The 72,089-nt window shown below is 37.0% G+C and overlaps 2 protein-coding genes across 2 annotated transcripts; both read left to right on the top strand.

Moving 5' to 3' along the window:
• The first annotated feature begins 21,987 nt into the window (after positions 1–21,987).
• On the top strand, positions 21,988–28,179 carry LOC107826902 (chromo domain protein LHP1-like). Its single transcript, XM_016653948.2, has 6 exons — positions 21,988–22,328; positions 22,445–22,470; positions 22,588–22,674; positions 22,805–23,539; positions 27,262–27,322; positions 27,719–28,179. The coding sequence occupies exons 1-6, from the start codon at positions 22,080–22,082 to the stop codon at positions 27,764–27,766; spliced, it is 1,206 nt and encodes a 401-aa protein (XP_016509434.1). The 5' UTR covers positions 21,988–22,079; the 3' UTR covers positions 27,767–28,179.
• Positions 28,180–32,132: 3,953 nt separating this feature from the next.
• LOC107826901 (hypothetical protein At1g04090-like) lies at positions 32,133–38,385 on the top strand. The gene is made up of 3 exons (XM_016653947.2): positions 32,133–32,453; positions 36,102–36,306; positions 36,600–38,385. Exons 1-3 carry the CDS (start codon positions 32,397–32,399, stop codon positions 38,126–38,128), a joined length of 1,791 nt encoding a protein of 596 aa, XP_016509433.1. The 5' UTR covers positions 32,133–32,396; the 3' UTR covers positions 38,129–38,385.
• Positions 38,386–72,089: the final 33,704 nt, after the last annotated feature.

Raw genomic sequence — 72,089 nt, 5'->3', positions numbered from 1 at the left:
GACCACCGACACACCCCCCGGGAATCCAAAAGGGGTGTAACATGCTGAGCCGAGGGAGGAGGGTGAGCAACGATGTATAATCCGAGCCCCCTCTTGTGCAGCAGTGCATAATCCAAAGTATCCCCGGGGTTGGAGGAAATCGGTCCTCTACCACATCACCCGGGCCAACAATAACAACAGCATCACAGTGGCATAACTTTGCCCAATCAAAAGAGGATCGAGGGTTGGGCCATGATGCACATGGCGTAATACCTTGAGGATACAAGCTTCAAACATAACGAGATGGAAGAAATTCGAGATAGCAGGAAAGGAAGAAAATATGGGTGTCACAGGAAATTTGGATAAAAATCCAACCACAAAAACTCCCATTTATAGGGAGGGCAAAGTAACCGACGATGCCATTACCGCCCTCGAAGAGCGTAATAGCAGGCGCGCTCAATGTGTTCATAGAATCTGAATCGATAGCAACGAAGATCAAAGAATCGTGACATTTTGGGTAATCCTTGAGAAGCGGAAAGGCGAGGTGCCTCGACACCTGTAAAAAAGAGGTTGTGCCGTCAACGCGATGTCGTTATGGGAGATCGAGAAGAGGGGTGTCAAAATCTCTTATCACTTCCCTCTAAGAAATGTGGAGACTATCTGTGCACGGTGAAATGGGGGATGCTGATTTCTCCTCAACTGAAACCTCGAAGGGTGATCCTAGAAGCCCGGGATCTCTAGCCAGTCACTTCCCTCAAGATCAGCCGATACCTTGCCAAGGATGGTGTCGACTAAAACCTCGACGAATGCAGGAATCTCCCGAGAAATGCACCCGGGGTCGATCAGGTCTATTCAAGCGGCTCGACATCAGCCCATGCGTACATCACAAAGCTAGCCGTTTGTCCCATCCTATTTCTTTTATCACGCAATGTATCTTGTACGAAGTTGGGTCTTCCCCCTCTATATAAAAAGGGAGTCGCTAACACCCTGTAAAGACAGAGCTCTATTTTCTCCACAAATGCAATAATATCTCTCTCGCTCTTCTTTCTAAACTCGCTCTCTATCTCACTGGCTCGAGGCCACTTTAATATTTATCGCTTTCTCATTTGTTCTTCATTTTACCACCTGGTATTGGGTATAAAGAGCCTTATTTAATTGTATCTTAACTGTTATCCCATTCCCGACTATCCCCGATAGCCCGAGCTTGACCCCGACGTCGACCCCGAGGCCCCCTTCGACCAGGCCTATACTAGGGCAGCAGGCCCTCCGGTTCGATTACTATCTCGTTTTAACTTGCATTTCATCATTAAACTTCATATTATTAGCATCAACTGCTCTAACAACTAGCTCAGGAATAGATCACGTATTTTTAGAATCCCATTTACAAATTTAATTGTTGTTACCATTTTCACGGTAAACAAGTCCCTTATTAGCAAGCAGTACCTAAGATGCTGTTTTTTTCAAAAATAAGGTGATAGAAACCAGGTTCTCTATCAATTCTCACAGTAAGCAACAGATTGTAAAACTAAACAGTTTAGAGAACCAGGTTCTTTAAATTGGCAGTAATTAAAGAACACGCGATATTTATGTAGAAAATTCCTTGCTCAAGAGATTAAAAACTACGACCTACCCTAGTAGGATTTCAACTCCACTAAATCAAGCAAACTTCATATTACAACCTATTGCAATCTAGGAATTAAATTCTTAATCCATCATCCCTTGTAAATATTGTAAGCCATTTGCAATAACTCTATTACAAAGCAACAAATCTTGACTAACTCTAGTCAAGAAAATAAACCAAACAGTGGTTTAAATATCTCCTACAGAGATACTTCTTGAAAGTAGTGTAGGATTACAAATAAAGAACCAAATAACAAAGACTAAACAAACCTAAGGACTTAAGATATCTTCAATCTTTGGATCTGGTCCTTGAGATTGAAATAACTTTATTCTTGAGAGAGGTGGTGGCTAGCACTTGAGAGAATATGAATTTTGGATTTGCAAGTGTTGGGAAAATGAAATCTCTTGCCTCGTGTTGATAATATGTGTGGATGAGGTCATCAAAGATGATGCAATAAAGTGTCTTTTAGTTTGGCCTTAGCAAGCTACAATTGTGTTGTTGTACTGGTGCTAGACGGTACAGTGCAACAACTTTTACAACTGTAGATTTGACTGCACGACAACCATAGAAACTGATCCTTATATGTTCCTTCTATTATTACTTTATTTGATTTCATTGAGAATTGAACCGGACATGTGACTAGTCACTCTGAACGCAAGGGAACTAATTGTATTAGGTTCCTTATCTAGTTGACTTGTATTGTGACCGGAGGAAATGATCCCTATATGTTCCCTCTATTGTTCCCTTATTTGATTTTATTGAGAATAGAACCACACATCTGACTAGTTACTCTAAACGCAAGGAAACTAATTGTATCAGGTTCCTTATCTGGTTCTCTCATAAAGTTTGTCAAATCATCAAAACAAAAGACGCATAACTTATTAATTTTCCCATTTTTTATGATGACAAGCTTAGAATTGATATTCCCCCTGAGAACCAGATCTCCACATTGTTCCCCTTATGAATCAACCATATTCCTCTAGAGAAACTATCGCAAAGGAACTGATCATAACTGGATCCTCGAGACTGTTTGACAAATCATCAAAACACAAAATAACATAACTTATCATAAGGTGAAGGAAAAATTTAGCAATTTTTATTTGGGAAAAGGTACAAATTTGCCTTTGTACAGAGGTGAAATGTCTAACTTTACCTTCCGTTAATGGTTGGGGTCACATATACCATTGTTGTTACAATAGTGGTACATATATGTCCTTATTCATGGACAAAAAATAATTAGTTACTAATTAATCTCTAATCACAATATCTAGCATCAAGTTAAGCCACGTGACTAAAGAATAAACTAGCCCCTTTACCACCTCCATCCCCCAGTGATACCATTAGAATGCACATACCAAATCATCCTCTAATTTCATTCTACATCTTGCCACCATTCCAAGTCCAATCAAAGTCATATCATTAGAATCATGAAAATGAATATAGTTAAGATTAGATAGGTACTTTGGTGACCGCCTTTCAAAACTCTCAAAAGAAATCTATATATTATCAAGGAGGGACAAGAAGAAGTGATGTGACATCTTTCATTAATCAAGATTGCTATTTATCTTTTTACCTTTTTTTTTGCCTTTTTCCACTATTTCACATTTATCTCTTTATTATATATATTTGTTTAACCAAAAAATATTTTTTGTAGTCAAAGTCAATATTAAAGAAAATTGTGTTTCTGAAACTAAGTTTACTTCACTTTTTCAAAAATAAGAGAGTAAAAAAACAATTGAAATTTAATATTCAGTAAATAAAGGAAAGAAATCCTATTGAAGAACATTGTTTTCTCCCAAGAATTGTGGACAAGAATCTTCAATCAAATAGGGATAAAGTAAATGACTGATTCCATATATTTAAGAGTCTTCTAATGATGGTACAAAATAAGGTCTTCTGATGATGGTACAAAATAAGGTAAGGAATCTTATATAATGATATAAAAGATGTAACGATTCCATCTTACTTAATTCCTACCCATAACTTACATTATCTGCATTAATTGTCCGTTATTGAAATTACTTGCGACGGTTATGGTAATAATAGATGATCGCGTATAATCAAGGATAATGCCGATTCTCTTTTCATATTCGTAATTGTTCGTGAATCTTCCTCATTTATGGCCTTCATGCATCTCGTGCCTATTTCTTCTTTTCTAGTTATCAGGTACGGTACCTTCTTCAGTAAATCCCATGGGTATTTTAACCGTGATTCATCATTTTTCTTTGTTAGCTTGCTACAAATGCCACTTGTCATCTTATCGTTAGTCCATGTGTCCGCTTATTTTTCCACCAATACAGATAGTCCCCCATTTTCTGAATATTCTCGACTGAATATTCGGGAAGTGATAAGTTTAATTATGGTTGGAACGTCTTGCCGCCTCTTCCCAACATCATTAAGCTTTCTTCATAAGCGAAGAGACGTACTTCCTTTCCATTTACTGCTTGGGACATGTATCCTATTATGATTAGCTCTACAGTTTATAGTATCTATTTAGCATTTTCTACGACTATGTCAGTTTAAAGTGACGGTTCCACGATGACGGTCCTTCCTTATAAATACTGCATTACATACCACCCAAAAATTTCTTCTTTTTTGCATTCATACTCTAACTTCTTCTACAACTTTTCCCCTTTCTTCATGCTTTCACCATTAAAAATGACTTCTCATTGTTCGTACCCTTCTTCATCATATGACCCTCGTAATCATTGTTGATGAGTTTCCCCTTCTTAATCCCCAGTTAGGAGTAGGATAGGTGGTAGGCTCCATAGCCTAGATTCTTTATCCAGCCGTAGCTCTACTCCTTCCTAGAAGAATATTTCAAAGCCCTCTTCTTCCAAAGCTAGAAGTCGATCAGCCCCTAGATCTTCCTCTAGGAGTAAGGACCATAATGAATTGATACATGAGCCTATTTTTTCTGAAATTGTTCCTCAATATTTATTTTTAAAATCAGACTATGAAGCAATGAGAAAACAAGTTCTTCTATTGCAACACTTAATCCCGCCGATCGTTACCCTACTTTAGTCACCGCTGGCCTTCTTTCTCTAGTTCGCTGTGAATGCCACTAGAAGTCTAATTTTCCTGTTGTAGTTCCTAGTGCTAATATGAATAACATCTTATTGTGAAGGTTATTTGTTTGCTTACATTTATTCTTTCACCTTAGGATTCAAGCCACTTATTGACAAAGTAATCATTGAGTTTTGTCGTTACTTCAATGTGTGTCATGGTTAAATAGGCCTGATAACGTGGAGGGCAGAGGACAATAGCTTGCATTCGTTATGTATCAAACTTGATTTCAACCCTTTTACTTTACAACACTTACTTCATATGTATTCCTCGAAGCTCGCGAAGGTGTATTTTCTCTTGTGGAGAGAAGCAAGAGAGTTTTAGTCAATCATAAAATTGATCGTGATTGTGGCCGGTATGCCCAGTTCGTAGCTGTTCCCACTCGTGATTTGGTGAGTGATGAAAATATGCTTTTTCTGAGAAGTGGAGCTTTGTACGTGAGTATTTCTTTCTATCACTTCCTTTTCTTTTCTCTTATAATTCCGATTTCCTCAATCATTTCTTCCATTACTTTCAGCAATCATGAAAGTTTTTGGTGAACTTCCCAACTTTTGTGGTTGTGTCAAAAAGATGTTGACTGATTCCCCTATAGAACAAAGAACGTGGAAATTTCTTTCTCAGAAGTTCGGATGGAAAGTGAAAACCCATGGTATTTTACCTTTCCGTACCTTTCTCTTCTTTTTTTTACTATAACTTTTCTTACTCTGACCCTTTTTCGTTATTTGTCCCGTCTCTATTCCCGCTGCTAGACTTTCTGTTAGAATAACCTAAGAGTAGATTTTGAGCATGTCTTCTTCTAAGAGGAAGAATAGTGAAACTCATGACTCCGATGAAGAAGAAGAAGAAGAAGATGATGATGATGATGATGATGATGATGATGATGATGATGCTGATGATATATCTCTGGTGAGGAAGTCACAGGTTAGGAGGCGTATGGTTTTACATGATGAAGCCACTGTTCCCCAAGACCTACCTTTATGCCTCGTGCCTTTAAAACTATTTGACGAACCTGAGAATGTCCCTTTGGACATCTCAGAATATGAAGATGATGTTTTTTCTGGTAATCCCCCCTCAAGTCCTATTGACATACTCTTCGCTCAAGGATTTGAAGGTGAAGAAGATCTTGGCCCTATTTCTAAAGAGCCACCCCTTGCTGCTCTTCTAATGAACCCGACGACTCTTGCTGTTAATCCTTCTATCTCTTCTGCTACCTCACCCACTGTTGCTTCTGTTACTGCACCTACGTACTATAACTCCTCATGAAGAGGTTGGCCTTTCTAGTGGGAGAAGATGCATGAAGCATATTTTGATTGAAGTCCACGATAATAGGAACTTGTTAAAGAAGTGTGTCCAAGATGCGGTGTGGTTGAAACCGTTTCGGCCTTATCGAGAGGGTAAAGCTTGAGTCTCACAACTCTATAACCTTAATGAATGATGTTATACATTCTACCCTTAAGGTATACTTCTCTTCTTTTATGTTTCCTCTTTCTCTTATAAGTTTATAACCTTTCTATATTGCCTTTATGCAGATCAATTAAATAAGTACAGAGTTGATGAGAAGAATATCTTTGACTGGGCAGCAAGTGGAAGAGCTGCATATAGAGGCTGACAATTGGAATGAGCAATTTGAAACTCTTTAACTTGAAAAAGAGACTCTTGTGAAGAAAAAGGGTCTTTGGAGCAGCAACTCAAGATTACAACTGCCAAGTTGGTAATTTCAAAGGCTTCTTCCAATCAAGTTGAAATAGACAAGGATAGACTGAAATCCTCCTTTGCTGAGCAACACTTTAAGTCTACTGAGGAGATTAGAAGCTTAAAGGAACTTCTAAATCAGAAGGAGTTGTACGCTGGTGAACTAGTTCAAATGATCACTCAAGCTCAAGAGGATCTCCGTGCCTCTTCTGATAAAGTCAACTTTCTTGAGGAAACTTTGAAGGCATCCTATGAAGCCTCAGAAGCTGGAAAAGAAGATCTGAGGGCAGAGATAGAGCAATTGGAGAAAGATTATAAAACCCTTGAAGATAAACTAACACTTGATGTTAGTTGGGCTTTTTTAAATACCCGTCTAGAAACTTTGACCGAGGCTAACCCGGAGGGTTTTGATCTCGAGGCTGAGATTTCCAAAGCTAAAGAGGCAACTGAAGATACTCAGCAATGTCAAAGCTTTTCAACATTCGAGGCTGAAAGTTCCAAAAGTGATAAAGATGGTTTCGTAACTGACCAAGTTGATGCACGACCTTCGTTTTCTCAGGTTGATCCTTCCACCCCTGTGATGCTCCTTAGTTTTTCACCCTTCACCTCAGAATTTTTCTTTTAGTTGGTGTTTACGAAATAATTTTTTTTGTTTGAAGTTGATTTTGGGAAACTTTTCCTTCCCTAATAGGATACCGATGACTCCTTCCCCTGTTGACTTTGTTTGGATCGGGAGAAGGCGCTGGTTCCTGTAATTGCTATGTTGCATTATCCTTCCCTTTTCTATTGGAAACTAAAATACCGTTCATTTCTCTTGTTGCCGGTTGATCTCCTCTTATCTGTTTAATTCCCTTCGGCATTGGGAATTTCAGAAGTTACTGGTATGTTGACGGCACAACCTTCATCTTGTGCAGCCATGGTCTTCCAAGAATGATATTGTAACCCATATCGCCATCTACTACTTCTAAAAGGGGCGTCTTCATTACCTCTTCGACATTTGTGGGCAACAGAATTTCCCCTCGGGTTGTTACACTTGCTGAATTACACCCGGCAAGGAGCTTCGTGGCTGGAATTATGCTTCCGTTAGTTTGGCTTGTTCTAACACTCTCCATTAGATAATATTTGCTGAACTCCCTGGGTCCACCAAAACACGTCTAATTTTAAAACCCAAAACATTAAGGGAAATTACCAAGGCATCGCTGTGTGGTAGTAGGAGTCCATCTATGTCTTCCTCTGTGAAGGTAATGTCATCCTCAGTGACTTCCCCGAGTCACTTGTTATGGGTCACCGATACCTTCGTCTTTTTTGCTGCCGAGAAAGTTACACCATTAATCTTGTCCCCCCTCCCCTCCTTCCTAAGATCATGTTGATTGTTTGACGCTGGGGATCTTCTCCTGCTTTCGAGGGTTCCACGTTATCTCAATTGTGACCATAGTTATTTTTAGTTCGGTTACTTAAGAATTCTCTGAGATGTCCGTTTTTAGCAATGTTACCACTTCCTCGCACAAATGTCGATAGTCCCCAATCTGATGGTTGTTGGTCCTATGGTACTGCACCATAACTTAGGATCTCTCTGGCTGAGATCGGATCTTATTGGTCTCGGGAACCGTACTTCCTTAATGTTCCTCACAGCCGACACTAGTTCCACTACGCTGACTTTGAAGTTGTATTCGGATAGCCTAGGGTAGGAGAAGTCCCGGGAGCCCGATACCTCTTTGTCATGCAATGATTTGTTATTCCAGCCGTGATCAATTCTCCTATCGGTAGCAAATCTATCTACTGACCAAAAATCTTTGTCGCGTCCTTCGGCCTTTTTATAGGGCAAAAATTGACCTTTAGAAGACCGTCAATCTGTATCGAAATCATCCTTCGATTTCTCTTTATTCTTCTCCCAGTCCTGACCCTTGGTTGATGTCGGGAAACGAGCTGGTCATTCTCAATTCTTATTTTCGAATCGTTCCAATTGTGAAGATCTACCCATGTTGTTTCCTTGAACTCGAGTAGACTTCCTTTTAATTTTCGGGAAGCGTCAAAACTTTTCGGATTTAGCCCTTTAGTAAATGCTTCAGTTGCCCATTCGTCTGGCACGTCCGATAGCAGCGTCCTTTCTTTATGAAATCTGGTCACGAACTCCCGCAGCAATTCGGACTCTCCTTGCGCAATCCTGAATATGTTGGCCTTTCGGGCCTGTACCTTCCTGGCCCCGGCATGTCCTTGATAAAAAAGTCTACGAGTATCTCGAAGGAATCTATTGAGTGCTTGGGTAAAAGAGAATACTATAACAAGGCCCTTTCGTGAGGGTCTCCCCGAATTTCTTCAATAAAACTGACTTAATCTCTTGCGGAGCTAAGTCGTTCCCTTTTACCGCCGTTGTGCAGGTGGTGATGTTCTCCTGAGGATCCAAAGTCCTATCATATTTCGGCACGTCTAGCATCTTGAATCGCTTCGAGATCAACTCCGGTGTCGCGCTTGATTTGAACGACAACTTGGTGTATTTCTTCGAATCCGATCCTTTCAATATCGGCGGTGCGCCTAGGATCTGATCTATTAGGGCATTTATTTCCCTTATAAATCACATGAGTTCGGTTCTAAGCCTCTCGGGGTGTTGTTATCAACCCTTTGTATTGTTTGGTTTACAGGAGCAACGGGAGGAACTAGACCTCGTCCATTCGTATTGTTGGAAACACCCGACAATGACTGCCTCAACTCCGTCATGACCTAATCTTGTCGTGAGAGGTGGCCTATGATAGCCTTTTTTCGCTCCCTTAGGATTCTTATTGTATCCGATACGTGCGCGTCTTCAGCGTCATCAGGAGTTGCCTCTCGAACATATCGTGGTCATGGACCAACGTGGACTCATCCCCTTCGTTGGGGGTATCACTGATCGACTCTTCGTGTTGAGGCTGATTTCCTTGGGCCTCAACATTGTGTGCGACGTTGACATCATTATCTATCATTTTTTATGATTTTTTGCTAAGAAACACAGAACCAAAACATGTTAGTAATAGATGCAAGGACCAACTCAATTACGCAACTGTCTAAGCCCCACGGTGAGTGTCAAACTGTTTACCCATAAAACGGTACAGTTGAATTTATACGTGGTTTATAGACAAGCGGGTTAATTTGATCCTAAAATGATAAATTAATTAAATAAAAATGCAAGACTTAGCATTGAAATCAAGATAAGATAGCAGAGAGCTTGGTTCCGGGAGCAGAGCTTCCGAAGCCAGTAATAACGATATTAATAAGCAAGAAAATAAAATGTTGTTGAGCTTTGAACAGTATATAACATAAATTTGTCAGAAAATTCGTCCCTCACAATGGCTGTTGAGCTCACTATTTATAGTTGCACCTAGGGAACAAGGTCCTAGGATCACGCCCCTCTTAAATCACAATTATGTGGGCCATTGAAGAATGTGTAACAGCAGGCTATGAATGCAATGTTCTCTATAATGGATTACACATTTAATACTGCAGAATATTCTCCATTGAATGCTACCGGGTGGTAGGCATTTATTTGTCTTTATGAGCAACATTCTCTTCGGGGATAACCGAGATTGCTGTCCCCAGACTAGGTTTACACTTGCCTCGCTCTTCATCTGCCTCCGGCTCAACGTGTTGTTCTATTATGTGAGCATTTAATATGAACATATTTTACCCTATGCAGGTATATTTATCACGGCTAAAACTCGAACTATGAACTAGCCTTTGCGTTTATTGTAAAATATTTGTTGTGTAACTCATTTTACTCATAGAACTGCAGGTAACGTAATTGCAAGTACTATAGTTTTGAAGAAGCATTAGTTTAAGTGCAAGAATTGTCTCTGTGGATGTGAATTTGGCTGAAGGTTCGAAGTTCAAACCTTTGTATCAAACATCAAGCAAGATACTGGGACTAGGAATTCCAGTTTAAGTGCAAGGTTTGAGATTGTCTCTGTATATGTGAATTTGGCTGAAGGCTCAAAATTCCCAACATTAAGTGCAGAAAGGTTGAGTTTTGAAATGTAACATGGTGTACCTATGGAGGATTATTTTTCATGGTGCCGCATATGGGTAGCTAGCCTGGTCATATTGTATTTTTCTTTAATTTTTTCTCCAAAGCAAGTATTGCATTTTTCATTGTACATAGACATTTATTTCATCAAGAACAACTTTATATACATTTTGCAAAGTATATAACTGAACGTCACAGGATTGCTCTTCTATTAATTGAATTATATAGTTTTAATTATTCATCTAAAAGATTAATAAGTAATATTTTCATGAAAAGTTAGTAGAAAGGTGGCAAATGGAATTTGAAAGAAACAAATGTACTTGAGAAGGATGCATTACCACTCCTCACACCTTTATATACGAGATTAAAACTTCTCTGAAGAAATTGAGGCTAAGTTTCATACTGCCGATCTTGGTCAACATGCGTTAATCATTTTCTCATAAGTCGTGGATTAAATGATGACCATATTTTTATTTTAGGGATTTAAATGAAATTAATTCAGATTAGTTTTTTTTTTCTATAACTCTAAAGAAAGTGATTTTTTATCGTGGGAAGGGTGTTGGATTAGCAAAGTAATTGATGGTGGAAAAAATTTCATTATCAGCTGTTAGAGAATAATCATTTTTTCTATTAAAAGAAGTTGATTATACTGTTAGAGAATATTTGCTTTCTTTCGGATTTAAAAAATTCAGTCTTAGAAGTTGGTAGTTTTGGAGTTAAATGGAGTCTCATCTATGGAATGCACTACATCAATTCTACTATTATCTGAATTTTATATACATAAATTTATCGATTTATAATAAGATCACATCAAAAATTCACTTTTTCGTTTATAATCGCAGATAAATTGACTATTGGGTATATGATTGGAATTTGGAGATGAATTGTGAGACAAATTGTTCCTAAGAGGTCCAGTTGCTGCGCCAAATTCTCGCTTCCACTCAGCACTGACCTGACCTCTGGAACTCTGGAAGCAGAGTAAGACAAAATAGAGGATTTGATTTGGGTATCTCGGGGCAGTTTGGACACTGATTTGTAGATTTGATTCTTTTCTGACCACTTTCTTTCCCTATTCATCACCACCTATTGCCTATTGGATGTGTTTAGGAGACTACTTTTAAAACTTGTGGCCATAAATTTGTCACGTAGCTATAAAATTTCTTACTCCCTCCGTTTTAATTTGCGCAAATCCATTTGATTGGGCACGGAGTTTAAGAAAAGAGAGAAGACTTTTGAACTTGTGGTGTAAAATGAGACACATATATTTTGTGTGGCTATAAATCGTTACATAAAGATAAATTGTTTCCAAATAAGGAAAGGAATCATTCTTTTTGACACGTACCAAAAAGTAAATAGGTTCACATAAATTGAAACGGAGGAAGTATTAAACACAAAAATAGTGTTACATAAAATGAAACAGATACAACACTTTTATTTTGTCCATTGTGAGTTGATAACGAGGGAGACTTTCTTTGCCAAGTGAAGTCTTTGTAACGATGAAGAGATCAGTAGCCGAATATGTTTCTTTTCTTCTTTCTTCTTCTCTTTTTCTTTTTTTTTTTTACAATTTTACAAATGCAATTTATTACAACATTTTAACTTTTTAAATAGATTAGTCTTAGAGTATGCGCTTTGCGCGTGTACCTTATCTCAATAAGTATTAATTTTTTTAAAAAGTCATATAAATATTAATTTAAGAATTATGTTTGAGTTATATAATAAAGTTAAAAGAAGAAAGTGTAAAATCATAAAAATGATGATTAATGTCGATCCTATTTAATTAACTCAATAAAGAAAGAACCTCTATCTCATGGAAGTCCTTAAAATCTTAAATGTTAGTTCTACTAAAAATATATTATTAATTATAATTACGATTTTTGCTCAACTTGAACGGCACTTATGAAGGATAAAAGTTCATCAACATTTCATGTTAATATTTCATATTTTTATGATATATTGTGTCAATATAGATTGATAGATTAGACTCGTCTATCGAAAAAAATTTGTGCGAACATTGATTCTTAAATTATAGTCCATCAAAATTATGGTGAAATTTAATTAGTTGGATTCAAAATTTTAAATGTTAATATAAATTATTAACATAGAATTATTTGTTGAAAAGGAATAGTTTAGTTTTTTAAAGGTACAAACGTGGAGATATCGACCAACTTTAACTTTGTGACAACTAACTTCATATAAATTACTCTCCAAATTTTTAGATTGTTAGGTACCTTAAATATTTTATTTTTAAATTAACATATACAAAATAGCTACGTATGTAATTTTCAAAATTAATTCTTTGAAGCTATAATAATTAACACTTCCAAATCTAAAATTCTCGTTGTTTCCAATCAATAATATTTTTTTGACTTTGTTTGTACTTTTAAGCTTAATAAATGTTTAGGTAAACAAACTCATAATTATAATAAAATAAATTATATGTCTACCTGACGTGAGAGGGTTCATATTTTTGGAGTTAAAGATTAATTATTTTATTCAGTTCAAATAAGAAATGTATTTATATATATCTTAAAGCTTATTTGACTTTAAATTCTTAAATATTAGGAATTTATACGTAGTTCAAATAAGGAAAGACTTAATAGTTAAAAAAAATTATCTTAAAATCCTAAGTATTAGGTAAATAGTGAAATGGCGATATTGTCTAGTGTAAAAATTATTTTTAAAAGGATAAAAAAGGTGAACGATATTTCTCTAAGCAATTTCGTGCTTTTAATATATTATTATAGATTACTAAGTTCATAAACTCCTATAATTACTCCCCTTAACATGGGATAATGGTACAAACAAATTGTTAATAATCAGTTACACATAACCTAATTTTTTAGACTCCTATAGGCTATAATATCTCAATAATCACTCTATTAGTCGTTAATACAATCAAAGTATATTCACTTTCAAAAGAAACATGCTTTCTCAGTTTTAAATTTTACAAGATTTTCGTTTTCTCTCTCTCATTTTTTTTATAATTAAGACGTTTGAATCTGATATCAAGATGTGTATTAAGATTAAGATATATAAATCTGAATACACATATGAATATCGAGATGTGTATTAAGATCTGAATACTAAATCACTAAGACTGCTTGTCTTTTTAACATCTGAATATATATAATTTATCTTTATTTAAAAATTAATAAACATAAGATTCAAATAAAATATGTGGTAATTGATGGTGGTGATGGCTAACGGAGGTGCCTGTGAATGCCGATTAGAGGCGGTGGTTGGTGATGGTTCCGGGTGGTAGCTAGTGGTGATTGGTAACGATAGCAATTATGGTTGAGGATGGTGGTGGGTGGTGATAGTTAATAAATGGTGGATGGTTGTGGTTGTGATTGAGGAAGATGATGATGGGTGGTGGCAGTTTATAATAGTGGCCAATGTCGGTTATAGTTATTGATGGTGATATGATGGTTGATTATGGTAGTTGAGGTGGGTGAGTGTGTGTTTATGATTGATGATGATGGTAGTGGGTGGTGGTAGTGGTGACGGCTATGGTTGATGTTGGTGGTGGTGGTAGTTGATAATTGTAGGCGATGGCGGCAGTTAGTAATGATTGTGGATAATAGCATATTAATAAAATTAAGTCTTGGTTATAGATCTTCATCATACAGACCTATTCAAACATATTAAGTGGTTGTGAAGTAAAACAAATAAATCACTTAATAATTAACATCTGAATGATTAAGATTCATACTTTAAAATCAAACACAATTAATATTTGAGATTTGATGAATAAGATTCGGACCTCCATTAAGTCCAAACAAATGAGGTAAAACCTCTACGGTCTACACCATCCAAAAGTCGTCAAAGGCTTGGGATGCTTCCCCAGGTTTGTTTGATAATGTATTTATTATTTTCTATTATATATACTATATATTATGTGTATATTTTCATAATATATACATTTTACTACATACATTTAATAATATATACATTATATTTGTTTTCCACAAATTTGCTTCTTCTTTATCTCTCTATCAGCAAAAATGTGTTTCCTTCCCCCGAGTTTTCTTATAATGTATTATTGTATATTATATAATGTGTTATTTTAAAATTTATTTTCTTTTCGGTTTAATGTCTGTAAACTATATATAACTATATATATATATTTATATATATGCTTTTGCCATATGCTGCATTATTTCTCAAGGAAGTTACTCTCAGGGTAAAATTGAATATGATTTTATCACTAACAAAATAGAGCATACAGATTCATATGATAATCCAACTCGTGCCACTGCATTTAAGAAGTAATTTAGAAAGTTTTCATCACTTATAAATGTTAATCTTCAATAAGAGATTAATAACTGATGTATTATAGTAGTTAGTTTTTAAAGACGTCCACACATAAATAAAAAAAAGCATTCATTAAAGCTAGAGCTCACACCATTGTTTACAACTTATTATGAAATTCAATTACAACATTAGATGTACATTCTTTTTATTTTTGTCTCAAATCTAGTACTATGTGGAGTATCACTTTTCCGGATTCATGAATAAACAATACTACAAAGAACGTGACAAAAACAAATACAACGTTCATTCTGCATTAATGGATATTAAAGAAATACCTAAATAATTTTAAGAAAAAGTAGACTTAATTATATTAATTATGGTTGGTATAGTAGATTCACCCTTTTTTCCCTCCTCATTTGAAAAAAATTCCTTTAACAAATACTAACTTTAGAGCATGTTTGGAAAGCCATTTAGTAGTAAGATTTGGGTGCAATTGATGTAATTACACGGTTTTGAACTGTTTGTCAAGCCAAGTAATTATTTGGACGCATGTAATTAGGTATAATTAAGAGAAATAATTATACTGTTGAAATGTCAAATATTTCAGCTTCTCACATCGGTGGGTTAGCAATAGTTGGGGGGATTTTTCCCCTATAAAAGAAGGCTTAATGTTTAGGATTTAAACACACCTCTCATTTGCCTTCTCATCTGTTTAAGGCATTTGTATCTTCTCTCTTTAGTATTATTTCACTTGTATTTTTGGAGTGAAATAAAATATTGGTTGTGTCCGAGGAGTAAGCAAAATTAGCCGAACCTCGTAAATTCTGGTGTTCCCTTTATTGTTGCTTTATTGTCTTATTTATTATTTGGTGGCTGTCATAATTTTTGGTATAGTAGTTGTGACTTATTCACACTATATACATTTGGCTTCCGCAACAATTGGTATCAGAGCCAAGGTACTGTCTAAGTATGCTCTGTGGTTGCAGCATAGTCTGATCTTCCACATCAGAAAAGATTTATCTTGGTAACTGAGTCAAGGTTCTGTCTGAGTATGCTCTGTGGTTGCAGCTTAGTCTGATCTTCCACACTAGAAAGGAAATAATCTTGATTTGTGTCGTCGGCTATTAAATAATATTTGTGTCAAAGATGGGAGACAATAAACAAGAAGAATCTACATCAAGTGCCAACAATACATCATCATTGGCATCTTCGCTTATGACAAGAATTGTGTCAAATGCGAAATTTGCGGTAGAAATATTTGACGGGTCCGGACATTTTGGGATGTGGCAAGGCGAGGTTCTAGATGTCCTTTTTCAACAAGGGCTAGATCTGGCCATTGAAGAAAAGAAACCAGATGTTATTGGAGAAGAAGATTAGAGAATTATCAACCGTGTTGCTTGCGGTACCATTCGATCCTACCTTGCTAGAGAGCAGAAATATCCATACACAAAGGAAACTTCTGCAAGTAAATTATGGAAAGCACTGGAGGATAAATTTTTGAAGAAAAACAGTCAAAATAAATTGTACATGAAGAAGAGACTGTTTCACTTCACCTATGTTCCTGGTACCACGATGAATGAATATATCACCAGTTTCAATAAGTTGGTCACAGATTTGCAAAATATGGATACAACTTATGATGATGGTGACTTGGCCTTAATGTTGTTGGCGTCCCTTCCTGATGAGTACGAGCACCTTGAAACTACTCTACTCCATGGAAATGACGAAATTTCTCTCAGAGAAGTTTGTTCGGCTTTGTACAGCTATGAACAAAGAAAGCGAGAAAAACAGAAGGGCGGAGAAGGAGAAGCACTGTTTGTGAGGGGTCGTCCTCAAAATCAAACGAGGACAAAGAAGGGAAGATCCAAGTCAAGATCCAGACCCAGCAAAGATGAATGTGCCTTTTGTCGAGAAAAAGGGCACTGGAAGAAAGACTGTCCGAAGTTGAAGAATAAGACCAAACATAACAATGGAAAGGCCATTATGGATTCAAATGTAGCTGATTGTGATGATTCAGACTTCTCATTAGTTACAACAGAGTCATCAACATCATCAGACATATGGTTGATGGACTCGGCTTGTAGCTATCATATGTGTCCCAACAAGGACTGGTTCGTGGAATTTCAAGAAGGAGAATATGGAGTCGTCCACACAGCGGATAACAGCCCTCTTACCTCATATGACATTGGTTCAATACGATTAAGGAACCATGATGGAATGATCAAAACATTAACAGATATTCGATATGTACCGGATTTGAAGAAGAATCTCATCTTTGTGGGAGCCCTAGAATCAAAAGGGTTCAAAATCATTGCAGAAAATGGAGTGATGAGAGTATGCTCCGGTGCACTAGTGGTAATGAAGGCTAATCGGAAGAAGAATAATATGTACCGCTATCGTGGCAATACAGTTATTGGGACAGCGACAATGACATCCAGTGACGACAAAGAGGCAGAAGCAACCAAGCTATGGCACATGCGCTTGGGACATGCTGGAGGAAAATCCTTGAAAACTCTATCAGATCAAGGATTGATAAAAGGAGTAAAGGCTTGCAACTTGGAGTTTTGTGAGCATTGTGTTAAAGGGAAACAGACAAGGGTTAAATTTGGTACAGCGATCCATAATACTAAAGGCATTTTGGATTATGTACACTCTGGATGTTTGGGGTCCTTCCAAAATACCTTCATTGGGTGGGAAACACTATTTTGTAACCTTTGTTGATGATTTTTCTCGAAGAGTGTGGGTGTATACAATAAAAAACAAAGATGAAGTGCTGGGAATTTTTCTCAAATGGAAGACGATGGTGGAGAATCAAACAGGCAAGAGGATCAAGTGTATTCGCACAGACAATGGAGGTGAATACAAAAATGATCATTTCAATAAGGTCTGTCAAAATGATGGCATCGTCCGACACTTCACTGTCAGACATACACCACAACAGAATGGAGTGGCTGAACGTATGAACCGGACCTTGCTAGAGAAGGTACGGTGTATGTTGTCTAATGCTGGCTTGGACAAAGAATTTTGGGCTGAGGCAGTTACATATGCATGCCACCTCATTAATCGCTTACCATCTGCTGCTATTGATGGCAAGACACCATTTGAAAAATGGTATGGAAAGCCTGCTTTAGATTATGACTCTTTGCACGTGTTTGGCTCAACTGCATATTATCATGTGACGGAGTCAAAATTGGATCCAAGGGCAAAGAAGGCTATTTTTATGGGAATTACTTCTGGAGTCAAAGGATATCGCTTATGGTGTCCTATGACAAAGAAAGTAATATTCAGCAGGGATGTTACCTTTGATGAATCTGCTATGGTAAATAAGGTAACAGAAGACACCAAACAAAATAAAGGTGCTTCTAAGCAGGTGGAGTTTGAGGGAAAATTTATTTTTCCTACACAAGAAGCAGAGGAGGAAACAAATGAAGATTACCATCTGGAAGAAGAGCCAGTAGAGGAGATTCCAACTCAGGAATCTCAACAACAACTTGAATCAATAGCAACCAGCAGGCCAAAAAGAACAATAACGAAACTTGTTCGTCTCATAGAGACGGTTGCTTGTGCAACCTCAATTGTAGCTGATGATGTTCCTACCACTTATAAAGATGTTGTCCAAAGTTCAGAAGAAGATAAGTGGAGGATTGCCATGAATGATGAAATACAGTCCCTTCATCAGAATCATACATGGAGATTGGCCAATCTCCCGAAGAGAAAGAAAGCAATTGGGTGCAAATGGGTATTTGCAAAGAAGGAAGGATTTCCTAACCAAGTAGATGTTCGCTACAAAGCAAGATTGGTGACCAAAGGATATGCTCAAAAGGAGGGAATTGATTACAATGAAGTATTTTCTCCAGTTGTAAAACATTCCTCCATTAGAATTATGTTGGCTTTGGTAGCACAATTGGATTTGGAACTAGTTCAGATGGATGTAAAAACTGCATTTTTACATGGAAACTTGGAGGAGGAAATCTACATGACTCAGCCAGAAGGATTCAAAGTTGCTGGAAAAGAAAATATGGTGTGCAAACTTGAAAAATCGTTGTACGGATTGAAACAATCTTCTAGACAATGGTACAAGTGATTTGACGAGTTTATGTTGCGGCAAGGGTACAAGAGAAGCAAATACGATCATTGTGTGTATTTGCACAAGCTTAAAGATGGTTCCTTTGTATATCTTCTCCTATATGTTGATGATATGTTGATAGCTTCCAAGAATTCGGAAGAAATTGATAAGTTGAAGATTCAACTGAAGAAGGAGTTCGAGATGAAGGATCTGGGTGAGGCAAAGAAAATTCTTGGCATGGAGATAATTAGAGATAGACGTTCAAAGAAACTCTTTTTATCTCAGAAAGAATATTTGAAGAGAGTACTACAACGTTTTGGCATAGATGACAAGACTAAGCCAGTTAGTACTCCACTTGCTCCCCATTTTAAGCTAAGTACTACTATGTCGCCAATGGATGAAGCTGAACGAGAGTATATGTCAAAGGTACCATACGCAAATGCTGTTGGTAGCTTGATGTATGCAATGGTTTGCACAAGGCCTGACATTTCACAAGCTGTTGGAGTTATTAGCAGATATATGCACAATCCAGGGAAGGAGCATTGGCAAGCTATGAAGTGGATTCTACGGTATATTCATAATACTGTAGATGTCGGGTTAGTTTTTGAGCAGGAAGACAATCAGTTTGTAGTTGGATATTGTGACTCAGATTTTGCGGGTGATATGGACAAACGAAGATTAACTACTGGTTATGTGTTTACTTTTGCAAAGGCACCAGTTAGTTGGAAGTCTACTTTGCAGTCAACAGTTGCTTTGTCTACAACAGAGGCAGAGTACATGGCTATTACAGAGGCTGTGAAAGAGGCAATTTGGCTTCAAGGATTGCTAAAGGAGCTTGGTGTTGAACAAAAAGGTATCACAATTTTTTGTGATAGTCAAAGTGCTATTCAATTAGCGAAGAACCAAGTTTATCATGCAAGGACGAAGCACATTGATGTTCGGTATCATTTCGTACGAGAAATCATAGAAGAAGGTGGAGTCACGGTGAAGAAAATTCATACTACGGAGAATCCTGCTGATATGCTGACAAAGGTGGTGACTGCGGTCAAGTTTCAACATTGTTTGGATTTGATCAACATTGTTGAACACTGAAGATTGAAGATGAAGACACAACCAAATTTTGTTATAGAGAGAAAATTGAAGACGTGGAATTTTTGCCAAGGTGGAGATTTGTTGAAATGTCAAATATTTCAGCTTCCCACATCGATGGGTTAGCAATAGTTGGGGGGATTTTCCCCCTATAAAAGAAGGCTTAATGTTTAGGATTTAAACACACCTCTCATTTGCCTTCTCATCTGTTTAAGACATTTGTATCTTCTCTCTTTAGTATTATTTCACTTGTATTTTTGGAGTGAAATAAAATATTGGTTGTGTCCGAGGAGTAAGCAAAATTAGCCGAACCTCGTAAATTCTGGTGTTCCCTTTATTGTTGCTTTATTGTCTTATTTATTATTTGGTGGCTGTCATAATTTTTGGTATAATAATTGTGACTTATTCACACTATATACATTTGGCTTCCGCAACATATACTCTTCAATTCTCAAAGGGATGCGAGAATTAATGGTAATTATCTGGTGTAATTACATGGTGAATTTTCAAACTTAATTTTTTCTTTATTGAATATGTTAAAAAATAACACTCTTTCTCTTTCATACTCATTCCGACGCGAATAAACGTCGGTCACGCTCCTTCTTCCATCTTTATTTCTTTAATTTTTTTCTTTTTATTAAACACTTTTTTCTCAATTTGAGCTTCCTTCCTAAAAACATTTACGTACTTTGCTATTTTTGCTTTCCATTAATTTGAGTTAATATTATCATTTAAAAATAATATTTAAATATTTGTCATACATTAGAGTTTGCTTACTTTGTATTTTACTAAATTTTGTTTCGATTATTAGTATAAATATTTGTTATAAAAAGTATTTCTTAAGCTCATAACTAGCTTTCTTATATCTACATGAGTTGGTAAAAGATTAGATTGGTTATTAAATTTTTTATAATTAATTTAGTAACAAGATTTCTTATTTGGAAGATATCAATTATTTTTATAATATTATTTAACAATTTAAAATTACTTTAATTAATTCTGAGGTAAATCGCTCATTCCTTTGTATTGACTTGAAATGTAATCTAATCATGTTTTTGCATTACAAACTAAAAACAAGTTTGTAAAGCGTAAAGATTTTGAGGTAGTTCGCTCATTCCTTTGTATTGACTTGAAATGAAATCTAATCATGGTTTTGCATTATCATTATGGGAAAAGGAGCTACATAGCCAACCACTACTAATTACTTCACAATTTTCCCCATTAATTAACTTTTAACATTTTCCCCTTCAAATTACTACACACTAAGTTCTTACGGAGTATTTAGAGTTAGGGGTGTCAATAAATATTTAAAAATCGACTAAATCGACCAAACTGTACCGCACCGAATCGATTTTTAGGTTTCTTTTAATAAAAATTTATAATTGTACCGATAATTAGGGTAGGTTTTTTATTTTATAAAAATAAACCGAAAAAATACTGAACCGTACCAAATAAATTTTACATATGAAAAATATATTTATATAGTAAGCTTAAAACTAATAAAGCATTAAATTTTTCATTGGGCCTTGGAATTATAAAACCTGTTACAAGCCAACAAGTAATTAAACTCAAAATACTAGTTCCTAAAACCTATTATCCTACTTATACTTAAACTAATTTATTTAAAGTATCTTTATTAGCAAGATACAAAGTATTCTAGCGATTATGAGTAGCAAACTATAATGTATTGAATATGTTTTCCTTCATATAATTTAGATTGATCTTTTCTAATATTTAATATAGACTTTATTCTTGAGTCATGTCTTGGATAATATCTTTTCACTCGTGTAATTTATATCTTTTCATGTTTTTTAATTCATCAACTTTTAAACCATCAAAATGCCTAGAGAGTTTTGCTAAGTCGTATAACAGAAAGCATGTTATTGCATTCTACTTTTACTAGTGAATTTTACATGACATTTAAAAAAATACCAAAAATTAATCGAACCGTACCAATACCGAAGTGAAACCGATATGATTGAGACGGTTTCGAAAATTCTAATTTTGGTTATGCATAATAGAATAACCAAAAAATTAGTATGGTACAAATTTTATAAAATAACCGACCGAACCGAACCATTGACACCCCTACATATAATTATACATAAGTTTTCAATTTTTATTTATTTTTTTATTTTGTTTTTGGAAACATACCCTTAAAATTAGGACGGAGGGAGTAACAAATAAATACAAAAGCTAGAAATTATCTGTCAAAAGAAAAGGACTTCATACCTTTTTTTTGTTTCTTACAACAGTCCTTTCACACAGAAGACTGCAAGCTGAAAACAAACTTAGAGAGAGAGAGAGAGAGAGAGATGAAAGGAGGGAAACAGAACTCCGACGCCGTCGCCGGCGACAATGGTGTCAGTTCTGAGCAGCCATCCACCGGTGCCTCACAAGCTGAGCAGCAAGAAAGAGATGGGGATGCTGGCGAAGAGGATGAAGATGTGGGAAAGGAGTATGAAGAGAAACTCGAAGAAGAGGAATTAGCTGATGTGGAAAAACCAAAGCTTGCTGAAGGCTTTTATGAGATTGAGGATGTGTGGAGAAAGAGGGTTCGAAAGGTTAGTTTCATTCTGGAGTCAAACGAGTTTTCTCTTTTTTCGTTACCTTTTTTATCCTTATTTAATTTTGTGGTTGTATGAATTTGGGAATCTTGAAAATGCTGTGGAAAACAAAGGGCAAAGTTCAGTATCTAATCAAATGGTAAGTTTACTATGGAATAGATATATAAAGTTGTTTGCTTTCCTTCCCATTTTCCATTTTTGAATTGTTGTACCATGAATTTTGTTAGATTGAAGGATAAGCTTCTGTTGTATACAGGCGAGGCTGGCCGGAGAGTGCAAACACATGGGAACCTGTGGAGAATCTAATGACATGCTATGATGTTATTGACGCATTTGAAGAGAGGTGTGCATTTTTTGTCCATTGCACTTACCTGAGTATAGTAGTTAGCTGAGTTGGTTTAATAGAATAATGGGAATATTGATTTTTCGGCTCTTTTTCATTCTTTTGTTGTGCTTTGTTTTTCTTTTTGAAGCTTGCGGTCAGGGAAACAACGATTGGCACGTAAGCGTAAGCGGCAGCATGGGGTTACTCACACTCAAATAAAAAAGCAGCAGCAGCAGCAGCAGTGTTCCCCTGCAGCTGCTACAAATGATGTGCCTGCAGTGAAGGTTAGCATAATGGAGGAACCTATGCCCTCATCTCCTCTGGCTAGCTTGGATGCTATTAATCATGTGGATAGTAGTGGTAGTGGTTTGAATGATATCCAAGTGGACGGAGTGGCGAACGACAATGATTTGAATTTTGATTCCTCTATAAAAGAAATTAATGAGAAAAATGAATTGGATTTAAAGCTTAGTGAATTAAAGGGAGGGATAGCAACAAAAGAGACATCTGTGGATAGATCTGGTGATGGCCTTACAAGTGGATTTTCAGCAGCCAATGGAACAGAATCACTTCAATCTGGTCGTTGTACCGGAGCTAAAAGGAGGAAGCCTGCTTCTGTTCGGAGGTTTAAACCGGAAACTGCCTCAGGTGTAATGAATGATTCCCAAGATGCTTTACCAAATGCTACTAGTGGCCCTTTTGTTGCATTCACGAAGGAAGGAATTCACAATCATGGATTTGTGGGCAATGCTTTGGGTTGCAAAAATAAGTGGGATGATTCCAAAGATGCCTGTGCCATAACAGAAATTATAAAGCCTATGAGCTATTCGGCATCTGTATCGAGTGATTTTCAGGATGTGTCCGTGACCTTTTTAGCTAAGAGGTCTGAGACTACACTTGTTTTTACTCAGTTGCAAAGAATATGAGCTTTCCTTAAATATAGTGAAATTAATGTCTTCAGAAAGGAAAAAAGGTACAGTAAAAATAATGAACTTCTTTCAAATGAACAAAAGATGCTTGCTGTGCACTAAATTTGTTCCTTACTCACTTATCCAAACTACCTCAGTTATTCTTGGATGTAACATATTTTTTGGATGCCATGTATTGGAATTAACTGGCTTTTTTTCTGTTTTATCACATGCATTGTCTTGTTTGGTGTCCATTGTTTCTTCCATCAATGGTAGTGCAAAGTTCTGTCTTTTCTTCTTTGGAACAGAATATGTCGGTTGGACTCCAGTGGGTGAACCTCTTTAACAGAACTGCTTTTCGTATACACTTTGAAGGATGTGCTGAAACCTTTAATCTAAGGAAAAGGAACAGTCTCTGTAGAGAGATTATTTAATCAGGATCTGAGATAGGTCTTTGAGAAAGGGAGCCTTGGCGTAACTGATAAAGTTGCTGCCATGTGACTAGGAGGTCAAGGGTTCAACCCGTGGAAACAGCCTCTTACAAAAATGCAGGGTAAGACTGCGTACAATAGACCCTGTGATCCGGCCCTTCCCCGGACCCGCGCATAGCAGGAGCTTAGTGCACCGGGCTACCCTAAGATAGGTCTTTGACTTGGAAAGGGAGAGAAAATGATGGACTATCATTTACCCATTTGATTTCTCTAGGTGACCTTTCTTTTTGGTTTTAGCTTGTTGAGTTTTGGAACATTCATCAGTTACTGAGTTACTCCCTTTATCCTGGTAAAATTTGAGCTTGTTTGGTGTTGCTTAGAGATTAAGAAGTGAAAGTTTGAATAAATTAATATATTTGTACTCGATTTTAGTATGTTTACTACTTTAGTAATGTGAAAATAAGTATAATTGTTGAAAGGACTTTCCTTCAATTATACCAATAAATGAATATCTTTAAAATTCACTCACTTGCTTAATGCCTTGCACTCTCATCAATGCTACTACAACTTATAACCAAGTTTCAAGATATAAGGGAATGCTGTCCATCTGGTTCCTTTGCTATTTCCTTCTAACATTGCCTTAATGTCTGTGACATTGCCTTAACCGTCTCTAGCCATCTTTTTTAAGTGTCCCACATTAGTTGAGGGAATAGGATTTTGTCTCCTGATATGGTCTTGGTCAATGCTCACCTCATGAGATAGCTTTTTGGGTTGAGTTAGACTCATTGTTATTTTTTAACATGGTATTAGAGCTAGTCCTATGCCTATCTTGGTTTATCAAATGTTTGGGCCCTTAAGTTATCCAGATGTTCAGTTTTGGGCGGTGCAACGGTGTTTTGGTTGAGGTAATGAGCTTCTGCCCTCCTCATATGCTCTTTGGGTAATCCTCGTCCCATGAGCTAACTCTTGGGATTGTATCAGGCGAAAGTCACCAATTTATTCAGTCCAAATTGTCGCTAAATAGAACTTGCCCTGCGTATCTCTATCTTTATTATTTCTAGCAATATCCACCACTGGACTTTGCTCTTCACCTCATCTAACAACGCACCTCTAGTCAACTTTTGCAGTCTGTTTAACTATCCAAATTGAAGACCAATCCTCTGTGGAAACTACTCTATCCTCCTGGTGTAAACTTTATCCATGAAGAGCATAGCATCTCCCTAATCTAGCTTGTTATTAACAAATTAACAAAACTTGCGTAGAAGCAACTAATATTGTTCTTGGGCTTGCTCCTTGACCTGGTAATGATAAACTGTAATTTCTAGTGAAGTTGGTTATCGTGGTAAAGTTGAAACTGTCTATGCTGCTTTGGTTGTTAGTGTTTGGACCAGAGTTACTTTAACATGACCCCTAGGGAGTAGTAAATTGAATTTGGCCATTCTAAACACAATACACTAGCAATTCATTTATATCCCTTTGGTTTACAATTTAGCTAGACTAATTTTTTTCTAACTAGACTCAACTTATTAAACCGTGGTTCATAATTTTTTGCTAGTGCTTCTTTGTGGAAGAACCTTTATTTTGGATAAAAAGAAAATTCGTAAATCATATCTTCATCTATATTTTAAAGAGAATTTATACTATTTTAACCAAGGTTAACACACACGACACCCATTTTCTTTTACAATTTTGTGACAATTAGTTTATCTAAATCTGACTCTCCTTAATGGAATTGTAACTCCAAAAATCTTTTGTTAGTGCTTTATTCTGTAAAAACCTTTGAAGTTATTTACTTGATGATAATAAGAAGTGATTTGATACTATTTTGTTGAAGGTTTTGAACTACATTACCATAAAAAAAAGGTTTTTACCTAGGTTAACTATATAACCTAGTGAATCCTACTCTTTGCAAACTAAAATTTATGCTGGGTAGTGTATCACATTTTTTTTCCCATTCCACAAACTGGAATAATTTTCATGTTAAGCAACTTTTGTGTGGAGGATGTAGGGTTTAAGTAGAAATGCTGGTAGACTAAACTTTAGGTACAGGGCAACGACCAGTATCATTCTTGAATGTGTTGTGGAAGCCATTATGGAAGAGCAAGAATGTAATAGGGACTAGGGAGAGCCAGAGTTGTTACAACAGGTTGATAGAGCAGTCAAGTCATAGAGATAATAACTGGCCTTGGAAGATGATTTGAATAACCAGAGTTCCAGTTAAGGTAGCATGCTTTGAGTGGTTAGCAACCTCGGGAGCCTCTTTGACTCAGGACAATTTGCAGAAAAGAGGCTTCAGTCTATGCAATAGGTGTTACCTTTGTGAAGAAGAACAAGAATCAGTGAATCATCTCCTCCTTTATTGTAGAGTATCTAGGCAATGCTGGGATCTATTTTTCAGCATCTGGTATTTCTTACTGTCAGGGGTTTGTTAGAAGCGGAAACCTCAAAGAGTACCTAGAAGGCTAAAACAGATGTGGAGAACCATTCCGTTGTGCATTCTATGGACCTTATGGCTGGAAAGAAACGATGCTTGCTTTGAAGGACATAGGAATCATATTATTAGAATTAAGAATATATGTCTCCATAATCTATATTTTTGGTGTAAAAGTAGTCAGTTAGGAAATCTGAATCAATATTCGGACTTTCTGGAGGTGTTAGGAGGGGGGAGATAGCTTGTTGATGTTGTCATTTGGGATGTTTCTTGTACCATTTTGTACTATCTTGGTACCTTATAAATAAACTTTTACCTTGTCAAAAAAAAATAATTTATATGATAATAATAAGCGGGAGAACCACGTAGGCATATTTATGGAAATGGACGAAATAAAATAAAAAGAGAATTTCACAAGTAATGCGTCAATGAACCGTGACTGATATTTTAAGAGGGACAATGTAGTCTTTGAAATTTCTGTTGTTGCAACAGTAAGGATTAAAGTATGAAACTTAATGTGATTTTTGTGAAAATTGTGTCTAATTGTGTTGCAGCAATATTATGTGTCCATGTAGGTGTTTTCTTGGATGGGTAATGCGTATAGGTGTTATCTGTTATATTACATCCCCCTCTCTTTCTTGTCTTTCTTTTTTACTGGAGAGAGGGGGCTTATGCCTGACTTGTCTTTTTTTGCTAATGATTTGACCATTCTCATCAGCTTTTACCTTGTCGCTAGCTTTATAGTCTAGTTCAATCTGTCAGCTTAATATTACTGTGGTGAATCTTTTATAAGTTTATAGGTTATATGATGGCATTTTGTAATGGCTTCCTGCAGGTCTGATGGAAAGGAAGTTATGGTGGATAACAAGTTTCTGAAGATGAATAATCCACTTGTGGTAGCTGCTTTTCTTTTTCTCTTTCGAATCTTTCCTCATCATAAAATGCAGTGATATTATATTTTCATTATGGACTATTATAGTGACCCTCTATAATTCCCATACTTTAAAGAGACCTCTGTTGTTTTAAAAATACACCAACCTGATCTCTTAACATATCATCACTTAAACACAGTTCCTTGATGCATCTTATTTCATTCAAAATAAAAAATATTTACTTCTTAGTTGGTCATTAACAAAAAAATGTTAACCTACTGGTTTGTGAATTAATGTCAGAAACTAGAGGAAAAGATCATTTTAAGTGTAGTAAACCTGAAGAGGAGGTTAATGTAATTTGTTATTTCTGTTTTATGTTCTATTCTTTTTAATTGAACTACCATTTGCTTTCATTTGCAGTTGATAAACTTTTATGAGCAAAATCTTCGATATCATCCCACACAATGAGTGCGCTTCTGCGGAGGTGGAACTGTTGTCGCCCGACTTGTCTCTATGTATAGAGTAGCAACAGGCTGTAGGTATTAAACCTGTTAGAGTATTTATTAGGGAGGTTAGTAAAGCACTAGAGTTATGCTGCATATTATGGGAAACCCTGCATTAGCTTCAGCTGATTTTTCAAAAAAAAAAAGGTAGACTTTAAAGGTTGTATTTCTAGAGTATAACCCAATAGATGCATTGTAAATGACGATAATATTCTTTTGTTATCTTAGGTGGCAAAACCATTATAAGTTTTGTAGTTCAATAGCATTAATATGGAATGCAGACATCCGCAAATGTTTGTGGCATTGCTCTGCTGGTGGCCATTGTATGTAAATGAACAGAAGGGAGGATGATTGATAATCTAGCTGATCGAGTTTGCTTAACAATTGGGTCTTTTGCTTCTCTTTCCTAATGTTGTGTCAGTTGGAGATTTTGGTATGAGATTTTTTCATTCCTATACACTATTGGAAACTTTATTACCCTAAATGTTCATGTTTAGTAAATTACCCTACCTATACAAGTTTTGTTTACAAAATATATACATTCCACCTTAAAAGGCTCCCAATCCATTATTAGTGCCTTCAATTAAGGGATTTAGTTCCACCTTGAATCACTTCCAGAATTATTCCGCATGTCCATTGTTATCCACGAAAGGTTTTTTGAGTTTTGATCAGTATTTTTTTTTGCTTTTTTTTTTTTTGGAACTAATTTCTGAGGAACTCCAGCCACCAGAAGAATTAGACTTTCAAATTTGCTCTTTCCATTCTTTGCTTTATCGTAGAAAAGAACTACTCCATAGACACTTTTGGAGTAGAGATTTTCTATTAATAATCATATTGATTTTCTTTTGTTTATCAGAGAAAAAACTTTTCTTACTGAATTTGAAGTTACTGAATTGGATATGTCAAAATTTACTCTCAAGTCATTTGCCTCACAAATTGATTTTGGTCATAATTGTTTAGATAACTGGATACTCATTTAAAATTTGCATACTGCATATATTTTTCTCTTTTTCTGATAATAATCAGCATTTTTAGTATAGCGTTACAAGCTCGGATGTTCAGTCTTTTAACTGCATATCTCTACCACTAGAAAAGAAGAAGCCAATGAATGGAAGGATGTCAGCGATTAAAGGCTCCCCAGTCAGACTCCTGTTCCAAAATGTTAATAATCCAACTCTGAACATGACTGTATGATTTTAATGTAGCAGGACTATCTTCACTAACAAAATAATCTCTTAGCTATGGCTTTGCATTTGAAAATTTTCCGGTATATGGATTAAGATTTCAAGTTAAAGAAGAGAAGATAATTAAAAGACAAAAGAACCCTAAAAGTGAATAAAGTTGCATAGAAACGAACAAATTCGACTACCCAAAAAAAACCCTGATAAACTTGCACAATAAGCAAAATCCTCTGACAACTTGCACACTTGTAGTTCTAATACCTGAAACACCAGAAGCAAACACCTATATTACATGTACTCGGTTTTAGTTTTGCAGATTGACTGTGGCTTACAAGATTACATTCAACTATCCACTTAAATACAAATTTTATACAAAATTTATACATAGTAAAAATAAATTTCATACAACTAATTATATATTATACAATTTATCTACAACTTTCACACATTATTTCTACCCAGTTAAATACAACTACAATAACATACAACTTAAATACCAATTTTATGCAAAATTTATACAATATGTCTTTTGTATATTTTATATCTGATTTATATATAGTAAAAATAAATTTCATACAACTAATTATATATTATACAACTTATCTACAATTTTCATATATTATTTCTACTCAGTTATATACAACTACAATATCATACAACTTAAATATAATTTTTATACAATGTTGTTCAACTTTCATACAATAGTTAAATAAATAAAAGAAAAATATATAAACAACAAAATATAATTTTTCTACAATTTTACTACAATTTTGTAAATATAATGTATATCATGTCGTTTTCTTCTTCTTCTTCTTTGAGTTTCAATCTGAAATTCAGCCAAAACCAAGTCTAATCTTCACCAAAACCCCTTAAAATTGAGATATAAACTCCAAACCATATTCCCAATTGTTTACAACAACACCCAATCCAAATAAATAATGATTTTTGAAAACCCAAATTCGAATTCAAAGCTTCAAAGCTTTTTAATGGCTGTCAATGGTGAAATTGTTGCTCTCTTTTTCTTTGCTTTACATTACTGAAATTAGGGATTGAGAGATAGAAAGAGACATAGAGAGAATTCCCAATTCTTTGCAACAACATCCAATTCAAACAAATAATATTTTTTGAAAACCCAAATTCGAATTCAAAGTTTCAAAACTTTTTAATGGTTGTCAATGGTGGAATCGTGGTTGGGTGCAAGATACGTGGAGGAGGGTGTGGGGATGTGGAGAGAGAAACGTGGGGGAGTGGAAGATATGTTAGAGTAATTTTAGGACACTAATTATTATCATTAATTCCTTTAAAATGTACATAAATGATAATTGGGTATATAAAATATAATTATAGTAAAACTTGAGTAGGGAGGGCAATATAATTTCATATAATGTATAGGAATGTAAAAATTCCTTTTGGTATTATCGCTGGCCCATATATTACAGAGCTAGCAACTAGCTTAGCCAAGCTCTACGCACCCATTCAAGTCCAAAGCAAGGGGAAATTTCTCAATTTAATGTTATTGTCACCACCCACATCTATGGTGGCAAACTAGTGGGTCTGAGTCGGATATGTGTGGGTCGAAAATGGGTTAATATAAAAACGAATGAAATATTCGATCGGATCCATATTTTATATGGATGGAAAATGGGTTAAGTGACGGATATTCATATTATTTATAGGTTATTTAATTGATCACCTTTAGGATAATTATTAGTCTTCCAAACTTGAGGATCCCCAATTTGAATCTTTACAAATTTTATCCATTTAAGTGGATAATATATATGAATAATTATTTTTTAATCCATTTTACCGCCGCTACCACAGCTATGGACAAAGCATCAACAAGAAAATAATTAGAACACATAATGCTTTAGCTCATATATTGATAATATTTTAGATTGGGGACACTTTTAGAGATTAGGGGATGGGAAAATGAAAAGTCAAAGATGTCATTTGCAATATCATTGATGTTAATGATGTTAGATCAACTAACCATTTGCTTTATTTGAAAATCTAACCTTCCCCAACTTATTCATCTACTAGGACATTTTTAGGGATCGTTTGATACGCGGGATAAGGTGAAATAAGATAGGATAAAATATAATATTAAATTTATATCATGTTTGGTTGAATTGCATAAATTTATCCCGGGATAAAATAATACCACAAACCAAACATGATATAAACTTAGTCCCGGACTTAATCCTGCATATCCCATCTTATCCCACCTTATCCTATCAAACTTGGTATTATTTTATTCTACCTCCAAGGTGAGATTAAATTAGTTTAGGGATTATAATCTCAGGACTATAATCCTAGGATATTTTAGATCGCGTACCAAATGACCCCTTATTTTGATGCGGAAATCATAGCTATTGCTTTTTGTTTATGAAGAAGACCCCGTAATTCCGTCTGGTATGAACCGAAGCCGTCAGGAAAAGATAGGAGTAGTACATTAAATGTACTTGAAAAACTTGCATGTCTTAATCATTTGTTGGAAATTTCCGTAATTTTACATAATTTCGAAATGGATGAATTATAATTCAAGAAAAATGAGAAATCAATATTTGAGTTTACACAAAGAAAATTTGATGGGTTGATCATTGCATTTCAAATCCAGCAATTAGGCGGTGATTATGTTTTCTTGTACAATCAACCAATCAGTGTACTGCTTATGCTAATTTAGGCTAAAATTAATCATAATAATGGAGTATTACTAATTCACTCCTTAATGGATTATACAAATGGAACCGCACTATTCCAACATATAGTCATGGAATAAAAAAGGGCAGTTTGGTGCACAAAATATTCTACGTTCCATATAGGGCTCGGAGAAGGGCCGCAAATCAAGGAAATGTTATGTAGATAGCCCACCCTACTGGAAGCACCAGTAAATGGTTCCGCTGTTTGAACCCGTGAACTATAAGTCACACAAAGACAACTTAACTATCGCTCCGAGGCTCGCTTTATTGTTGCAAAATAATGGATGGCAATAATACTTTATAGTATAAGTTACCTAAGAAGAGGTTAAAAAGGCAACGCACTAAAGTAATATAGATAAATATGGCACTCGCAGACAAAGTATGATCTATGCCAGAATCCAGCCACCCAACTAATACAAATATAACCTGAAAATGACAAGCAACAAAACCTTACCCCAATCAGCTTTAGATTAAAGTATTGCACAGCTTCCAAAAACAAACAAAAAGGTATAAACCTACACCCATTTTCTCCCCATCCTTCATTAACTTATCAATCTAAACACCAAAAAGTCATGGAGATTTTTGCAATGCGAAAAGATTGAGAGTGTAAATGTAGTGGATATTTACCTAGTGGCGTTGAAGGACACGGTCGAGCTGTTCTGTGAAGAAGCAGAAAAAGATCCGGTGAATTTCGGAAGGGATCTCGCCGGTGACAATGGCGTCATTTTCTACTCTACTGTGCCTTCAATCTCGCACTCACCTACTTCTCAAGGTAACCGACCTCTCTTTCTCTATTCGAACAGAAAAGAATACACACACTCAAATATCAAATTATGATATACACACACTTTTATCATGTAATCTGGTTAATTTTATGGACATATTATCAGTCTAATTTATCACTTCGTTATTATGATTTGATACAAACGTGGAACAGAGTAAGTTCTTTCTCAATGAACGCAGAAACACGCCAAATTGCCAGAAGTTGTCCTCTTTCTGTATTGCGTTTACCAATACATAGAATTGAGAAATGTACATAGAATTGAGGGAAGAACCAATGATGTTATCTTTCACTGTTTTCTGGAGATTCGATTTTTCGCATTGGCTGGGCAAGCTGCTGCCCAATGACAGTTAATGGGCTTGGGCCCCGGTAAAGTTATTAATGGGCTCGGCCCTTTTAGCCTCTACACCACGAAAGTAATTTTTTAGGACAACGTCTTTTATGGTAAAATTTTGGGATAGATTCGCAAATACCTATAAAAGCCAAAATAAATTACACTTGCTCTACCCATTAAGAATCGAGGAAATTGGCTTTTATGACTTTTTACAATGTTGAAATAACTTACCCATTCAATAATTACCATTATACATGTCTTAATCCCCAACTCATACATCAGCTATCTAATTCTATTCTCTCTCACCCAAGGGGCGAAGCTAGAGTGTTTGCCGATAGTTTTGATCTGAACTATATATTTGTCTTAAAAGCCTATGAACATGTATAAATTATTAATTTAGAACTCACTAACTTAAAACAATTAGAATCTCGAACCCATAAGCTTGAAATTCTGACTCCTCCTCGACCCTCCTCTTTCTTTTCTTTCTTTATATTTTTTTCTATCTTTTTCTTTTCGTTCTTTTTTCCCCCTTTCTTCTCTATTTCCATTTTTTTCTCCTTTTCTGTTTTCTTTCTCTCTTTTATTTTTTTCCTTTTTTTTTTCTCTTTCTAATTTCATTCATTTTTTTGCTCCTTTTTCTTTTTTTATTTAGTCTTTATTTTATCTATATCAATAAAAAAGATAACTTATATAATATACTTTTTTTATTTTTTCCTCTATATTTGATTAAAAAAAAGTCAGAGTATATTTTTTTACTTTTTTTTTCCTGTATATAAAGTATAGTATGCCTTTTATCTTTATTTTTTACTGTTCTAAACGTGTGTATTGCAAATATTTCTGGCGATATTATATCAAATCGTATAGTGGTATAACAAGAATAATATATCAGTGTAATAAAATAACTAATTCTACTTAATATTATTGTGAAATATTTTATATAATACTCGTAGTATACTAGCACCGTATATAAATATATCAAATATATATTACTATTTTATGTCTATTCCTATACCTACTTGTAATACAGTGAATAGTACCTACGTGGAACTCCATCAAAACATTTCATTTAAGAATTTTTTTTAAAGAAGTATGAGAATTTTGTTGAAAATTTAAAAAGTAGCCTAGTTGGAAACTTCAAAAAATTTGACAAGGGATCCAATTATAATAGTATATTGTTATATTATGCTGTATACTACTGAATTATATATTGTATACTAAAATGGCATAAAATATATTAAAATGATATCTTATGTTTTTTTGTTTAACGTCTAAAATCTCTTTGAAATTGCCTTAAAATTTTTAACACAATTTCCATATTGGGTAAGATAATAGTATACTTAACAACAACAACTACACTTCTGCCTTACCCAAGAGAAAGAGATTTTCCACCCAGTTAATAACACAATTTCTGCATCAAAAAATAACATTCAACAAATTCCAACAACAAAAGAACTTCAAACGCACACGAAAATTCAGACTTGAAACTTTGAACTCATACACATGAAATCTTATTTTTTTTCTTCAAATCTAGAATTTCGACCTCAATTTGTAACGGTTTTGACCTTAATCCCATTCAAAAATGGAGAATGAATTGATGAAAAATGTTCAATGGACACATAAATCCCATTATGAAATGAGAAAGATAGATTTTTTTATTTATTCTTGAGAAGACGATGAAAATAAGGAAATATGAAGCAAGTCCTAGTCTTCTCCTTTGAATGCTAGGGTTAGCGTTTAGTAATGATAGTGGTTATAATGAAAAGGCCGGGTAATTAATTTGGGAGAAATAAGTATAAATTGAAATAAGTAACATGTAAGATGGGTAAAAACAGGTAGTTCTTTTGAATTGAATTGGTATTTAGTGTAGATTATCTTTTGTGGCAGTTGTTTAGTAAATGATTTTTTTATATTTCCTTAGGGTAATTTCTCAAGGGCTATATTTGCACAATTTTTTAAACAAGGGATAAAATCTAAAACTATGACCTAAAAAAGAATGCGTAATCAACTTTTTTATGATAAGTCATTTTTACCAGCTTAAAAAGGAAAAAAAAGAGTTCCCTCGCTTGTGTACGAAACTTATTTTACTCACAACTATCTTGACTTTGAATTTTATATCATTTGTTTCAACCAACATTAATAATCAACTTTTTAATTGAATTATTATCCAATTTGCTAATATCTACTGATCTTTAATATACTTTCATGGGGAATTGGCTTTCGCCTAGCAAATCAAACACATACGGAAAGAATAAATCCTTAGGGACCTCAATTTCTTAAGATCAAACTTTTCTTTTTAAAATATTTTCCCCAATTTTTAATATGTTTTGCTAAATATATCTAATTAATATCATTAGTGGAGTTCTTAATTTAGTTTGAGAAATAGTATTAGTAGAACTCTTAGTGTAGTTTGAACTATTTTAGCCTTTCCTTGTAAAATTGGGATAATTCACATAACTTCAAATGAAAATAATTGTAAGAGTTAACAGAGTATCATAATACGAGGAGAGAATGACAGTATACACTATCCTTCCCAGATTCCATTTGTAAAATTTTACTGGGTTATTGTTGTTTTATTAAACGGGACGGAGAGAAGTACAAAAAAGTGTCAAAGTGTCCATTTCATGCCGTTAAGGTTGTAGCTGTTATCTATTACAAAAGATCTGTTAAAAAGTTATTGCATATAGCCACACGCAAGTATATTGTGATTATATTATACTAAAGAAAAAAGAGAAGAAGATGTATACTTTGATTATTGTTATTGCCGTCAATGGCCCATGACTTCCATGCTTCGTTGCACTGCAACTTTATAAACTAGAATCATGACGTACAAAAAAATTAAACATTTAGCTTGAAGCAATCTAACAACTTAGCTTGAAGATAGTTCCACCTATATCAAGTCTCCTTGTGAAACAATAAGATTTTAGTAACAACGCACAACCTTTTTTTATATTTCTAACATATTCTGATTACGCGTCTAAACATTTACGTGGTTGTAAACAAAGCATTCCTTCCGTTTCATTTTATTTGACGATGTTTGACTAGGCAATAAGTTTTTTTCCCTTAAAAAAAGAAAGAACATTTCTATGCAATGTCGTTCTTGGTTGTTAAATATGATAATTTGCAACTGCAAAAGCAAATCAGATAAACTGTTTAAATCGTCTAGACATATGAGATAAGTTCTTCAAGACTAGGAAATTGTTACTTTACTTACATACCAGATTTAGCTCTCCCTTGCACGACTAACTAATATATAGTCTTAGCTAATTAATGTGGGTCTAATTCTCTCTTCACAATATTGTCTGCAGAATATGCTTTTTGTCTCTTGCATTATTTTAGTCTCAGCACTTCCTTTAAAAATGAGTTGTTCAAGTCTTCCCTTCAAAGATTCAACCATGGGAAGCAACTTAAATGCAAGTTCTTTGCTGGATAATGCTTCAAGAAAGAACAGCATGTCAATCCCTATTGATACTCACTTTCAGCTTCCTTCTCCATTGCCCAGGTGGCCTTCAGGTATTTTCTCTTCGTCCATATAGCTAGTATTCCTTCCATTTTACTACCCATCTTCTCCTGATTAGTATTCGATGATCACTTGTTTCTTGTCGCCGATCCAATATTCTTTCACTATTTCAAATAATATACTTCAGTTTGCATTTGAAACCATCAGTATTTGAGATGCTGGTGAAATATTCAAAATACTGCTTCGAGGAGTAGTTCACAATGGTTTCTGCTCACACTTATCAACTTTCACAAATCTTTTTTTTAAGTGAAGTTCATGTCGAAACCCAGTTTTTCTGAAATTTCAGGTGAAGGCTTTGCAAGTGGAGTCATTGATCTTGGAGGATTACTTGTGTCCCAAGTATCGTTGTTAACTAAAGTTTGGGCTACCCATGAAGGTGGACCAGATAATCTTGGAGCTACGTTTTTTGAACCAACAAATTTACCAAATGGATTCTTTATGCTTGGTTCCTATAGCCAACCTAACAATATGCCCCTTTTTGGATGGATTCTTGCTGGAAAAGATACATCAGGAGGTGCCCTAAAGATGCCAACTGATTACGCGCTAGTATGCAGTAGTCAGAACTTGAAAATTAATCAGGATGGCGTTGGCTATATCTGGCTGCCAATACCTCCTGAGGGCTATAAAGCCATAGGCCATGTTGTCACGACCTCACCTCAGAAGCCTTCTCTGGATAAAGTCCGTTGTGTTCGTGCTGATCTTACCGATGTATCTGAAAGTCATGATTGGATTTGGGGCACCAATGGCTTGAATGTGTACTCTTCAAGACCTAGAGACAGTGGAACACAAGCTCTAGGAGTGTCAACAGGTGCTTTTATGGCTCAGAACAATGGAGCTGCAGACTCACTAGCTTGTTTAAAAAATGTCAAAGCTAAGTTATCTGCTATGCCAAATTTGAACCAAGTTAAAGCTTTGGTTCAAGCATACTCTCCATTGATTTACTTTCATCCTGATGAAGAGTTCTACCCCTCATCAGTAACTTGGTTTTTCCAGAATGGAGCATTATTATACACCAAAGGACAAGAATCTTCACCGGTTGGTATTCAGCTAACCGGTTCAAATCTTCCTCAAGGTGGTTCGAATGATGGTGCTTACTGGTTGGACCTCCCAAGTGATAATGCAGCAAAAGCTAATGTCAAGAGAGGAGATTTGCTGGGTGCCACAGCCTACTTACACATTAAACCAATGTTTGGCGCAACGTATACTGATATAGCTGTGTGGCTATTTTATCCTTTCAATGGCGCTGCAAAGGCCAAACTCGAGTTCATGACTATTTCATTGGGAAAGATTGGAGAGCACGTTGGCGATTGGGAACATGTTACATTGAGAATTAGCAACTTCAATGGAGAGTTACAAGGCGTATACTTCTCGGAACACAGTGGAGGCATTTGGATAAGTGCTTCGCAGCTTGAATTTCAAAATGGTAACAAACCTGTGGTGTATTCATCGTTGCACGGACACGCTGCTTATCCGAAACCAGGACAGAATTTGCAAGGCAGTGGAGATGTAGGAATCAGAAATGATACAGGAAAGGGGAAGTTGATGGATACAGGAGGAAATTTCTTAGTAGTTGGTGCAGAATACTTGGGTTCAACTATAGTGGAGCCACCTTGGCTAAATTATGCAAGGGAATGGGGTCCTAAAATCAACTATGATATATCAAAAGAGCTCAACAAAATAGAGAGATTTATGCCTGGGAAATTGAAGAGGGTTGTTGAAAAAATTGTGAGAAGCCTACCAAATGAGGTTTTGGGTGAGCAAGGACCAACTGGCCCAAAGTTTAAAGACATGTGGAATGGTGATGAAAGAGGTTGAACATTACTCTCTCCAATCCAAAATAAGTGTCATCTAAGGTTTGGCACATCCACTAATTAAAAAAAAAACTGTGATTTAAATTACCTTTTATCTCTCATATTTTTTAGATCATTGGTTAGAGCGAGGCTAAATTTGAAAAAGTTGTTAATGCTTATTTTGGATCAAATTGATTTGGCTAAAACGACACTATTTGGACAGGGAAGAGTAACATAATTCAGATATTTAAATATTGATAAAAAATGTATTGGCTTTTCCCATGTGCTTTTGAGCAATTGCATTATTAACTAGCCATTTATTTTACAACTAATTTACACCCAGTAACTACAGATAACAAAATTCACGGAAAGTCTCGAGTCCTGGCACCTTTTGTAATAAATTTTATTCTTTCGATCCTTTAGTTCAAAATTCAGAATTCTTTTAGCAAGAAGCAAAATCTAGGCAAATGGAAAACGTTACTTTGACATTATGACACACCCTTGATGGATTGGCAATTAACAATAAGCCCTACACAAACAAAAAAGGGACTCGTCAACTAATTAATCTATTTTAAGGGACTCGTCGACAGGTTATTTTGGTAACGTGAAATGGGGTAATTATAAGGAGTTTTATTTTTTCCATCCTTTCTTTACTAACTAATATAATGGGCAGTTTTTTTTATTTTTGGACATAGATATGGTAAAAACATATTTGCATCGGGTGTTAAGTGATAAATATACTTAAGGTGAAAATGTGCATTTGTAAATTAATTATGCTTTACTCATAATTATACTAGAAGACATGTCATCATGTGTTTATAAGTTTGGTGTAAATATCTAATGCAGGTAAATTTACCGTCACGTATGAAAATTAAATTATTTAACCCTTGATAAAGTGTCATAGAAAGTAAACGCGAACACGCTATCTAAATTGGGAATATTAGGATTTTTTATTCGTTAGGAGGAAAAAGATCTTTTACTTTTCGATTCATTTATGATAATTAAGCACCAATCCATTAGCTCTATTGCCGCAAAGATTTCTCTTATCTGTTGGTGTATCACTAACATGCATGTTGTGGAGAATTAAAGTTAAATCTTGCTATTTATGTCAGTAATAATATGAACAGAAAGAAGTAAGTAGTTAACGTTAACGTTTTTAATACCTTTTAGCATTTTTCCGAAAATGCTATTGTCAATTAGTTATTTTGTCACTACACGTTTACTGGTCACTGAACAAGTTTCTTCTAACATGTAAGCAATATAATTATTTTAGGAACTTGATTATTGACGTCTTCTAAAACTAATGAAGTGTTAAAGAGAAGAAACATATTGAACCAATTGAGATCATTTTCTAAAACTAGCAAAGTGTTAAAGAGAAGCTAATAAGAAACATATTGAGCCGATTTGAGAAGTAATCGGTGTAGTTTAATAATAATAATAATAATAATAATAATAATAACAATAATAATAATAATAATAATAATAATAATAATAATAATAATAATAATAATAATAATAATAATAATAATAATAATAATAATAAGGTTTTGTTTCCAATTTCCAAATCACCATTACAGTTTCAGAAACATGTTTTATACTACTTCCTTTGTTAAAAAAAGGACATATTTTAATATTTCATTAATAAGAAGCTTTTATACTCACATAAATACTATGACATCTTTAAACCATAAGTTTCAAAAATTTATAATCACAAAAAATATTATAAAATATTTAAAGACCACATATTTTAAAAATCTTTTATTTTTATTAAAAATTGTGCCAAGTTAAATTATGACAAACAAAACAAAATAAAGGGAGTATAAAATATACCAATGGATATACTGTGATTTATAATAATATGCCCACATTTGTTTTTCCTGAAATATAGTACTCCCTATAAGGACAAGTGGCGGATGAAACTCACAGATTACAGATTCATCTGAATTCAATTTCTTTAGGCCTTTTTTTGACGTGGAATATTGATATATATGTAAAATTTATTAAAATTGTAATAGATATTAGATATGAAATTATAATTTTAAAAGTACAATGAATTCAGTGTTAAGAATCTTAAAGATTAAACTTAAATTTTGAATCTGTCTATAATAGGAAGATCTTAGATAGAGTCTGCCGATAGCATCCTATCCCTGAGAATCGTGTTAGGTCGATACATGATTTAAATTTAATTGAAAACTTTTAAGGGATGATCTTGAATTTTTGTTCATGTTTGTTCCATGGGCAGTACATCAAGTTTAACAAGTGTTGCCCCCTCGCTTGTCCCATGGATAACACTTTTAACTTTCACCTTGAAGATCCGCCCATGGGTAAGAAAGGTCAAAAGTTAAAGACCATCCCATAAAGTATCCTATTTATGCAATTTTTTTTATTTATTATGTAACGACCCGACCTGTCATTTTGAGAATTTAAGCTCCGTTCGGCGGCGTAAGGTCTTGAACAACTTCATATTATATGTATCGACTTGCGTACATGGTTGAATTCAGTTACCGGAGGATTCAGAGTCGAATTGGAAGAATGATTCTAGTTTTGAAAGCTTAAGCGGTGAGAATTTGATCGGATTTTGACTTTTGATTAAATGGCTCCGGAATAGGTTTTGGATGATCTCAACAGCTTCTTATGGTAATTTTGGACTTAGGTGTGCGTCCGGATTTGGATTTAGAGGTTCGTAGGGTAAAATGAGGCATTTCGGTGAAAGTTGGAAAAATTGAAGTTTGAAAAATAGAGAAGTTTGACCCATAGTTGACTTTTGTGATATCGGGGTCAGACTGCGATTCCAAGAGTTGGAACAACTCCGTTATGTTTGGGAATTGTCTACAAAATTTGGCGCCATTCCGTGTTGGTTTGGTTGGTTTCGGCACGAGTTTTCGAAGTTCAAAGAATTTGGAAGTTCATAGTACGATTCATGGCGCGATTTGCATTTCCGACATTGTTTGATGTGATTTGAGACCCTGAGCGAGTCCGTGTTAGGTTATAGAACTTGTTTGTGTGTTTAGACGGGGTCCCCCGGGCCTCGGTTGTGTTTTGGATGGGCTATGGGCCAATTTCCTCTATTGTTGGATTGCTGGTTTCTGGTGTCTTGATATCCTTCTTCGCGATCGCGAAATATCTTCTGCGTTCGCGTAGTGTTCCGTTGATCTGCCCCATGATTCTTCTTCGCATTCACGTTCAGCCTCTCATGTTCGTGAGGGTCTGACTCTTCCTTCTTCGCGTTCGCATTCCCCATCTCGCGTTTGCGTAGCAGAACCAGGCCCTGGGCGCTGGTGATCACTTTCCTCTTCGTGTTCGAGTGTCCCTTACACGTTCGCGTAGGTTATCGTTCTCTCTTCTTCGCGTTCGCTCGCTTCATTCGCATTCGGGATAGGTTTTTCTTGGCAGCTTCATTTTTCTTCTTTGCGAACGCGATTCCTCTTCCGCGTTCGCGATACATAAGGACCCGGGCAGAATATAAGATCTTCAAATCGAGAGATAGGCCATTTTGATCATATTTTGACTTGTAGAGCTCGGTTTTGAGCAATTCATTATGGTTTTTTCAAGCAATTCGATTGGGTAAGTGTTCTTCACCTACTATTTAATATATTCCATGATTTTATCTTCATTTTTATCATTTAATTTGTGTTTTGGGTTGAGAAAAATATTGGTTTTTGAAAAAAAATTCTAAAATGAAAAATCATAATTTGACGGACAAAATGGTACCGAAATTTGATAATTTTTGTATGGTTGAACTCGTATCGGAATGGGTATTCAAATTTTATAAAATTTGTCGGGTTCTGAGGTGCAGGCTCGGGGGCCGACTTTTTGACTGATTTTTAGATTTTATTAAAGATTGAGACTTTATGATACAAAATAGTTTCTTATGAGTTTTATTTGTGCCTTGAAGTTACTTTGGTTAGATTTGAACCAACCGGAGGTATTTTCACCCGAGAAGTTCATTTTAGAGTATCGGTTTGTCGTCTTTGAGGTAAGTATCTTGTCTAACCTTGTGTGGGGGACTTCCCCTTAGGATTTGAGTCTTCTATGTTAATTGTAATCCGTGTACGCAAGGTGACGAGTGCGTCCCCGGACTTATTTGTCGATAGTTAGCCTTTTAAGATTCTTAGGTCCTTATATTTACAGTGTATGAAGTTGTTCTTGATATGAATGAGTTCCTATTTACTGGTTTCACATCTAATTGCTTAAATTATAATTAATTACTTTAGGATTCACTCTTATTGCCTATTTGACTCTTATTTGACTTAACTGAAAATTTTACCTCTCTATTGTCTTGCTATCTCTTCATAAATGCGTATCTTTAGTTGAAATTATCATCATCTCCTTCTATAATTATTTAGTCTTAATTGAGGTTATGATTACCTTTCCACTGTCTATGTATAATTGAATTGTTGAATATTCTTCGTAATTGCCCAACCTTAAAAGAAGTCCAGATATCCCATGTTTAGTTGACTTGCCTTTATTTGGAACTATTTGACTCGTGTTAGATTTCCTTTGTTGCCAAACTGTATATTGTGGAATCGTTATGGCATATTAGTTCCTGCCTTGTTGAGCTGTTCCCTTTACACCTAGCATTCTTTACTGTCGTTATTCCTTGTGAATGAGTTCTACTGTTTCTTTGTGATTTTAAGTTTTTGAGTTGATTTACTTGTCATACTTTGTATTATTGTCATTGTTGTTTGTCACGACCCAATTCCCGAACCTGGTCGTGATGGCGCCTCTCATGAAGACAAGGCCAACCATTCAACCCAATTCATCCTTTTAAGATAATTAATTAACACAATTATAGTATAAACATAGTTTAATAATATCCAATAGCAGAAAGTATAGATAAAATAAGGAAAATCCAACCCAACTCAGCCCTAACCGGGGTGTCACAAGTCATGAGCTACTACAGAGTTTACTAAAAATTCTACAAAGTATGGAATTAGGAACAAAGTCTGAAGATATCATAAATGACAGAAGATAAGGGAGAAAACGGGTCTGCGAATGCCATGCAGCTACCTCGATAACTCCGATGAAAACTGAACAGCAGAAAAACTCGCTCTATGCTTCAGGAATACCTGTACCTGCACACATGGTGCAGGGAGTAATGTGAGTACTCCGACCCAGTGAGTAATAAATATAAATAATGACTGAAGGTAAGAAAACACGTTAAGGCACACAACATTCTATACAGAAGTAGTGAAATCATTTAAAATAACAATTTAGTGAAACATCATGTGAAATTTCTTTTAAACCGGTAAAACAGGTAATTTGGCAGTAAAATGACGAGTAGAAATCTGCCCCTCAGGCTCAATATCAAAACAACAAGTAGAAATCTGCACCTCGGGCTCAGTATCAAAATAATAACTAGAAATCTGCCCCTCGGGCTCAGTATCTCAGAACAGTATCAGCCCATCAGGCTCAGAACAGTACAAAGCAACCAGTCAATGAAATAAGAGCACATAATTATTATGGCAGATAATGCAGATAAAGAATAAATGCATGAGTGCAATGCAATGCATATGACGGTACCCTCTGGTACCCACTGCGGTGTGCAGTTCGAGCCATCCATATTTATTTATCGTCGACGGCACTCACTGAGGGTGTGTACAAACTCCGGAGGGGCTCCTACAGCCCAAACGCAATATCAAGCCATCTCGTGGCATCAAATCTAGGCCCTCGGCCTCATATCAATCTCAGTATAATCACCCAGGCTCTCGGCCTCAATATCAATATAACACTGCTGCGGCGCGCAGCCCGATCCATGCTCAGTCCAGAAATCATCATAAGCCCCTTGGGCATTTGTAAAATAGTAGTTCTCAGCCCGAAATATTATTTAAGTTTTCAAATCTTAGAAAGATGGTTGAGTTTGCAAAACAGTATTTAAAACCTTGGACTGAGGTCAAATGATATGCAAAATATGCGAAAGCAGTGATGTCAATCCCTGAAGGATTCAAATAATTGGCAAGAAGCCTACAATTGGAAACATGACTGAGGATATAAATTCTTTAACAAAATAAGTGAGGAAAACCAAAGGGTTCTACAGGTCGGCACAAGGCCCCAAGCATGGCAACAAGCCCAATTCACAATAATAAAGTATACGTCTCAACCAAAAATGTAGTAAAATATCTCTCGGGACGGACCAAGTCACAATCCCCAACGGTGCTCTACCCCACACCCGTTATCCGGCGTGCAAGTCACCTCAATATAGTGTTACGATGTGAAATTCCGGGGTTTCAAACCCTCAGGACATCATTTACATCAATTACTCACCTCGAACTGGCTAATTCTCTAGCTCACGACGCCTTTGCCCCTTGAATTGGCCTCCACGTGCGTCGAATCTATCCAAAATCAGAACAAACACGTCACAATATGCTAAGGGAACAAAGCCCAAGCGAAAACATTCGAAAAATATCAAAAATCTCGAAATTAGAAAAACCCGAGCCCCGGGCCCACGTCTCAGAATCGAGTAAAATTTACATTTTCAGAATCCTTATACCCTCACGAGTCTAACCATACCAAAATTATCCAATTCCGGTACCATTGGGTCCTTCAAATCATCATTTTACATTTTTGAAAGGTTCCACAATTTTCTTCCCAAATTCTATCTCAAATCACGAATTAAATGATGAATTCAGTGCTAGATTCATGTACTCTAACCAAATCTGAGTTAGAATCACTTACCCCGACCAATTTCTTGAAAAACCTTCGAAAAATCGCCAAAATCCGAGCTCTCTAGGTCAAAATATCAAATAAAACCCAAAACCTCGTATTTATAGAGTACCCCTCGGATTCCGACACCGCTGACCGCACAAAAATGACCGCGGTCCGCGCAAAACCAGCGGGGTCTGTGCAGAAACGTCCGCGGCCGCGCAGGCCTTGCTCTGCAGGGATAGGCTTTAGTATTTTGGCCATAATTTTCGCTACCGATGTCCAAATTGCGATATCTTTACCTTTCTGGAAACTAGACACGAAGGTCTACAACTTTCGTTTTTAAATCACCTCACAATTCCATGAAGTAGGACCAGTAACCTGCAATCTTCAGTGACCGCGGCCGCGCCTACTTTGACGGGTCAGCGCTAGGCCATCGCGCCCAGCGCGAAAAGGAGCGCGGTCCGCGCCACAACTGCTGCCCCCTCCATTTTCTAAGTTCCGGGGTGTTCGTACTCGCTCAAAACTCACCCGAAACACGCCCGAGGCCCCCGGGACCTCAACCAAAAGCACCAACGCATCCTAAACATTATTCAACCTCGTCCCAATCATCAAAGCACCTCGACTAACATCAAAATCATCAAATCACATCGAATTCAAGCCTATGAATCTCAAGAACTTCCAAATTCCATTTTTGATAAAAAAAACCCAACCAAACCACGTCCGAATGACCTCAAATTTTGTAGACAAGTCCAAAATGACATAACAAAGCTACAGAAACTCTCGGAATTCTATTCTGACCCTCGGATCAAAATCTCACCTATCAACCGGAATTCGCCAAAATAATAACTTCGCCAATTCAAGCCTAATTCTACACCGTACCTCCAAAACCACTTTCGATCACTCTCCTAAGTAACAAATCTCCTCCCGAAGCTAACCGAACCATCGGAACTCACATCCGAACCCTCTAACATATAAGTCAACATCTGGTTGACTTTTCCAACTTAAGCTTTCTTAAAAGAGACTAAGTGTCTTATTTCTTATTAAAACCAATCCGATTTAACTCTAACACACCGAATACATATAACGAAACATGAAGAATCATAAAATGGGGAAAACGGGGCGGTAACTCATGTGACGACGGGTCGGGTCGTCACATTGTTGTTGTACTCGTTGTGGTGATGCACGAGTTTTCTGCTTTGCTGTAATTGTTATCTCTGTTGGTTGTGCTGCATATTTACTTTGGGACTACGGAACGGTATTCTGAGAGATCCCCTGCATATTTACTTTGGAACTACAGAATGGTAGTCCGGGAGATCCCCCTGTAGTGCATATTTACTTTGGGACTACGAAACGGTATTCCGGGAGATCCCTCAGCACTGCATATTTATTTTGGGACTACGGAACGGTATTCCGGGAGATTCCTCTGCCCATTTACATTTGAGACTACTGGATGGTATCCTGGGAGATCCCTTGTTGTTATATCTGTGTTCTGAGCTGCTAATATTTTATGCTTACATTCTTTTACATATTCTACATGCTGTTCGTTCTTTTCCTTATACTTACTAGCTGATACGAACTATATTAGGACACTTGCACAGGCATACACGTAGCTAAGCACCCTATTGCTGAGTCTACACACATACACTTTTTACTTGCGTTCCAAGTGGGAATGACTCTATTTGGCACGTGAGTTGTTAGTGCGGTTATGAGATGTGATGAGGTTACAGGATGCCAAGTATTAGGGTTCAGGTATTAAGACCCGTATTGTATGATTATGAGATAAGGTGTCATAGGATGACTTATATTCGAAGGATATTAATTGAAAAGATTATATTCGAATGGTATTTATTTAGTAAAAACTATGTCTGAAAGATATTTATTTGAAGGAAGTATATCTCGAATTATCTTTATTGAAAGGATCATATTCTAAAAATTTATATTCGAAAACTTAGGTGAAAGATTTATACTTGAAAGGTTTTGACTAATTGATTGAAGTTTGTTGGCTAAGACCTGATGTGAAAACTGCCCTAGTTGCTGAGTTATTACTTGTCTTTACTGTATTCGTGATTTCGGATTTGGGTTGTGTTTCTGTTCATTCTTCCGTGTCTTTATTATTGTATTCTGCTGTATTTACTGTATCCTTCCTTGTTGCAATTACTGTATTGTTAGCCATATCGCACATTCTTTATGTAGAAATCATGCGTGGTTGTTTCTATACTTATACGTGTTTTGTTTGTTAGACCAGTGGGTGTCTTGACTGTTCTTCGTCTCTACTCCACCAAGGTTAGTCTTGATACTTACCAGGCACCGCCGTGGTATGCTCATACTACACTTCTGTACTTTTTTTTGTACAGATCTAGGTTTTGATCATTAGTAGCTGTGCGGATTCTTGCCGAGGAGACTCAAGGTAACCTTGCTGCTGCATTTGCAGGCTTCAGAGTCACCTTCCTATTTTTTATTTACACTGTTGTATTAATTTCCAAACAATTGTATTTAGAAGTTGTAGCGAACTCTGTAGAGCTTATAACTTTTACTATCAGATTTTGGGAATTATAAATTTTTGTAGAGATTTTTGCTTCGAGACTGTTAATTTCCTTTGTTATTGTTGTATTTCAGTACGAGTTAGGCTTATCTAGTCCCTACGACTAGGTGCCATCACGATACCCAAACAGAGGGAAAGTTGGGTCGTGACAAGTTGGTATCAGAGCTCTAGGTTCATAGGTGCTACGAGTCATAAGCGAGTTTAGTAGAGTCTTGCAGATCGTTACATAAATGTCTGTACTTATCTTCGAGAGGCTACAAAACTATTAGGACAATCTCACTTCTTTCATTCCTATCGTGCGAGCTTATTGATCTCGGATATTTGAACTTTTATCAATCCATTCACTCACCGACAGTGAGGACATGAACTATGATTATTGATGACGCTGCTCCTGGAGCAGGTGTCACCAGAGGAAAAGGTTGATGAGGAGTACGTGCCGCAACTAGAGCACCTCCAGTCAGCGAGTTCACGTTGTTCAGGGCAATAACATCTGAGGAAGGGAATCTTAGATTTGCAAGGTTCAAGGAATATTCCATCGCATTCTCCATACTATGGGTATTGTTGAGACGAGTGGGGTTTCTTTTACTATGTTCTAGCTTAAGGGAGCAACCCATCAGTAGTAGCGGGCATATGAGTTGGGTAGCCCGGCCGATGCAGCTTCACTTACATGGGTTCAGTTTTCAGAGATATTTTTGAGAGAGTTTGTACTTCAATCCCTTCGAGATACATGGCACACCAAGTTTGAGCAGCTGCATCAGGGCACTATGTCAGTATTAGAATATGCCGTCAGATTTAGTGATTTGGCCAGACATGCACTTGCCTTGGTCGCTACAGTTAGAGAACAAGTCTGTAGATACATTTATGGGCTCAGACATGATATTTGGTTTAGCATGGTTCGGGAGTTGGAGTCAGATGTTTCGTTTCACCAGGTGGTAGGGATCACTCACCGATTAGAGGGCATATGGGACCGATAGCGAGAGGACAGACGAGATCAGGAGAGAGAGAGAGAGAGAGAGAGTACATGGAGGTGAGAAGGACTCGTAGACCGGAGAGATCTACTAGTCCTTATTTAGAGGCAGGGTGCGACATGGTAGAGGTTTCGTGGGTCAGCTATTTTGGTTTGAGCTTCAGGCTTCGCATAGTGATTTAGGTGTTCATGGGTCTTAGAGTACCCGTACCACATAGTTCCCACAAACATGTCAGCAGAGGGGTTACTTTGAGTATGGATATACTAGCCACATGGTGAGAGATTGCCCCAAATTTCCGGCAGATGTATCACATCGAGGTATTCAGGTGAGTAGAGGGCTCCCAAGAGGGGGAGGCCCGACCCGTTGATGTGTTTCATATAGTAGGCTTGAGGCTTCTGTGCCAGATGATGCCATTCAGGCATGCTTTCGGTTTGTTATAGAGGAGTACCATCCATATTTCATTTTAGTTCTGCTTATCGGGGCGAGTTCCCCTATTTGTTGCTCCACTTATGGGTGCATTTCATGATTAGCACTCTGTTATGTGTTGCACTGTTGGGAGATTATATGAGCGATAGCCCGTGTCTATCATCTGTTTTATTCATTATTGAGAGTTATAAGACCAGTAGTAAATTCCTATTGTCCATTACGGTAGGCTTGGTGCGATTTTTGAGTATTTTTGGTTAAGAATTGTGATTTTTATGCTCCATCGGTGTGGGAGCCAGTACGTGTTGTAATTTTGTTGACGGAATTGATCTAGTGAAAGATTCCCATTGGTTTGATGTATATCTTACTTGTGATTCAAAGTTGAGGGGGGGGACCCTCGTGATTTCATGTGATTTGATGTGTTCGAACTGGGCTGTGTACCGCGGTCGAAGTTATGTCAGGATGAGATCCTTGTGATTTGATCATATATTTGAATTTTCCTTGTATTGATTCATAGAATTTTACTGATAAAGAGTTGTTCCTGTCGGGCTTGTTTGATAGTTCTCTTATGTGTTTCTCTTTACATATTCAGTTATTTTCGTTCTGTGCTTCTTAAATTTTAGCTTGCGAGGTATGTGCCCAGTGGTGTTAGTTGTGACTTGTTGATTTGGGTGTTTGGTTATGAGTTCTTCGTGTTCCTTGCATCATTGTCAGTGTTATGGAAAATAGAATTCCATCAGATATAAGGCTAATTGTCGGTGCTGGATTTGATTTCGAGCAGCTATTATGATAAGAAATGTTATTATAGGCCTATGTGTGGTGTGTTATATTGTGTGGTCATACCTTGTGGGTGTAGGCATGAGTTGATGCAGCTGGTTGAGATTGATACCAGATATGGATATAGAATCGGGTCTTTTGGAAGTGAATACAAGGTGAGAATTTTGTCTATAAGGCTAATCGATGTTGGTAGAAAGGCAAAATTTCAGTTGAGATGGTGTCGTCAGATTTATGTGGATTGGGGTGACGTGGGATCACCCGCAGGTGTCTGTTGGAAGTGTGAATTCAGTGATTTGATGAATTCGAGGCAAATCTTGGCACGTTCGAGGACGGACGTTTGTTTTAAGAGGGGGAGGATGTAACGACCTGACCTATCGTTTTGAGAATTTAAGATTCGTTCGGCAGCGTAAGATCTTGAAAAACTTTATATTATGTGTATCGACTTGCAAGCGTATTGAATTCAGTTACCGGAGGATTCAGAGTCGAATTGAAAGAAGGATTCTTTGGAAGCTTAAGTGGTGAGAATTTGACTGGAATTTGACTTTCGAGTAAACATCTCCGGAATGGGTTTTAAATGATCCCAACAACTTCATATGGTAATTTTGGACTTAGGCGTGCATCTGGGTTTGGATTTAGAGGTCCGTAGGGTAAATTGAGGCATTTTGGCGAAAGTTGGAAAAGTTGAAGTTTGGAAAATGGAGAAGTTTGACCCAAGTTGACTTTTGTGATATTGGGGTCGGAATGAGATTTCGAGAGTTGGAACAACTCCGTTATGTTTGGGACTTGTCTGCAAAATTTGGCGCCATTTCGGGTTGGTTTGGTTGGTTTCAACACGAGTTTTCGAAGTTGGAAGAATTTAGAAGTTCATAGTTCAATTCCTGGCGCGATTTGCATTTCCAGCATTGTTTGATGTGATTTGAGACTCCGAGCGAGTCCGTGTTAGGTTATTGAACTTGTTTGTGTGTTTATACGGGGTCCTGGGGGTCTTGGGTGTGTTTCAGATGGGCTACGGGCCAATTTCCTCTATTTTTGGATTGCTAGTTTCTGGTGTCTGATATCCTTCTTCATGATCGCGAAGTCTCTTATACTTTCGCCTAGTGTTCCGTTGATCTGCTCCATGATTCTTCTTCGCGTTCAGCCTCTCGCATTCATGAGGGTATACCCTTCCTTCTTTGCGTTCGCATTCCCCATCTCGCGTTCGCGTAGCAAAACCAGGCCCTGGGCACTGGTGATCACTTTCCTCTTCGCGTTCGCGTGTCCTTTACGCGTTCGCGTAGGTTCTCTTTCTCTCTTCTTCGCGTTCACATCACTTCACTCGCATTTGCGATGGGCTTTTCTTGGCAGCTTCATTTTTCTTTTTCGCAAATGCGATTCCTCTTCCGCGTTCGCAATGCATAAGGACCTGGGCAGAATATAAGATCTTCAAATCGAGGGTTAGGCCATTTTTTTTATATTTTGACTTGTAGAGCTCGGTTTTGAGCGATTCATTTTGGGGTTTTCAAGAAATTCGACTGGGTAAGTGTTCTTTACCTAGTATTTAATATATTCCATGATTTTATATTTATTTTTATCATTTAATTTTTGTTTTGGGTTGAGAAAAATGTTGGTTTTTGAAGAAAATTTCTAAAATGAAAAATCATGATTTGAAAAACAAAATGGTATCGGAATTTGATTCTTTTTGTATGGTTGAACTCGTATCGGAATGGGTACTCGGTTTTTGTAAAATTTGTCGGGTTCCGAGGTGCCGGCCCGGGGGTCGACTTTTGGACCGATTTTTAGATTTCTAAAGATTGAGATTTTATGATCCGGAATAGTTTCTTATGAGTTTTATTTGTACTTTGAAGTTACTTTGGTTAGATTTGAGCCGTATGGAAGTCTTTTCACCCGAGAAGTTCGTTTTAGAATATCAGTTTGTCGTCTTTGAGGTGAGTATCTTGCCTAACCTTGTGTGTGTGACTTCCCCTTAGGATTTGAGTCTTCTATGTTGATTGTAATCCATGTACGCGAGGTGACAAGTGCGTGCCCGGACTTATTTGTGGATAGTTGGCCTTTTAGGGTTCTTAGGTCCTTATTTTCACTGTGTATGACGTTGTTCTTGATATGACTGAGTTCCTATTTACTAGTTTCACATCTACATGCTTAAATTAGAATTAATTGCTTTAGGATTCACTCTTATTGCCTATTTGACTTAACTGAAGATTTTACCTCTCTATTGTCATGCTATCTCTTCATAACTTCTTATCTTTAGTTGAAATTATTGTCATCTCCTCCTATAATTATTTAGTCTTAATTAAGGCTTTTTATTTTTTTTTTTTTTTAGTCCGCTAGGCAATTGCCTAGGGTTAGTTTTATATATAATCATTAAAAATACGAAATACAACGTCATGATATCCTACGAACTGAATGAAATATAGTTTGAACTTAACAAATATCCTATTATCAAAATTGAGTGATGCACTCAACATTGATATCACATTAATGCTATTAAACTTTGTAATATAATTCAGCATCCCCGAAAGTGCATTTGAAAAGCATAATGCAACGTTCTAATTGCGTGCACTCCATTTGCAATTGTCATTTTGTATCCTCCAATGTACTTTTATCTGTCATTTGCGTTCCTCCATTTTTAATACGTTTCCAGCATACATTCTTGAGGTTCCAAATGCTGTTGGGAAACCAGTGCACAGCTAAGCTTGCACGCCATCTTCTTTTTGGTCGACGTCTGTTCTTGAAGCAGCAGCCATCTGCTTCGTTCTTGTTGCATGACAGCGCTGATGCCGAAGAGTGAAGATCCCTTTGCTCAACAACATGTGTTGTCTGCCATGCCTTTCTCATTAAACCATGTGTGCACATTAAAATATTCAGAACTGCGTGCTCTTTGTCCCTTGGCATTTTTAGTTGCTGTGTTTAATTACCTTCGCGCATGCATTAATGCCGTTAATATCGATCTTCTGTAGCCTTATGGTTGTTGTTCTTGCTGTAAATTCCACTCCAAAAAGTGTACGTCTCTCTCACAAATTCAGCATAATATTTTAATCTCTCCCACATGTTGATCTCATGAAGTTTGACAAACATTATCGTGCATGGCAGCTGCACCTTCTTTCCCCTTGCTGCGTTCCTATTTCTTTGTCCTTAAAGGAGACAGCTTTTCGTTGGAAAGCACGTGAGCTCCACCTACAGCTGCATCATAAAGAAATATATCCCATAGTACCTTCTTCCTAGAGTATTGCATGCTTTTATGTATCCTAGATAAATTTCCATGTGCTTTCCACTTTTTCATATGATTCCTTTGCTCACCAGCAGGTGTTGTCTGCCAGGCCTTCCCCATTAAACCTTGTGTGCATATTAAAAGATTATTTAATCGCTGTCTATCTATAATTGAATTGTTGAATATTCTTCGTAATTTCCCAACCTTAAAAGAAGTCTAGATATCCCATATTTAGTTGACTTGCCCTTATTTGGGAACTATTTGATTCGTGTTAGATTTTTCTTGTTGCCGAACTGCATATTGTGTAATCGTTGTGGCATATTAGTTCCTTCCTTGTTGAGATGTTCCCTTTTCACATAACATTCTTTATTGTGGTTATTCCTTGTGAATGAGTTCTACCTTTTCTTTGTGATTTAAAGTTTTTGAGTTGATTTACTTGTCGTACTTTGTATTATTGTCATTGTTGCTGTTGTACTCGTTGTGGTGATACACAAGTTTTCTGCTTTGCTGTAATTGTTATCTCTGTTGGTTGCGCTGCATATTTACTTTGGGACTACTGAAGGGTATTCCGGGAGATCCCCTTGCATATTTACTTTGGGACTACAGAACGGTATTCCGGGAGATCCCCCTGTACTGCATACTTACTTTGAGACTACAGAACGGTATTTCGGGAGATCCCCCAGCACTACATATTTACTTTGGAACTACAGAACGCTATTTCAGGAGATCCCCCTGCACATTTACGTTTGGGACTATGGGACGGTATCCTGGGAGATCCCCTGTTGTTATATCTGTGTTCTGAGCTGCTAATCTTTTATGCTTACATTCTTTTAAATATTCTACGTGCTGTCCGTTCTTTTCCTTATACTTACTAGCTGGTACGAATTATATTAGGACACTTGCACAGGCATACACGTAGCTAAGCACCCTTAACGGATATGAGGTTTTTTTTGATATTGCTGAGTATAGACACACACACACCTTTGTTTACTTGCATTCCATGTGGGAATGACTCTATTTGGCACGTGAATCGTCAGTGTGGTTATGAGGTGTGATGAGGGCACATGATGCCAAGTTTTAGGGTTCAGGTACCCGTATTGTATGATTATGAGATAAGGTGTCACAAGATGACTTATATTCGAGGGATATTAATTGAAAAGATTATATTCGAAAGGTATTTATTTTGGAAGAACTATGTTTGAAAGATATTTATTTGAAGGAAGTATATTTCAAAATCTTTATTGAAAGGATTATATTCTAAAAATTTCTATTCGAAAGCTTAGGTGAAAGATTTATACTTGAAAGGTTTTGACTAATTGATTGGAGTTTGTTGGCTAAGACGTGTTGTGAAAACTGCCGTAGTTGCTGAGTTATTACTTGTCTTTACTGTATTCGTGATTTTGGATTTGGGTTGTGTTTCCGTTCACTCCTCTATGTCCTTATTATGGTGTTCCGCTGTATACTGTATTGTTAGCCATATCGTGTAGTCTTTATGTAGAAATCATGCACTGTTGTTCCTATACTTATACATGTTCTGTTTATTAGACTAGTGGGTGTCTTGACTGTTCCTCGTCACTACTCCACCGAGGTTAGTCTTGATACTTACTGGGCACCGCCGTGGTATGCTCATACTACCTTTCTCTATATTCTTTTTGTACAGATCCAGGTATCTTTTGTTAGTAGCAGTGCGGATTCTTGCCGAGGAGACTCAAGGTAACCCTGCTACTGCGTTCGCAGGCTTCAGAGTCACCTTCCTATTTTGTATTCACACTGTTGTATTTATTTCCTAACAGTTGTATTTAGAAGTTGTAGCGAACTCTGTAGAGCTTATGACTTGTACTACTGGATTTTGGGAATTATAAATTTTTATAGAGATTTCTGCTTCGAGACTGTTAAATTTCCTTTATTATTGTTGTATTTCAGTACAAGTTAGGCTTACCTAGTCCCTGAGACTAGGTGCCATCACGATACCCAAACAGAGGGAAAGTTGGGTCGTGACATATTAAACCGTTACTTATATTTTGATCTCGTTAAGATAAATTTTACTAAATAGACCGCCAAATTTTAAAACATGCTTGCAAGAATTTTGAAGCACAAAAAATTATGATGATCACCAAAATTTTAGCTTTGTAGCTGAAATTCTAATGATCCATAAAAATTTGTGGTAAAATCCAAACGATCACCATAATTGCTTCATGTTTTAAAATTCTATCACCATATTTTAACATTCCAGTGATTGAGAAAATCATGCCGAGCAAACTTTAAAATTCGGGCATGGAGTTTTTTTTCAAACTTCTATTACTGGGGTGTATGCGGTAAAATTAGTTGGTGATAGTTGGACGAATGAAGAGGTGACACGTGGAGTTGAAGACAGACAGAATGTGAGTCAGCAATTAGTTGATACAGGTTGCAACCATGTGATCGGTGTTTGGTGAATTTCGAAGACAGGGTAACCGATAACAAGGATTTGAAGAATTTATATCAGATAGCATTTAATAAGCAGCTGTTACAGAAAGTATCTGCATTTATGGCTAACCATTATACAACCATCAATGACGGTTTTATTCTTATTCAAGAAGAGCTTGATTTGGGGAACTTGTCTCCTTAAACATAGCTATAAATAAGAGAATTAGTACATTATGTATATAAAAGCTATATTCTGCTCTCAAATTATAAAATTACTTGCTTTCTTTTGTTCTTAATATTATTCATACTACTGCTTCCGGAGAAGCTCATCATACTAGCAAGCTCGTATTTCTTTAAGTTATTTTTACATTCTTGATTTCATTCTTATTTATTTCATATTGATGGATCAAATTAATTCACGTATTTATAAACCACGTTACAAATTCAACTGTTCCATTTTACAGGTAACATGAGGTCAAAAAAATAAATAGTGATACTGAAATATCCTAAATTTGTTATTCTATCTTTAAAATTCTTAACATCAAACTCATTAAAATTTTTAATTATGGGTTGAAGACTTCAAATTTAAGTTTGTTTAGATATATTATATTTACTCCATATTGAAAATACTTTATTTGAATGAATCTGTTTCGGAAGAGCGGCATCCGTGACAGTCAATCATGTTAAAATAGCACGGGCTAGCCAGTTTTAGGATTGATCATTCAAAAATAGCTAGTGTTTGTAAAGTTATTGAAAAATAGCCACTATATTACTGCAACATGGACCGGTCCATCATAATATACTGGAGATTGGTGCACATATTTTTGAACTCCCAGCATATTATGCTGGAACTCCAACACACGGAAAGTTCCAGCATAATATACTGGAGATTGGAGCAACTGTGTATGAACTTCCAACATATTATACTGGACCGGTATATTATACTGGAACTCCAGTATATTATGCTACTTATACTGGAACTCCATTATAATATGTTGGAGTTCAAATATACTTATGCTGGAACTCCATTATATTATGCTGGACCGGTATACTTTGCTGCTCCAGTATATTATGCTGGAGTATTTTTCCGAATTTTGAACAGTGTTTTCATTCAGATTTATCTTTACATAAAAAGTGGTTAAATTTCGATTACTTTTAAAACTGTGACTATTTTTGAATGACCACTTATAAATCTGGCTATTTTTGAATTTCTCCCTTTAAGACAACAGATTATCCGTATTGGCAAGGGCCCGGTTGCACACTCTCATATTAGTTTGGCTTACAAAGTGCCAAATGTCATTAATTGACTCACGAACCTCAATCTTCAATGGTCAGAGCTTACGTGAAATTATAAAATTTTGCTAGTCATAGTAATGACCAAATTAATATACAGAAACATGTAAACTAATGGTACTTTTTCACTAGTGAATGAGTGGAATTGTCACCCAATGAAGATTGCCACTTTGTAAATCCACACCAACCTCCCTTGATTTGATATTCAACCCATCATCAAATTTTTGGAGAGTTTTTAACAAAACCATCCAAGAAAAATGACACCTCACCCTGAAAATATGACACTAGCTAAAACTGACCATTAACCCTGAATTATTTAATCATGTGGTATCTCCAACTTATTAGTTACTAATAATAATCTTCTAGGAGGGGGGAAAAGAAAGAAAAGAATGGGAAGTAAAGTTTCTCCAAGAAAGTTGCATTATGATGTTAGTATGTCAAAGAGAACAAGAAAGCCATTGAATCTGAATGCAATTAGTGATAAAAAACCTCAGCAGTCTGAAGAGTTGATTGGTTCAGTGGAGAAAAAACAAGCTCCAAGTGAAGAAGAAAGGAAATATGAGAGGAAGAGTTTGAAACAGCTGATTGAAGTAAGAAGCATTTCGCTAAGGCAACATTTTATAGAGGAAGAAAAGCAACTACAAGTGATGGTAAAACAGCAGCCAGAAGAGAGCATGGTAAATGGACTGAAGTTGAAGAAAATTGTGAGATGTTATACCAATGTTTTAAGTCATATGATTAAGAGAAAGAAGACTGCTGGTTACAGAATGAAAATGCAGGTCCACAAGTCCAAATCTTGAGCTTATACAGAGGAATTAAGTTTTTTTCGTTTTCTTCATTGGGATCTAAAAACTCCCAACAGGAAGAGTGGGGTAGGGGAAGAAGATTAGAACTATATGATTATGTATATGTGCACTTCTTTTTGACAAAATTATTATTATTTGCATTCACGAGAGGTAGCAACAACAACATACATCACAAATTATCCTTAAACTGTGTAGTCTGTCCAATATCAAGTAATTAACTATAGATGAGCAAAAAGCTTGAGGTGCAACTCATACATAATCATAGCAATTCATAATCCCCTTACGAATGCTAGTACAACTCAACGACTGGACTACTAATAAGCAAAAGAAGCTCAAAAAGGCACCCACGGATAATTTAATTAAAAGCAATGAAAAGAAAGTGGACTCCAAATAATCCACCAGTTACAAATTAGACTTCAACTTTCCAATAAATATATAACCAGAGATCTAGAATTTTAAGCTTATGGATTCCTATAATAATATTAAGTTAATCGATATGATAATTGGACCAACGAACTGGGTTCAAGTTAAATATTCTTATACTTTTAATGAATTTTTTAGTACAAACACAAGGTCTAAACAAAAGTTACTGGGTTCACGGGAACCCGTAGCCTTTGCTCTAGATCCTCCCTTGTAGATAACAACTATAATATACCTGGAGTTTCAAATAGGCATGGATATCTGCTCCGCATCTCCCGCTCGATCTCCCAGGTAGCCTCCTCGACTGGCTGGCCTCTCTACTGCACCTTCACTGAAGCTATGTTCTTTGACCTCAAGTTTCGAACCTGCCGATCCAAAATGGCCACAGGCTCCACATCATAAGTCAAATCATCATCCAATTAAACCTTGTTGAAATTCAAAACATGAGACGGATCGCCGACATATTTCCAGAGCATGAAAACATAAAACACTGGATGAACACTCGATACACTAGGTGGAAATGCAAGCTTATAAGCCACCTCTCCAATCCTCTCAAGCACCTCAAACGGGCCAATGTATCGAGGGCTCAACTTGCCCTTCTTCCCGATCCTCATAACACCCTTCATGGGTGAAACTCTGAGTAGTACCTTCTCCTCCACCATGTAAGCAACATCATGAAGCTTTCGATCAACGTAGCTCTTCTGTCTTTGCAAAGCCAATCCTAAATCAACTTAACCTCATCCAAAGCATCCTGAACCAAGTCAGTATCTAATAGCCTAGCCTCACCTAGCTCAAACCAACCCACAAGAGACCGACACTATCTCCAATACAAAGCCTTATATGGAGCCATCTGAATGCTCAATTGGTAGCTGTTGGTGTAGGCAAACTCTGCAAGCGGCAGAAACGGATCCTAAGAACCCCCGAAATCTATGACGCAAGCGTGTAGCATATCCTCCAACATTTGAATAGTGCGCTCGGACTATCTGTCCGTCTAAGGGTGGAATGATGTACTCAACTTAACCCGTGTGCCTAACTCTTGCTGCACTGCTCTCCAAAACTACAATGTAAACTGCGTTCCCTAATCTGAAATGATGGACACTGGCACACCGTGAAGGCAAACAATCTCGGAGATGTAGATCTCATCCAACTACTCCGAATAATAAGTAGTCCCAACTAGAATGAAATGTGCGGACTTGGTCAACAGATCCATAATCACCCAACTAACATCAAACTTCCTCGAAGTCCGTGGGAGCCCAACTATAAAATCCATGGTGATACACTCCCATTTCCACTTCGGAATCTCAAGCCTCTGAAGCAATCCGCCAGGTCTCTGATGCTCGTAGTTTACCTGCTGACAATTTAGGCACCAAGCTACAAACCCCACTATATCCTTCATCCTCCTCCTCCACCAATAGTGCTACCTCAAGCCTGATACATCTTTGCGGCATACGGATGAATAGAATACCGTGAACTGTGGGTCTCCTCAAGAATCAACTCATGTAGCCCGTCTACATTGGGCACACAAATCTGACCCTGCATCCTCAACACTCCATCATCCCCAATAGTAACCTCCTTTGCATCACCTTGCTGGACTGTGTCCTTAAGGATAAGAAAATAGGGATCATCATACTAACGCTCTCTGATGCGATCATATAAGGAAGAACGAGAAACCACACAAGCTAGAACTCAACTAGGCTTCAAAATATCTAATCTCACGAGCTGATTGGCCAACGCCTGAACATCTAATGCGAGCTGTCTCTCACCCACCGCAATAAATGCAAGGCTTCCTATACTCTCCAACTTTCTACTCGAGGCATCGGCCACTATATTGTCCTTCCCAAGATGATATAAAATGGTGATATCATATTCTTTTTGTAGCTCCAACCATCTTTGCTGCCTCAAATTTAGATCCTTTTGTTTGAACAAGTACTGGAGACTTTGATGATATGTAAATACTTCACAAGACACACCATAGAGGTAGTTCCTTCAAATGTTCAATGCATGAACGATGGTTTCCAACTCCTAATCATGAATATGGTAGTTCTTCTCATAAGGCTTTAACTGGCGTGAAGAATAAGCAATCACTTTGCCCTCCTGCATCAAGACACACACAATACCAGTCCGAGAAGCATCACAATACACTGTATAAGAGCCTGACACTGAAGGAAAACTAGAACTGAAGTTGTGGTCAAGGTAGTCTTGAACTTCTAAAAGCTCTCCTAACAGTCATCTGATAACCTGAATGGAGACCCTTCTGGGTCAATTTGGTCAAAGGCGTTACAACGGATGAGAAACCCTCTATAAAGCGACAATAATATCCGTTCAAGCTGAGAAAACTCAGAATCTCAGTAGCTGAAGACGGTCTGGGCCAACTCTGAGCCGCCTCTATCTTCTTTGGATCCATCTTAATACCCGCACTGGACACCACGTGCCACAAGAACGCCACCGAACTAAACTAAAACTTACACTTGGAGAACTTGGCACAAAGCTTCTCATCGCTCAACCTCTGTAGTACAATCCTCAAATGTTGGGCATGCTCCTCCTGGTTATGTGAGTACACCAGGATATCATCAATGAATACTATGACAAACGAATCAAGATATGGCTAAAATTCACTGTTCATCAGATGCATGAATGTTGCTGGGGCGTTGGTTAGCCTAAAAGATATCAAAAGGAACTCATAGTGACTATAACGGGTCCGGAATGCCATATTTAGAATATACAAGTCCCGATTCTTCAACTGGTGATACCCAGACCTCAGATCAATCTTAGAGAATACCCTCGCTCCCTGATACTGGTCAATTAAATCATCAATGCGCGGCAAATGATACTTGTTCTTAATTGTAACTTTGTTCAATTACTTATAGTCGATGCACATCCGCATAGTACCATCCTTCTTTTTCACAAACATAACTAGTGCACCCTAAGGAGACACACTAAGCCAAAAAAACCCCTTATCAAGGAGCTCTTGAAGCTGCTCCTTCAACTCTGCTGGTGCCATATGATACGGAGGAATAGAAATGGGCTGAGTGCCTGGTACCAAGTCAATACCAAAATCAATATCCCTATCGGGTGGCATGCCTAGTAGGTCTGCAGGAAATACATCTGGAAAGTCTCGCACTACCAGGGCAGAATCAATAGTGGGAGTATCAGCAACAACGTCTCTCACAAAATCCAAATATGACAAACACCCGTTCCCAACCATCCGTTGGGCCTTTAGGTAAGAAATCACTCTGCTGGGAACATAATATAGAGAACCTCTCCACTCGATACTTGGCAACCCCGGCATCGCCAATGTCAGGGTCTTAGCATGCCAATCTAGAATAGCATGACATGGAGACAACCAATCCATACCAATATCACATTGAAATCAACTATATACGCAATAAGAGATAAACTCTAGTCTCCAATCTCCCAATAGTTACCACACATGACCAATACACATGGTCCACAATAATAGTATCGCCCACGGGCATAGACACATGGACATTTGAGACTAAGGACTCAAGGGGCATATTCAAATAACAGTAAAATATGATAATACATACGAATACATAGAACCAGGGTCAAATAATATATAGGCATCCCTGTGGCATACTAAGACAATACCTGTGATCACTGTGCTTAAAGAAATGGCCACTGTCCTGACAGGAATAACATTGAATGGAGCCTCACCACCACTAGATTAGCCTCCCCCTTTAGGGCGACCTCTAGATGACTGAGCCCTACCCCGAGATGGCTGTGCGAGTGGTGAAGTGACTGGTGCAGAAGTCGTAGCCTGACCCCTCTACTGAACTGGACCTCCCAAGAGATGGGGAAATTGCCTCCTAATATGTCCAAGCTTCCCACACTATTAGCAACCTCGATTTGTCAATGGTGGTGGGGACAGAATCAGACCCCGAGAACTAGAATAACTGCTAGAAGAACCTGGTGCAGATGAACCCTGAACTGAAGGAGCACGAGATGAACTCTAATCTGGGAGAGCACTAAGAGATAACTGCCCCGAGCGAGCACTATATGAACCATGGCTAGCTGATGCACCACGATGAACCTATCAATCCATCTAAGCGGGCCTATAAGGACGACCCTTGTTGTGGTAGGACTGCCCCCAGAAGGAACACCGATGAAACCACCTGAACCACGAGGCCTCTTAGCCTCCCTCTCCTCACAATCCTAACTATGGACCAACTCTCGCTACCGAGCAATATCAACCGCCTCGTCGAATCCTAGCACCTGATGCATTCTCTTGAGTTATAAAAACAATGCAACAAATAACTGAGGCCATCAATGAACCTTATAATCCTCTCTCAGTGGGAACCAATTAGATTTCATGACGAGCAAACTCGAAAAATCTCATTTCACACTGGGTCACAGACATGACCTCCTGGCGTAGCTGCTCAAACTGCCTACGTACCTCCTCCATGCGGGGTCAGTGGCACAAACTTCACCAAAAAGAGAATGGAGAACTCATTCCATGAAAGTGGTGCATCATTGGCTGACCTGCTCTGCTCATAGGCCTCCCACTATCTAAATTCTTTCCATGTTAACTGAAAAGTAGTAAATAAGACCCCACTAGTCTCCAGAATACCTGCCGTGCGAAAATTCCACTGGCATCTATCCAAGAAGTCTTGAGCATCCTGAGACTCAGCTCCACTGAATGTTGGAGGCTTGAGCCTCCTAAACCTCTCTAGACTCTTCTACTCCTCATCACTCATAATGGGACCCACTTGGACTTGAGCAATTACAACCGGCCGAGTTGGAAATACCCCCGGTGTCTGAAGTCCCTGCATCACCTGCTCTGGAGTACGGGCGGCAGGAGTCTGAGCACCACTCCCAGCCTGAGAAGTGGCTGGTGTAGCCAGAGCTGAAACCGCCTGAGCAAGGCTAGTGCAAACAGTCAATATCTGAGCCAGATCCTATTGAAGGCCTAAAATCACAATGATCATAGCTAGTCCCACCGGCTCAACCACAATTGGGATCTGCTCCGGCCACACACAAATCCGAAAATCCTCAGATACCAAATATGAATCTTGAACCCATTAAGGCCTTCTCGAGAGTCATCCACCCTACTCTAACATCAATGCACTGCAACAAGTGCCGAGCAACTTGTACTCCATTAACATATAAATACCTTAAGATCAAAACCTCATCCTTATGCAACCAAGTAAATCCTCTCTCCTTGTATACCATCTCCATAATGAATATCAAATCTGAACCATTCCATAACTTTCATATACTAATAAAGCATATTACATCATGTATATAACACATCCCTTGCTCGAAATCATCCCCGATAATACCCTTCTCAAATCGTAGCTAATCCACAAACACATCCTAGTCTAGGAACTATACTCATGCCCATATGACCTATTCATGGATTGTACACTCCCCCACTTGGCTCAAAGCCACAAAACACATCATCTATTAACCACAATACTCTTCCTTTTTAACTATTAGGGTCTCACACTATATTCAACTTAATTTCCTTATAAGCTCATGTAGTATCGGTGAAAACTCAGTTCAAATCATCTACCGAGTGCATACTCATCCTTGTGACACTCGCACGAACTTCCACAAGCGATATGAACTCTAATCATAGTACATACATTCCAGTGGATAGAAGAAAAACTCTCCAAAGAATCCTCATAAGTACCACACAACATCAAACCTCCTCGCATTAGATAACCTTCTCGCTTCAACTCAAATTGACATCTTTTGTGACTCTACCATGTTTATAACTACTATGCAATCAATTAATCCTTCCAAGTCTATACTCGTCAACAAGATACAAGAATCCACTTCATTCCACAATTGAAAAAATAAAAGATCCACCAACACATCCACATCTAACACTATACAACACATCGAGAAAATAATCAAGAATCCATAGCCCTTCGCACCCCAAGAAAATCCTTCTCATTACATCCAAACCATCTAAGTGTTGTCCTCAGTCACATAATACTCATCACATAGCTATCTTGTTACTCACTGAGCCATCAGTCCTTCGAACGGGCTTGCCTCGCCACATAGGAAAACATCTCACAGCTCATCCTTGACATCTCAAGCCATCGATGCACAACTGATACCGAGTGCTAATATCACATACGATGAATGGAAAGAAATCAATGACACATGCTTGGAACTAAATCAAAGACGCATGATAAGGAATGAAAGAATGTGAATTTTCCTAGATGGCCTATAGCCTCTCGAAGATAAGTATGGACATCATCATATCGATTCACAAGACTCTACTAGACACTTGCTCATGACTCGTAGAACCTATAAACCTAGAGCTCTAATACCAACTTTTCACGATCCAAACTCCCACCTAGTCGTGACGGCCCCTAACACCAACGTTCACAGTAAGCCAAGCAATTAAAAATATAACTTGAATGAAAGATCATCAATAATAAATAAATAAAATAGTGGAAAATCCATACAACTATCCCAAGTATTGGTACTAAAAGTCATGAGCCACTAAGATTTAGATTTACAATTTTGGTACGAAAAAAATACGACATCTATTTAGAATATACATAAATAGAAGTACAAATCCTAGACTACCATAAAAAAGTGGTAGCTTGTATCTGGAATGCTTGTACAACTTCAATGCAAGCCTCCATCATCCACAATAGCTAAGCTCCAAATATCCACACGTAAGGTGCAGAAGTGTAGTATGAGTACAAACGACCCTATGTACTCAGTAAGTGTTTTCCTTGGTGAAGTAGTGATGAGGTTTTTAAGTCAAAGTATTCTCACACAACCTGTGCAGCTCAATAACACATTTATATATAGGGTAGAAAAGTATTCAGGAAAACTAGTCACGAAAGAATTAGTATTACAAATAAAGGTGCACAATTGAGGAAAGAGAATAAACATGCCTTTCCAGTTAAACAAGTCAAAGCAAATACAATTTGCACCAACTTCGAACACAAATGAGCCACACACCGAGTAGCATGTACTCAAATACTCCTACATGAGTGTAGAGTGTCTATATCTAACAATGAACCAATTTCATATCAATTTCTACATGGCGTGTTTATGAAACCTTTACATTGCTCCAACCGATCAATGTATCATGATAACTCTCTTTTTACCTCAATCTGACACTCTCCAAGTATCAACAACTCATTAAAAAGTCCCGTGCATATGTAAAATCTTTCAAAATAGCATATATATATATATATATATATATATATATATATATAAAATATGCATGAATAAAGCATGTAAATGCATTAATATGCACAAAGGATCACTTGAATGGCTAGGTTTCCATCTTTATGCTCAATAACTCATCACATAGGATTTCATATCACAATCAACGAGAAACCCATTATTTTTTCACAACCTGCGTGTACGCTATCAAGAGAGAAATATGAGAGGGCGACCCTAGAGGGATAGATCCATATCCGCACACGGCACGACCATAGCCTCATGCCATAATAATATCACAATAGTTGCATGTCAAAGACCTCGTTCCAAATCAATAATAATATCACAATCATTGCACGTCAAAGACCTCATATGAAAGCAATATTAATACAATAATATTCGCAACAAAAATCTCGTGCCATAACCTCCGTCCATATCCGAGAACCATATGCAGGAATGCATGCATATTGAATAAGAGATAAGCATATATAACGCACATGGGCAGAGATTTAACCATGCATGAGCGTATGCATGTGTGCAAGGGATGATCCCTAGGTAGGATGTATGTCGATATGTATGTATGACTACGAACCCAACAAGTAATATGTAATCCAAACAATAATCATGCCTCCAATCAAAAGACACATCATAGTGTTTAATCTGGGTATGAAAACTCAAGTAGTCATACATCAATTGAAGGCATACCACAAGAATATCGAGTATAGATGCATGTTCATAATATTCGTGTGACTACGTCTAAAACAAATTTCTAACTGATCTCAAGAATAGTTCATCATGCTCAAAATAAGGCATTATCAACCTAAATATTATCTCTAGCATGGCATATTGTACTCAAATAGACATTCCATCAAGTAAAAGCATAGAACATGTAAAATCACACAACCAAACAAGGCATAGAGTAATCTAGAATCTACCCCAAGCATGATTAACCATGGTACATGTATATACGCTCTTCACCTCTCATATACATCACCCCCATATAGAAAACTCCATCATTTATTAGAAAAAATTCCTCAAACCAAAGCTAGGCAGGACACTCACCTTATTCGGCTAGTCCAAAGCTCCAAAATCACATTTCCTTGAGAGATCACCTCTAATTGGCTCAAATCTAGCCAAACATCAACTAGGGAAGTCAACCAATACCATAGGAAGTAATCCTAGTCAATAAGGCTTCGATCTTTGAAGGATTCCCAAAAAGTCAACAAAGGTCAACTTGGTCTCTCGTGCACGAAATCTAGAAACAATAGCAAAAGCCAATGACCTATAACCTGCAGTGACAAAAATTCAATTAGATTCCAAAATATAGTCCAAATTGGTATTCGAATCCTCAAAATACACTATCTTAAAGTATAGACAAAAGCCCCAAATTCCATCTCAAAATTCCATGTTTTGAGTGTTAATAATTCATGTAGATTCTTGAAATAATACCAAAAAATGAGTAAAAATAACTCACCCCTTAGTCTTCCATGAAAATATCCAAGCAAAATCTTCCATCTCCAAGTCTAGGGTCCAAAATATGAGAAAATGAACAAAAGTGTCGAAATAAGCACTTATAAAGTCTATCCAGGGGTAGCCTTCACGATCGAGACAGGGCCACCCACAATCCCGAAGACCAAACGCTACAAGCCTCTCTAGCTCCTCTACACAAACGTGAAGCTCTAATCACGAATGCGAGTACCTGAATCCCAAGTCAATGGGAATGCGGCACCACAAACGCAAACGCATAAGACACAACTCCTGCCTGACTGCACGTCTTCACAAACGCAAACTACTCACGCGAACGAGATGAACCAGTCTGCCTAGCACTACGAGAACACGGTACACTAGATGCGAACGTGAAGAACAAAGATTCTCCATCCCATTTCTTCTACGAAAACGTGAGAGCTTCCTCGAGAACGCGATGTCTTATTTGACATCAACAAAACCAGCAATGCAAACTCAACCGAAATGGTCCTAACCAACCCCGAATCAGAAATGATCCCCTTGGGACCCCTTCCGATTATACCAACAACTCCAAATATATTACCCAAATTATCCAAAGGCTCTAACACCATAAATAACATCAAAAATAAAAATTGAAGATAAAATCGTTCTCTTAACTTTCAAATATTCCAACTTTGCTGAATGCGTCCGAACCACAATTAGACTTTCCGAATCACAACTAAAGTTTGAAAACAAGTTCCAATCAACTAAAATAACCTATCCAAGGTCTCAAAACTACAATAGGAGTCTGATAACACCAAAGTCAACTCCCGATCCAACTTATGAACTCTCCAACTCTTCAAAATTGCCAACTTTCGACAAATAGGGCCAAAACCTACTAGGAAAACCGATTCCAAGGTCATTTACTTAAAAGTCAAACCTTGGTCAAATCATCTAACTTAAATTTTCTAAGTTGAGAATTACTCTTTCAAATCAATCTCGAACCTCTCGAAAATCAAAACAAAACTAGAAATACATGTAAGTCATAATGCATAATATGAAGCTACTCAAACTCTCAAACTACCGAACAAAATTCTAACGCTCAAAAGGATCGATCGGGTCGTTACGCACAAAAGACCAATTTGTAGAAAATTTCTGCCTTAACAAGGTTAGACAAGAGAGTTACCTCCTCGCTGGAAAACTTCAACTCTAAAATACCGCTTATCCTTTAAAATTTTCCTCCAAACATCCCAAATCTAACCAAGAAATACTTAACGGGTTCAAATAAAGTCATACAAACCAATTATAAATAATAAATCTTCAATTTTTAATCAAATCTTAAAATTTTAAAAAAAAGGTAACCCGGACACACATGGTCAAAACCTGGGTAAAGGCCAAATCCCATTGATCCATAATACTATGATTCCAAATATGTAATTAGTTTTCAAATTCGAGTCTAAATTGGTGTTCAAAACCTTTAAACACACTCTCTTAAATTGTAAAAACACACCCCAATCTTACTCTTAAATTCCGTGTTTTAGGTGTAGAAATCCATGAGAATTTAAGATTTATGATAAGCCTCTTCAAAATCTCCCTTTCCCGCACTTCAAAACTCAAAAATGGTGAAAATGAGCTACATTCTAACATCTGAATATTAAATACCATTGCCAATAAATTATTCTACACGTTCGTGACCATCACCCTCAGAATCGCGATACACAAAGGCATTGCTGGACTCCGTTCTATGCGATCACATCAACTCTTCCGCGATCGCGAAGGCCACAGGCTTGGCCCCTCTATGCGATCACACCACTTCTCATGTGATAGCAATTCAGCTTCTGCCAGATAGCGTGATCACAAATCTCTCTATGCTATCGCGAAGCACAACTTTCCTAGCCCACCCTCCTTCTATGTGATTATGACACAAGCAGTGTGATCCAATTCACACCACCAGCAGCAGAAAACCAACAATCCAACTCAATCTAAAATGCTCTGAAACTATCCAAAAGCTCATCTCGGCCCTTTGGGACCTCGTCTAATAATCCTAACAGCTCCGTATATCCTATACAAACTCGTCGAATGGCTCGCAACACCTAAAATAGTATCAAAACCAAGAATCAAACAAAAAATTTCAAAGTTTCTTAAGTTCAAAATTTCAATTTTTCCTATGAGCGCATAACCAAACTTGGGACACCTGAGACCTTAACCAAACATATGTCAAAGTCAAAAATCATCATACAAACCTATGGAAACTTTATAAAACCAATTTGGGGTCTTTAATAAAATGTTGACTTTGGTAAACTCTTTTAACTTTTAGCCTCAATTTAGGAACTAAGTGTTCAAAATTACCCCCAAACCTCTCGGAAACTAGATCACCCATCCCCACAAGCAATAAATAATCAAACCAACCCACTAGAAGTATCAAATAAGGGAATGAGGTTCTATAACTCAAAATGATCAGTTAGGTCATTATATTCTCCACCTCTTAAAAAATATTTATCCTCGAACGGGTTTAAAAATGCACCCGAACTGCTAAAACAATGTGGATATTTGCTCTACATATATGACTCGATCTCCTAAGTAGCTTCCTTACTCATTTGTCCTTTCCAAAGGACCTTTATCGAACCTATCTATGTCGACCTCAACTTTCAAACTTGTCAATCTAAAATAGCAACCAGCTCTGCTTCATAGGCCAAATTCTTATCTAGATTCACCATACTTAAACATATTTTTCACTACCCAAGCCCATAGCACGTATTTTCTGCTTTGGAACTATGCCTTCATGATTTGTATTTTAGGCTATGCCACATCGAGCCCCAAAAGTGTGCGTACCATGTGAAATTGTGTCATGACTTATAAAGCTCTTCACTTTCCTCTCCTATTCCAATGTGGGATCACCTAAGGTGATATATGTACCCTTTCTTAAGAAGCTTGTCCATCAAGAAGCTGGCCACTCCTACTTGACCTACCCTAATCAACTCTCCCTCCATCAACAACAACAATAACAATGACCCAGTATAATCCCACAAGTGGGGTCTGGGAAGGGTAATATGAACGCAGACCTTACCCCTACCCCGATGGGTAGAGAGGCTATTTCCAGGAGACCCTCGGCTCAAAAAAGCAACATGAGCCGATATATTAGTACCATAAAAATGCATAATAAAATAACAACAATATAAGAGATATGAAATACAATATACGAAATACGAAATAGATGGCTGGTATAGTAAAAACTAGCAGGTAAAGCCCTGCATCAATAGATGACCAATAACATTCTTAGTCTAACTCCTAACTGGCTAGTCTCTCCCTCCATCATGGGAATCATATTTACCCCCTTGGGACTCAACGTCCTCACTGAGGTTGCCCCACAACCTTCTCAAAGATGTTTGATTCGCCTAAATTTGGCCACTGAGGTTTGCCCCACCATTGCACCGAGGGAGATTCGGCTCTGATACCATATTTGTCACGGCCTATGCCCATGGAATGTATTGTACACTTTAGGCCTAGGCTGTCAAAGATTAGCCTTTCAAGCTAAACCACATCGAGCACCAAAAATGCGTGTACCATGTGAACTTATTTCATGCCTTATAAAGTTCTTCACTTTCCCTCCCATTCCGATGTGGGATTTGCCTAAGGTGACATGTGTACCATTTCTTTAAAAGTTTGCCAACCTAGAAGCCTGCCAGTCCTTCTTGACTCGCTCTTATTGGTCGGCCCTTCATCATGGGCATCACATTGCTGAAGTCCAAAACATGTGACTTATCTTTATTATACCATCGAAGCATATAAATATGAAATACCAAATATACACCCGATAGGTTAATATGCAAAGAAATCATCTAAGCAACCTCACCAACTCTTTCCAACAACTCAAATGGACCGATAAACCTTGGATTTAACTTTGCCTTCTTCCTAAACCTCACAGCCTTCTTCGGTGAAACTTTTAGAAGTACCTTCTCACTCGCCATGAATGTCACATTGTCTGCATAACACTTATGCCTAATCTGAGTTGTGTGACATCATTCTTAAATCAACTTCACCTTCTCCAAAGTATCATGTAACATTTTGTAGCCAACAACCTAGCCTTACTAGGATCAAACTAACTAATAGGAAAACTACACCATATACCATACTCGACCTCATATGGAGCCATCTGAATGCTGGACTGATAACTGTTACTGTAAGCAAACCCTGCCAAAGGTAGAACTAATACCAATGACCTCAAAAGTGGATCACCCAAGCTATCAACATGTCCTCGATAATCTGAATAGTCTGCTCGGATTGACCATCCATCCGTCTGCGGGTGAAATGCTATACTAAGCTCCACATGTGTACCCAACTCCCACTGAATAACTCTTTAAAAGTGAGATATGAATTGAGTGTCAAGATCTAAAATGACAAAAATATGCACGCCATTCAAATGAACTACTTCATAGATATAAATCTGGGCCAACCTCTTTAAAGTATAAGTAGTCAACATCGGTATGAAGTGCATGGACTTGGTAAACCTATCCACAATGAACCAAATAGAATCAAACTTCCTCTAGGTACGTGGTAATACTACCACAAAATCCATAGTGATACTCTCCCACTTATACTCCGGTGTAATCATGTTCTAAGTCAAACCACCTAGTTTCTTATGTTCATACTTAACTTGTTGGAAATTCAAATACCGTGAAATATGACCAACAACGTCATTCTTCATCCTATGTCACTAATAGTGTTTCTTCAAGTCACGATACATCTTCGGAGAAATGGATGAATATAATACCGCAAACTATGAGCCACCTCAAGTATCAAATCCCCTCAAAGCCAACCTTGAAGTCGCATAACACAAATCATCTCCAATAACCACCTTTTTAGCGCCACACAGATGCACCGCGTCCTTAAATACTAACATATAGTGATCATCATTGGCGAGCCTTAATGCTCTCAAACAAGGACGACTGCACAACAACACAAGCAAGAACTCTACTAGGATAAAAAATTATCTAGTCTCACAAATCTATTGGCCAAGGTCTAAACATTCATAGCCAATGTCCTCTCCCCAACTGGAATGGATGCCAAACTACCTATACTCTTTACCTTTATACTCAAGCATTCGCTACCACATTGGCATTAGCCGGATGATAAAAAATAGTGATATCATAATCCTTAAGTAACTCGAGCCTCCTCCGCTGCCTCAAATTCAAATCCTTATGCTTGAATATGTTTTGAAAATTGCGATGATCAGTATAAACCTTACATGACACACCGTACAAGTAGTGCCTCCAAATCTTAAGTGCATGTACAATTGTCGCCAACTCCAAATGATGAATTGAATAATTTTCTTATGAGTATTCAACTAACGTGACATATAAGCAGTCTCCCTACCATCCTGTATTAACACATACCACAACCAATAGGTAAAACATCATAATATACCGTGTACATCCATGCACTTATGGGCAATAACAACATTGGTGTTGTAGTCAAAGAAACCTTGATCTTCCAGTAGATCTCCTCACAATCATCAAACCATCAAAAAGAAATACCTTTATGAGCCAACTTAGTCAATGAAGCTATAATAGATGAAACCCCCTCTACAAAATGGTGATAGTAGCTTGAAAAATCCAAGAAACTCCTGATCTATGTAGTTGTAGTAGGTCTAGGAAAACTCTGAACTACCTCAATTTTCTTGGGGTCAACCTCAATACCCTCACTAGACACTACGCGACCCAAGAATGCTACTGAGTCCAACAAAAACTCACCCATAGAGAACTTAGCGCACAACATCGTTTCCTTCAAGGTTTGAAGCACAATCCTTAAATGCTGCTCATATCCTCCATACTACTAGAATAAACCAAGTTATCATCAATAAATACTGTAACAAAAGAATCCAAATAAGGTTTGAACACCTA

The sequence above is a fragment of the Nicotiana tabacum genome, chromosome 1 (assembly GCF_000715075.1).
Source record: "Nicotiana tabacum cultivar K326 chromosome 1, ASM71507v2, whole genome shotgun sequence".
Classification (NCBI taxonomy): Eukaryota; Viridiplantae; Streptophyta; class Magnoliopsida; order Solanales; family Solanaceae; genus Nicotiana; species Nicotiana tabacum.
Note: the sequence above shows the minus strand (reverse complement) of the source record. Positions and strands in the feature narration are given on the sequence as shown.

Excerpts from the sequence above, each read along its gene's own strand:
- LOC107826902 (XM_016653948.2), top strand. The coding sequence starts at position 22,080 with ATGAAAGGAGGGAAACAGAACTCCGACGCCGTCGCCGGCGACAATGGT. Across the intron at positions 22,471-22,587 it reads GTTCAGTATCTAATCAAATG|GCGAGGCTGGCCGGAGAGTG; the intron begins GTAAGTTTACTA and ends TGTTGTATACAG. Across the intron at positions 23,540-27,261 it reads GTGACCTTTTTAGCTAAGAG|GTCTGATGGAAAGGAAGTTA; the intron begins GTCTGAGACTAC and ends GGCTTCCTGCAG.
- LOC107826901 (XM_016653947.2), top strand. The coding sequence starts at position 32,397 with ATGGCGTCATTTTCTACTCTACTGTGCCTTCAATCTCGCACTCACCTA. Across the intron at positions 32,454-36,101 it reads GCACTCACCTACTTCTCAAG|AATATGCTTTTTGTCTCTTG; the intron begins GTAACCGACCTC and ends TATTGTCTGCAG. Across the intron at positions 36,307-36,599 it reads ATTGCCCAGGTGGCCTTCAG|GTGAAGGCTTTGCAAGTGGA; the intron begins GTATTTTCTCTT and ends CTGAAATTTCAG.